Consider the following 72,089-nt stretch of genomic DNA (forward strand, 5'->3'; position numbering starts at 1 on the left):
CCTTCAGTTCCGGCACCACGCACTAAGCCACCTGTGCGTCTCCAGAGCCCTGTATGCACTGTTCCTTCTCCCCGCACCCGCCCTGAGGTGCGTGCCCTCAGCCCGGTACCTCCAGTTCCGGTACCACGCACCAGGCCTATAGTGCGCTTCGAGAGGTCAGTGTGCCCTGTTCCTGCTCCCCGCACTAGCCTTGAAGTGCGTGCCGTCATCCCGGTACCTCCAGTTCCGGCACCACGCACCAGGCCTACTGTGCGCCTCAGCGGGGCAGAGTCGGCCGTCTGCCCAACGCCTTCTGCACTGCCTGTCTGCCCAGCGCCGTCTGAGCCATCTGTCTGTCCAGCGCCGTCTGAGCCATCTATCTGCCCAGCGCCGTCTGAGCCATCTGTCTGCCCAGCGCCGTCTGAGCCATCTGTCTGTCCAGCGCCGTCTGAGCCATCTATCTGCCCAGCGCCGTCTGAGCCATCCGTCTGCCCAGCGCCGTCTGAGCCATCCGTCTGCCCAGCGCCGTCTGAGCCATCCGTCTGCCCAGCGCCTTCTGAGCCATCCGTCTGCCCAGCGCCTTCTGAGCCATCCGTCTGCCCAGCGCCTTCTGAGCCATCCGTCTGCACAGCGCCTTCTGAGCCATCCGTCTGCCACGAGCCATTAGAGCCGCCCGTCTGTCCCGAGCCATTAGAGCCGTCCGTCAGTCAGGAGCCGCTAGAGCCGTCCGTCAGTCAGGAGCTGCCAGAGCCGCCAGCCAGTCAGGAGCTGCCAGAGCCGCCAGCCAGTCAGGAGCTGCCAGAGCCGCCAGCCAGTCAGGAGCTGCCAGAGCCGCCAGCCAGTCAGGAGCTGCCAGAGCCGCCAGCCAGTCAGGAGCTGCCAGAGCCGCCAGCCAGTCAGGAGCTGCCAGAGCCGCCAGCCAGTCAGGAGCTGCCCTACAGTCAGGAGCTGCCCTACAGTCATGAGCTGCCTTACAGTCATGAGCTGCCCTACAGTCATGAGCTGCCCTACAGTCATGAGCTGCCCTACAGTCATAAGCTGCCCTACAGTCATGAGCTGCCTTACAGTCATGAGCTGCCCTACAGTCATGAGCTGCCCCACAGTCAGGAGCTGTCCCTCAGCCCGGACCTGCCAGAGTCCCTCAGCCCGGACCTGCCAGAGTCCCTCAGCCCGGACCTGCCAGAGTCCCTCAGCCAGGACCTGCCAGAGTCCCTCAGCCAGGACCTGCCAGAGTCCCTCAGCCAGGACCTGCCAGAGTCCCTCAGCCAGGACCTGCCAGAGTCCCTCAGCCAGGACCTGCCAGAGTCCCTCAGCCAGGACCTGCCAGAGTCCCTCAGCCAGGACCTGCCGCCCCTTATCCCGGTGCTGCCCCTTATCCCGGTGCTGCCCCTTCATTTAGGTGGTTTTAGTTGGAGGGTGGTCATTGGGAGGTGAATACAGAAGCGGGGAGTGACTGGTGGTGTGGGGACAGCGTCCGGAGCCTGAGCCACCACCGTGGTCAGATGCCCACCCAGACCCTCCCCTGGACTTTGTGCTGGTGCGCCCGGCGTTCGCACCTTGAGGGGGGGGTTCTGTCACGTTCCTGACTTGTTTTGTATGTGTGTGATGGTCAGGGCGTGAGTTTTGGGTGGGCAGTCTATGTTTTCCGTTTCTATGTTGGTTTTGGGTTGCCTGGTATGGCTCTTAATTAGAGGCAGGTGTTTTGCGTTTTCCTCTAATTGAGAGTCATATTAAGGTAGGAGGTTCTCACTGTTTGTTTGTGGGTGATTGTTGCTGTGTCTGTGTATTTTGCACCACACGGTACTGTCTCGTCTCGTTCGTTCGGTCGTTCCTGTTTATTGTGTTCCTCGTTTCATGTAAGTTCGTAGTTTAGGTCTGTCTAGTTCGTTTTGTTATTTTGTAAGTCATTCAAGTGTATTTCGTTTCGTGTTTTTCCGTCTTGTCATTAAAACATTATGTATTCATCACCCGCTGCGCCTTGGTCTACTCACTCACCGAAAGAGAGCCGTTACAACCCCAAAGTCACATTTCACCTGAATGTCCTGTAAAAGGTAGGATTTCTTATTATTTTTTTAAGTCAGATCTTTTTTCAGGTCCTGAATTTGTTCAACTGATATTTTAAGCTTAAGGGTTAGGTTTAGGGTTTTTGTGGGGGCTAAGGTTAGTGTTTTGGGGGGGGCTAAGGTTAGTGTTATGGGGGGCTAAGGTTAGTGTTATGGGGGGCTAAGGTTAGTGTTATGGGGGGCGAAGGTTAGTGTTATGGGGGGCTAAGGTTAGTGTTTTGGGGGGGGGCTAAGGTTAGTGTTTTGGGGGCTAAGGTTAGTGTTTTGGGGGCTAAGGTTAGTGTTTTGGGGGCTAAGGTTAGTGTTTTGGGGGCTAAGGTTAGTGTTTTGGGGGCTAAGGTTAGTGTTTTGGGGGGCTAAGGTTAGTGTTATGGGGGGGCTAAGGTTAGTGTTATGGGGGGGCTAAGGTTAGTGTTATGGGGGGGCTAAGGTTAGTGTTATGGGGGGGCTAAGGTTAGTGTTATGGGGGGGCTAAGGTTAGTGTTATGGGGGGGCTAAGGTTAGTGTTATGGGGGGGCTAAGGTTAGTGTTATGGGGGGGCTAAGGTTAGTGTTATGGGGGGGCTAAGGTTAGTGTTTTGGGGGGGCTAAGGTTAGTGTTTTGGGGGGGCTAAGGTTAGTGTTTTGGGGGGGCTAAGGTTAGTGTTTTGGGGGGGCTAAGGTTAGTGTTTTGGGGGGGCTAAGGTTAGTGTTTTGGGGGGGCTAAGGTTAGTGTTTTGGGGGGGCTAAGGTTAGTGTTTTGGGGGGGCTAAGGTTAGTGTTTTGGGGGGGCTAAGGTTAGTGTTTTGGGGGTTAAGGTTAGTGTTTTGGGGGCTAAGGTTAGTGTTTTGGGGGCTAAGGTTAGTGTTATGGGGGGCTAAGGTTAGTGTTATGGGGGGCTAAGGTTAGTGTTATGGGGGGCTAAGGTTAGTGTTATGGGGGGCTAAGGTTAGTGTTATGGGGGGCTAAGGTTAGTGTTATGGGGGGCTAAGGTTAGTGTTATGGGGGGCTAAGGTTAGTCTTTTGGGGGCTAAGGTTAGTGTTTTGGGGGCTAAGGTTAGTGTTTTGGGGGCTAAGGTTAGTGTTTTGGGGTCTAAGGTAAGGGTTAAGATAAAAGTTATGATTAGTATTAAGGTTAAGAGTTTGGGGAAATAGGACTTTTAATGGTCAAAACATTTTTACACCCCAAAAAGTCCTGACATTTGACGAAAACAAAGTGTGTGTGTGTGTGTGCTCGTGTGTTTGGGTGTGAGTTATTACTGTAAATACTAAGGCTATGGGCAGTGAGCATTAGTCTCTTAGTGAGGAACAGGTGCTGCTGTCTGCATCAGGGGAACAACAATGGATCAGCTGCCTATAGGTTCAATCCCAAATGAAACCCTATTCCCTATGGGGCCCTGGTCAAATGTAGTGCACTTATACCTCCTGGGCTCTGGTCAAAAGTAGTGCACTATATAGTGGATAGGGTCCCATTGGGGACGCTGGCATAGACTTCAGTTTAAACTGTGAACGAATGTGAAGACTGGGGCATATTCATTAGGGCACACCGTTTTGCAATGGTTTATCAGGATCCCCATTAACTATAACAGCAGCATCTCTTCCTGTGGTTTATCAGGATCCCCATTAACTATAACAGCAGCATCTCTTCCTGTGGTTTATCAGGATCCCCATTAACTATAACAGCAGCATCTCTTCCTGTGGTTTATCAGGATCCCCATTAACTATAACAGCAGCATCTCTTCCTGTGGTTTATCAGGATCCCCATTAACTATAACAGTAGCATCTCTTCCTGTGGTTTATCAGGATCCCCATTAACTATAACAGTAGCATCTCTTCCTGTGGTTTATCAGGATCCCCATTAACTATAACAGCAGCATCTCTTCCTGTGGTTTATCAGGATCCCCATTAACTATAACAGCAGCATCTCTTCCTGTGGTTTATCAGGATCCCCATTAACTATAACAGTAGCATCTCTTCCTGTGGTTTATCAGGATCCCCATTAACTATAACAGTAGCATCTCTTCCTGTGGTTTATCAGGATCCCCATTAACTATAACAGCAGCATCTCTTCCTGTGGTTTATCAGGATCCCCATTAACTATAACAGCAGCATCTCTTCCTGTGGTTTATCAGGATCCCCATTAACTATAACAGCAGCATCTCTTCCTGTGGTTTATCAGGATCCCCATTAACTATAACAGTAGCATCTCTTCCTGTGGTTTATCAGGATCCCCATTAACTATAACAGTAGCATCTCTTCCTGTGGTTTATCAGGATCCCCATTAACTATAACAGCAGCATCTCTTCCTGTGGTTTATCAGGATCCCCATTAACTATAACAGCAGCATCTCTTCCTGTGGTTTATCAGGATCCCCATTAACTATAACAGTAGCATCTCTTCCTGTGGTTTATCAGGATCCCCATTAACTATAACAGCAGCATCTCAGCTTCTCTTCCTCTTCCTATGGCACATTCCAAGTGTCACAATACAAATTGTATACATCAAATGCAGTAGTGAGACTACATCAAACGCAGACCAACGGAATTGAATCTATCCTATGTGTCTCGTATGCACACATCCATGCAGCTGTTAGTCTGTATCCCTGCTGCTGTTAGTCTGTATCCCTGCTGCTGTTAGTCTGTATCCCTGCTGCTGTTAGTCTGTATCCCTGCTGCTGTTAGTCTGTATCCCTGCTGCTGTTAGTCTGTATCCTTGCTGCTGTTAGTCTGTATCCTTGCTGCTGTTAGTCTGTATCCCTGCTGCTGTTAGTCTGTATCCTTGCTGCTGTTAGTCTGTATCCCTGCTGCTGTTAGTCTGTATCCCTGCTGCTGTTAGTCTGTATCCCTGCTGTTAGTCTGTATCCCTGCTGCTGTTAGTCTGTATCCCTGCTGCTGTTAGTCTGTATCCTTGCTGCTGTTAGTCTGTATCCCTGCTGCTGTTAGTCTGTATCCCTGTTGTTAGTCTGTATCCCTGCTGTTAGTCTGTATCCCTGCTGCTGTTAGTCTGTATCCCTGCTGTTAGTCTGTATCCCTGCTGTTAGTCTGTATCCTTGCTGCTGTTAGTCTGTATCCCTGCTGTTGTTAGTCTGTATCCCTGCTGCTGTTAGTCTGTATCCCTGCTGCTGTTAGTCTGTATCCCTGCTGCTGTTAGTCTGTATCCCTGCTGCTGTTAGTCTGTATCCCTGCTGCTGTTAGTCTGTATCCCTGCTGTTAGTCTGTATCCTTGCTGCTGTTAGTCTGTATCCCTGCTGCTGTTAGTCTGTATCCCTGCTGTTAGTCTGTATCCCTGCTGCTGTTAGTCTGTATCCCTGCTGTTAGTCTGTATCCCTGCTGTTAGTCTGTATCCCTGCTGCTGTTAGTCTGTATCCTTGCTGCTGTTAGTCTGTATCCCTGCTGCTGTTAGTCTGTATCCCTGCTGCTGTTAGTCTGTATCCCTGCTGTTAGTCTGTATCCCTGCTGTTAGTCTGTATCCCTGCTGCTGTTAGTCTGTATCCCTGCTGCTGTTAGTCTGTATCCTTGCTGCTGTTAGTCTGTATCCCTGCTGCTGTTAGTCTGTATCCCTGCTGTTAGTCTGTATCCCTGCTGTTAGTCTGTATCCCTGCTGCTGTTAGTCTGTATCCCTGTTGTTAGTCTGTATCCCTGCTGCTGTTAGTCTGTATCCCTGCTGCTGTTAGTCTGTATCCCTGCTGTTAGTCTGTATCCCTGCTGCTGTTAGTCTGTATCCCTGCTGCTGTTAGTCTGTATCCCTGCTGCTGTTAGTCTGTATCCCTGCTGTTAGTCTGTATCCCTGCTGTTAGTCTGTATCCCTGCTGCTGTTAGTCTGTATCCTTGCTGCTGTTAGTCTGTATCCTTGCTGCTGTTAGTCTGTATCATTGCTGCTGTTAGTCTGTATCCCTGTTGTTAGTCTGTATCCCTGCTGCTGTTAGTCTGTATCCCTACTGTTAGTCTGTATCCCTGCTGTTAGTCTGTATCCCTGCTGTTAGTCTGTATCCCTGCTGCTGTTAGTCTGTATCCCTGCTGTTAGTCTGTATCCCTGCTGCTGTTAGTCTGTATCCCTGCTGTTAGTCTGTATCCCTGCTGTTAGTCTGTATCCTTGCTGCTGTTAGTCTGTATCCCTGCTGCTGTTAGTCTGTATCCCTGCTGCTGTTAGTCTGTATCCTTGCTGCTGTTAGTCTGTATCCCTGCTGTTAGTCTGTATCCCTGCTGTTAGTCTGTATCCCTGCTGTTAGTCTGTATCCCTGCTGCTGTTAGTCTGTATCCCTGCTGTTAGTCTGTATCCTTGCTGCTGTTAGTCTGTATCCTTGCTGCTGTTAGTCTGTATCCTTGCTGCTGTTAGTCTGTATCCCTGCTGCTGTTAGTCTGTATCCCTGCTGTTAGTCTGTATCCCTGCTGTTAGTCTGTATCCTTGCTGCTGTTAGTCTGTATCCCTGCTGTTAGTCTGTATCCCTGCTGCTGTTAGTCTGTATCCCTGCTGTTAGTCTGTATCCCTGCTGTTGTTAGTCTGTATCCCTGCTGCTGTTAGTCTGTATCCCTGCTGCTGTTAGTCTGTATCCCTGCTGCTGTTAGTCTGTATCCCTGTTGTTAGTCTGTATCCCTGCTGTTAGTCTGTATCCCTGTTGTTAGTCTGTATCCCTGCTGCTGTTAGTCTGTATCCCTGCTGCTGTTAGTCTGTATCCCTGCTGCTGTTAGTCTGTATCCCTGTTGTTAGTCTGTATCCCTGCTGTTAGTCTGTATCCCTGCTGCTGTTAGTCTGTATCCTTGCTGCTGTTAGTCTGTATCCCTGCTGCTGTTAGTCTGTATCCCTGCTGCTGTTAGTCTGTATCCCTGCTGCTGTTAGTCTGTATCCCTGCTGCTGTTAGTCTGTATCCCTGTTGTTAGTCTGTATCCCTGCTGTTAGTCTGTATCCCTGCTGCTGTTAGTCTGTATCCCTGCTGTTAGTCTGTATCCTTGCTGCTGTTAGTCTGTATCCCTGCTGCTGTTAGTCTGTATCCCTGCTGCTGTTAGTCTGTATCCTTGCTGCTGTTAGTCTGTATCCCTGCTGTTAGTCTGTATCCCTGCTGTTAGTCTGTATCCCTGCTGTTAGTCTGTATCCCTGCTGCTGTTAGTCTGTATCCCTGCTGTTAGTCTGTATCCTTGCTGCTGTTAGTCTGTATCCTTGCTGCTGTTAGTCTGTATCCTTGCTGCTGTTAGTCTGTATCCCTGCTGCTGTTAGTCTGTATCCCTGCTGTTAGTCTGTATCCCTGCTGTTAGTCTGTATCCTTGCTGCTGTTAGTCTGTATCCCTGCTGTTAGTCTGTATCCCTGCTGCTGTTAGTCTGTATCCCTGCTGTTAGTCTGTATCCCTGCTGTTGTTAGTCTGTATCCCTGCTGCTGTTAGTCTGTATCCCTGCTGCTGTTAGTCTGTATCCCTGCTGCTGTTAGTCTGTATCCCTGTTGTTAGTCTGTATCCCTGCTGTTAGTCTGTATCCCTGTTGTTAGTCTGTATCCCTGCTGCTGTTAGTCTGTATCCCTGCTGCTGTTAGTCTGTATCCCTGCTGCTGTTAGTCTGTATCCCTGTTGTTAGTCTGTATCCCTGCTGTTAGTCTGTATCCCTGCTGCTGTTAGTCTGTATCCTTGCTGCTGTTAGTCTGTATCCCTGCTGCTGTTAGTCTGTATCCCTGCTGCTGTTAGTCTGTATCCCTGCTGCTGTTAGTCTGTATCCCTGCTGCTGTTAGTCTGTATCCCTGTTGTTAGTCTGTATCCCTGCTGTTAGTCTGTATCCCTGCTGCTGTTAGTCTGTATCCCTGCTGTTAGGCTGTATCCCTGCTGCTGTTAGTCTGTATCCCTGCTGCTGTTAGTCTGTATCCCTGCTGCTGTTAGTCTGTATCCCTGCTGTTAGTCTATATCCCTGCTGCTGTTAGTCTGTATCCTTGCTGCTGTTAGTCTGTATCCCTGCTGCTGTTAGTCTGTATCCCTGCTGTTAGTCTGTATCCCTGCTGCTGTTAGTCTGTATCCCTGCTGTTAGTCTGTATCCCTGCTGTTAGTCTGTATCCCTGCTGTTAGTCTGTATCCCTGCTGTTAGTCTGTATCCCTGCTGTTAGTCTGTATCCCTGCTGCTGTTAGTCTGTATCCCTGCTGTTAGTCTGTATCCTTGCTGCTGTTAGTCTGTATCCCTGCTGCTGTTAGTCTGTATCCCTGCTGTTAGTCTGTATCCCTGCTGCTGTTAGTCTGTATCCCTGCTGCTGTTAGTCTGTATCCCTGCTGCTGTTAGTCTGTATCCTTGCTGCTGTTAGTCTGTCTCCCTGCTGTTAGTCTGTATCCCTGCTGCTGTTAGTCTGTATCCCTGCTGTTAGTCTGTATCCCTGCTGTTAGTCTGTATCCCTGCTGTTAGTCTGTATCCCTGCTGTTAGTCTGTATCCCTGCTGCTGTTAGTTTGTATCCTTGCTGCTGTTAGTCTGTATCCTTGCTGCTGTTAGTCTGTTTCCCTGCTGCTGTTAGTCTGTATCCCTGCTGTTAGTCTGTATCCCTGCTGTTAGTCTGTATCCCTGCTGTTAGTCTGTATCCCTGCTGTTAGTCTGTATCCCTGCTGCTGTTAGTCTGTATCCTTGCTGCTGTTAGTCTGTATCCCTGCTGTTAGTCTGTATCCCTGCTGTTAGTCTGTATCCCTGCTGTTAGTCTGTATCCCTGCTGTTAGTCTGTATCCCTGCTGCTGTTAGTCTGTATCCTTGCTGCTGTTAGTCTGTATCCTTGCTGCTGTTAGTCTGTATCCCTGCTGCTGTTAGTCTGTATCCCTGCTGTTAGTCTGTATCCCTGCTGCTGTTAGTCTGTATCCCTGCTGTTAGTCTGTATCCCTGCTGTTAGTCTGTATCCCTGCTGCTGTTAGTCTGTATCCTTGCTGCTGTTAGTCTGTATCCCTGCTGCTGTTAGTCTGTATCCCTGCTGCTGTTAGTCTGTATCCCTGCTGTTAGTCTGTATCCCTGCTGTTAGTCTGTATCCCTGCTGCTGTTAGTCTGTATCCCTGCTGCTGTTAGTCTGTATCCTTGCTGCTGTTAGTCTGTATCCCTGCTGCTGTTAGTCTGTATCCCTGCTGTTAGTCTGTATCCCTGCTGTTAGTCTGTATCCCTGCTGCTGTTAGTCTGTATCCCTGTTGTTAGTCTGTATCCCTGCTGCTGTTAGTCTGTATCCCTGCTGCTGTTAGTCTGTATCCCTGCTGCTGTTAGTCTGTATCCCTGCTGCTGTTAGTCTGTATCCCTGCTGCTGTTAGTCTGTATCCCTGCTGCTGTTAGTCTGTATCCCTGCTGTTAGTCTGTATCCCTGCTGTTAGTCTGTATCCCTGCTGCTGTTAGTCTGTATCCTTGCTGCTGTTAGTCTGTATCCTTGCTGCTGTTAGTCTGTATCATTGCTGCTGTTAGTCTGTATCCCTGTTGTTAGTCTGTATCCCTGCTGCTGTTAGTCTGTATCCCTGCTGTTAGTCTGTATCCCTGCTGTTAGTCTGTATCCCTGCTGTTAGTCTGTATCCCTGCTGCTGTTAGTCTGTATCCCTGCTGTTAGTCTGTATCCCTGCTGCTGTTAGTCTGTATCCCTGCTGTTAGTCTGTATCCCTGCTGTTAGTCTGTATCCTTGCTGCTGTTAGTCTGTATCCCTGCTGCTGTTAGTCTGTATCCCTGCTGCTGTTAGTCTGTATCCTTGCTGCTGTTAGTCTGTATCCCTGCTGTTAGTCTGTATCCCTGCTGTTAGTCTGTATCCCTGCTGTTAGTCTGTATCCCTGCTGCTGTTAGTCTGTATCCCTGCTGTTAGTCTGTATCCTTGCTGCTGTTAGTCTGTATCCTTGCTGCTGTTAGTCTGTATCCTTGCTGCTGTTAGTCTGTATCCCTGCTGCTGTTAGTCTGTATCCCTGCTGTTAGTCTGTATCCCTGCTGTTAGTCTGTATCCTTGCTGCTGTTAGTCTGTATCCCTGCTGTTAGTCTGTATCCCTGCTGCTGTTAGTCTGTATCCCTGCTGTTAGTCTGTATCCCTGCTGTTGTTAGTCTGTATCCCTGCTGCTGTTAGTCTGTATCCCTGCTGCTGTTAGTCTGTATCCCTGCTGCTGTTAGTCTGTATCCCTGTTGTTAGTCTGTATCCCTGCTGTTAGTCTGTATCCCTGTTGTTAGTCTGTATCCCTGCTGCTGTTAGTCTGTATCCCTGCTGCTGTTAGTCTGTATCCCTGCTGCTGTTAGTCTGTATCCCTGTTGTTAGTCTGTATCCCTGCTGTTAGTCTGTATCCCTGCTGCTGTTAGTCTGTATCCTTGCTGCTGTTAGTCTGTATCCCTGCTGCTGTTAGTCTGTATCCCTGCTGCTGTTAGTCTGTATCCCTGCTGCTGTTAGTCTGTATCCCTGCTGCTGTTAGTCTGTATCCCTGTTGTTAGTCTGTATCCCTGCTGTTAGTCTGTATCCCTGCTGCTGTTAGTCTGTATCCCTGCTGCTGTTAGTCTGTATCCCTGCTGCTGTTAGTCTGTATCCCTGTTGTTGTTAGTCTGTATCCCTGCTGCTGTTAGTCTGTATCCCTGCTGCTGTTAGTCTGTATCCCTGCTGTTAGGCTGTATCCCTGCTGCTGTTAGTCTGTATCCCTGCTGCTGTTAGTATGTATCCCTGCTGCTGTTAGTCTGTATCCCTGCTGTTAGTCTATATCCCTGCTGCTGTTAGTCTGTATCCTTGCTGCTGTTAGTCTGTATCCCTGCTGCTGTTAGTCTGTATCCCTGCTGTTAGTCTGTATCCCTGCTGCTGTTAGTCTGTATCCCTGCTGCTGTTAGTCTGTATCCTTGCTGCTGTTAGTCTGCATCCCTGCTGCTGTTAGTCTGTATCCTTGCTAATGTTAGTCTGTATCCCTGCTGCTGTTAGTCTGTATCCCTGCTGCTGTTAGTCTGTATCCCTGCTGTTAGTCTGTATCCCTGCTGTTAGTCTGTATCCCTGCTGTTAGTCTGTATCCCTGCTGCTGTTAGTCTGTATCCCTGCTGTTAGTCTGTATCCCTGCTGCTGTTAGTCTGTATCCCTGCTGTTAGTCTGTATCCTTGCTGCTGTTAGTCTTTATCCTTGCTGCTGTTAGTCTGTATCCTTGCTGCTGTTAGTCTGTATCCCTGCTGCTGTTAGTCTGTATCCCTGCTGCTGTTAGTCTGTATCCTTGCTGCTGTTAGTCTTTATCCCTGCTGCTGTTAGTCTGTATCCCTGCTGTTAGTCTGTATCCCTGCTGCTGTTAGTCTGTATCCCTGCTGCTGTTAGTCTGTATCCTTGCTGCTGTTAGTCTGTATCCCTGCTGTTAGTCTGTATCCCTGCTGTTAGTCTGTATCCCTGCTGTTAGTCTGTATCCCTGCTGTTAGTCTGTATCCCTGCTGTTAGTCTGTATCCCTGCTGCTGTTAGTCTGTATCCCTGCTGTTAGTCTGTATCCTTGCTGCTGTTAGTCTGTATCCCTGCTGCTGTTAGTCTGTATCCCTGCTGTTAGTCTGTATCCCTGCTGCTGTTAGTCTGTATCCCTGCTGTTAGTCTGTATCCCTGCTGTTAGTCTGTATCCCTGCTGTTAGTCTGTATCCCTGCTGTTAGTCTGTATCCCTGCTGTTAGTCTGTATCCCTGCTGCTGTTAGTCTGTATCCCTGCTGTTAGTCTGTATCCTTGCTGCTGTTAGTCTGTATCCCTGCTGCTGTTAGTCTGTATCCCTGCTGTTAGTCTGTATCCCTGCTGCTGTTAGTCTGTATCCTTGCTGCTGTTAGTCTGTATCCCTGCTGCTGTTAGTCTGTATCCCTGCTGCTGTTAGTCTGTATCCTTGCTGCTGTTAGTCTGTCTCCCTGCTGTTAGTCTGTATCCCTGCTGCTGTTAGTCTGTATCCCTGCTGTTAGTCTGTATCCCTGCTGCTGTTAGTCTGTATCCCTGCTGTTAGTCTGTATCCCTGCTGCTGTTAGTCTGTATCCCTGCTGTTAGTCTGTATCCTTGCTGCTGTTAGTCTTTATCCTTGCTGCTGTTAGTCTGTATCCTTGCTGCTGTTAGTCTGTATCCCTGCTGCTGTTAGTCTGTATCCCTGCTGTTAGTCTGTATCCTTGCTGCTGTTAGTCTTTATCCCTGCTGCTGTTAGTCTGTATCCCTGCTGTTAGTCTGTATCCCTGCTGCTGTTAGTCTGTATCCCTGCTGCTGTTAGTCTGTATCCTTGCTGCTGTTAGTCTGTATCCCTGCTGTTAGTCTGTATCCCTGCTGTTAGTCTGTATCCCTGCTGTTAGTCTGTATCCCTGCTGTTAGTCTGTATCCCTGCTGTTAGTCTGTATCCCTGCTGCTGTTAGTCTGTATCCCTGCTGTTAGTCTGTATCCTTGCTGCTGTTAGTCTGTATCCCTGCTGCTGTTAGTCTGTATCCCTGCTGTTAGTCTGTATCCCTGCTGCTGTTAGTCTGTATCCCTGCTGTTAGTCTGTATCCCTGCTGTTAGTCTGTATCCCTGCTGTTAGTCTGTATCCCTGCTGTTAGTCTGTATCCCTGCTGTTAGTCTGTATCCCTGCTGCTGTTAGTCTGTATCCCTGCTGTTAGTCTGTATCCTTGCTGCTGTTAGTCTGTATCCCTGCTGCTGTTAGTCTGTATCCCTGCTGTTAGTCTGTATCCCTGCTGCTGTTAGTCTGTATCCTTGCTGCTGTTAGTCTGTATCCCTGCTGCTGTTAGTCTGTATCCCTGCTGCTGTTAGTCTGTATCCTTGCTGCTGTTAGTCTGTCTCCCTGCTGTTAGTCTGTATCCCTGCTGTTAGTCTGTATCCCTGCTGTTAGTCTGTATCCCTGCTGTTAGTCTGTATCCCTGCTGTTAGTCTGTATCCCTGCTGCTGTTAGTTTGTATCCTTGCTGCTGTTAGTCTGTATCCTTGCTGCTGTTAGTCTGTATCCCTGCTGCTGTTAGTCTGTATCCCTGCTGTTAGTCTGTATCCCTGCTGTTAGTCTGTATCCCTGCTGTTAGTCTGTATCCCTGCTGTTAGTCTGTATCCCTGCTGCTGTTAGTCTGTATCCTTGCTGCTGTTAGTCTGTATCCTTGCTGCTGTTAGTCTGTATCCCTGCTGCTGTTAGTCTGTATCCCTGCTGTTAGTCTGTATCCCTGCTGTTAGTCTGTATCCCTGCTGTTAGTCTGTATCCTTGCTGCTGTTAGTCTGTATCCTTGCTGCTGTTAGTCTGTATCCCTGCTGCTGTTAGTCTGTATCCCTGCTGCTGTTAGTCTGTATCCCTGCTGCTGTTAGTCTGTATCCCTGCTGTTAGTCTGTATCCCTGCTGCTGTTAGTCTGTATCCTTGCTGCTGTTAGTCTGTATCCCTGCTGCTGTTAGTCTGTATCCTTGCTGCTGTTAGTCTGTATCCCTGCTGTTAGTCTGTATCCTTGCTGCTGTTAGTCTGTATCCCTGCTGTTAGTCTGTATCCCTGCTGCTGTTAGTCTGTATCCCTGCTGCTGTTAGTCTGTATCCTTGCTGCTGTTAGTCTGTATCCCTGCTGCTGTTAGTCTGTATCCTTGCTGCTGTTAGTCTGTATCCCTGCTGTTAGTCTGTATCCTTGCTGCTGTTAGTCTGTATCCCTGCTGTTAGTCTGTATCCTTGCTGCTGTTAGTCTGTATCCCTGTTGTTAGTCTGTATCCCTGCTGCTGTTAGTCTGTGTCCTTGCTGCTGTTAGTCTGTATCCCTGCTGTTAGTCTGTATCCCTGCTGCTGTTAGTCTGTATCCCTGCTGTTAGTCTGTATCCCTGCTGTTAGTCTGTATCCTTGCTGCTGTTAGTCTGTATCCCTGCTGTTAGTCTGTATCCCTGCTGTTAGTCTGTATCCTTGCTGCTGTTAGTCTGTATCCCTGCTGTTAGTCTGTATCCTTGCTGCTGTTAGTCTGTATCCCTGTTGTTAGTCTGTATCCCTGCTGTTAGTCTGTATCCCTGCTGTTAGTCTGTATCCCTGCTGTTAGTCTGTATCCCTGCTGTTAGTCTGTATCCCTGCTGTTAGTCTGTATCCCTGCTGCTGTTAGTCTGTATCCCTGCTGCTGTTAGTCTGTATCCCTGCTGCTGTTAGTCTGTATCCTTGCTGCTGTTAGTCTGTATCCCTGCTGTTAGTCTGTATCCCTGCTGTTAGTCTGTATCCCTGCTGTTAGTCTGTATCCCTGCTGCTGTTAGTCTGTATCCCTGCTGTTAGTCTGTATCCTTGCTGCTGTGAGTCTGTATCCCTGCTGTTAGTCTGTATCCCTGCTGTTAGTCTGTATCCCTGCTGTTAGTCTGTATCCCTGCTGTTAGTCTGTATCCTTGCTGCTGTTAGTCTGTATCCCTGTTGTTGTTAGTCTGTATCCCTGCTGCTGTTAGTCTGTATCCCTGCTGCTGTTAGTCTGTATCCCTGCTGTTAGTCTGTATCCCTGCTGTTAGTCTACAAAAAAATCCATATTCCCTGTATAAAACCCTGGTGAAGGCTACATGCCGAAACATGTTGGCTTTAAAGTGGACCAGACAGCATTTTTGCAACATTAAATCTAATCAAAATCTGTTCAATTAAGAATATGACACTTTAAAAAATTTATCTGACAAGCGAGCACTTAGATATGGTCATTTCAAATGTTCATAAATTAATAGAATATTTGGGAATGATGTATAGCAAGGCATTTGTGGTAATACTATATAAATATATAGAGGGAAAGCAGCCATGTGTTTGGACAACTAATCGAAACTGCAGTAAATAAAACCTTAATAAAACATCTGTCTTGTCCAGGACCGAAGTCTATGCAGACCGGTGTGCTATAGCCAATCAGAGCTACAGTAGACCTTTATACAAACAAGCCATTTGCCACACAGGCCTGTCATCATTCACTTTGAACTGGACTGTGTGTTTACAGGCATTAGGGCCTGCTATCATTCACTTTGAACTGGACTGTGTGTTTACAGGCATTAGGGCCTGTCATCATTCACTTTGAACTGGACTGTGTGTTTACAGGCATTAGGGCCTGTCATCATTCACTTTGAACTGGACTGTGTGTTTACAGGAAGTTGGGCCTGCTATCATTCACTTTGAACTGGACTGTGTGTTTACAGGAAGTAGGGCCTGACATCATTCACTTTGAACTGGACTGTGTGTTTACAGGAAGTAGGGCCTGACATCATTCACTTTGAACTGGACTGTGTGTTTACAGGAAGTAGGGCCTGACATCATTCACTTTGAACTGGACTGTGTGTTTACAGGAAGTAGGACCTGACATCATTCACTTTGAACTGGACTGTGTGTTTACAGGAAGTTGGGCCTGCTATCATTCACTTTGAACTGGACTGTGTGTTTACAGGAAGTTGGGCCTGCTATCATTCACTTTGAACTGGACTGTGTGTTTACAGGAAGTTGGGCCTGCTATCATTCACTTTGAACTGGACTGTGTGTTTACAGGAAGTAGGACCTGACATCATTCACTTTGAACTGGACTGTGTGTTTACAGGAAGTAGGGCCTGACATCATTCACTTTGAACTGGACTGTGTGTTTACAGGAAGTAGGACCTGACATCATTCACTTTGAACTGGACTGTGTGTTTACAGGAAGTAGGACCTGACATCATTCACTTTGAACTGGACTGTGTGTTTACAGGAAGTAGGACCTGACATCATTCACTTTGAACTGGACTGTGTGTTTACAGGAAGTAGGACCTGACATCATTCACTTTGAACTGGACTGTGTGTTTACAGGAAGTAGGGCCTGACATCATTCACTTTGAACTGGACTGTGTGTTTACAGGAAGTAGGACCTGACATCGTTCACTTTGAACTGGACTGTGTGTTTACAGGAAGTAGGGCCTGTCATCATTCACTTTGAACTGGACTGTGTGTTTACAGGAAGTAGGACCTGACATCATTCACTATGAACTGGACTGTGTGTTTACAGGCAGTAGGACCTGACATCATTCACTATGAACTGGACTGTGTGTTTACAGGAAGTAGGACCTGACATCATTCACTATGAACTGGACTGTGTGTTTACAGGAAGTAGGACCTGACATCATTCACTATGAACTGGACTGTGTGTTTACAGGAAGTAGGGCCTGTCATCATTCACTTTGAACTGGACTGTGTGTTTACAGGCAGTAGGGCCTGTCATCATTCACTTTGAACTGGACTGTGTGTTTACAGGAAGTAGGGCCTGTCATCATTCACTATGAACTAGACTGTGTGTTTACAGGCAGTAGGGCCTGTCATCATTCACTATGAACTGGACTGTGTGTTTACAGGCAGTAGGGCCTGTCATCATTCACTATGAACTGGACTGTGTGTTTACAGGCAGTAGGGCCTGTCATCATTCACTATGAACTGGACTGTGTGTTTACAGGAAGTAGGGCCTGACATCATTCACTATGAACTGGACTGTGTGTTTACAGGAAGTAGGGCCTGACATCATTCACTATGAACTGGACTGTGTGTTTACAGGAAGTAGGACCTGACATCATTCACTATGAACTGGACTGTGTGTTTACAGGAAGTAGGGCCTGCTATCATTCACTATGAACTGGACTGTGTGTTTACAGGAAGTAGGACCTGACATCATTCACTATGAACTGGACTGTGTGTTTACAGGAAGTAGGGCCTGTCATCATTCACTTTGAACTGGACTGTGTGTTTACAGGAAGTTGGGCCTGCTATCATTCACTATGAACTGGACTGTGTGTTTACAGGAAGTAGGGCCTGACATCATTCACTTTGAACTGGACTGTGTGTTTACAGGAAGTAGGGCCTGTCATCATTCACTGTGAACTGGACTGTGTGTTTACAGGAAGTAGGACCTGACATCATTCACTATGAACTGGACTGTGTGTTTACAGGAAGTAGGACCTGACATCATTCACTATGAACTGGACTGTGTGTTTACAGGAAGTAGGGCCTGCTATCATTCACTATGAACTGGACTGTGTGTTTACAGGAAGTAGGACCTGACATCATTCACTATGAACTGGATTGTGTGTTTACAGGAAGTAGGGCCTGTCATCATTCACTTTGAACTGGACTGTGTGTTTACAGGAAGTTGGGCCTGCTATCATTCACTATGAACTGGACTGTGTGTTTACAGGAAGTAGGGCCTGACATCATTCACTTTGAACTGGACTGTGTGTTTACAGGAAGTAGGGCCTGTCATCATTCACTGTGAACTGGACTGTGTGTTTACAGGAAGTAGGACCTGACATCATTCACTATGAACTGGACTGTGTGTTTACAGGAAGTAGCAACAGTGTGAATGTAGATCATTAGAACACATTCACCAAAAGCCACAAAATACACCTGAATGGATTTCTGCAAATACTGTATGTAAATATCAAGGGAGTCCTCTTACATTTGTGAACTTTACTTTCCTATTGATCAAACAACCATGAACAAGTAGGCTCTCTCTCCCTCAGTTGATTATGCACGTCAACAACAACAAGATCAACAACTAACGCTAGCTAGAGCAAGATAATTCCAAAATCTAACGAAGGAACATTAGATAAACCTTCTCAAACTTTTTCAGCTAGTTGGCTGTCAAAAGTGCATTGATGAACCGATAACGAATTGTAGCCTACTCGTCCTTCTGCAGCTTGCCTGCCAATGCATGCTTGTCCCAACCAAGCACCCAAGCTAACTGGCTAACGTTGGCTAGCATTCGAGCTATTTCCAGACACAAATGACACCTCACTCTGACCATTTTGCTCACCGTAGCAGAGCTGGTTAGGCTGGTTACATGTTATCTAGAACGTTCTTGACTAATTATTACTTTTCTTTGCCTACGTTTACTGACACCGGTCATATTCAGCGTGTGTTGCACGTTCGTAAATTCATCAGTTGTTCTGTGCTCTGGCACACTCAGACGAGAGTTCTCTGAAATCAGAGTAGATAGCCAGAGTGAATTTGCGAACGCAAGAGATATACGAACTGGATAACAGTCGTTCCAAGTTCATCATAGCTAGCTAGCAAAGCGATTCACGTCTTGCTAGCTAACCAAATGACGCTTGCATCTCTAGCTGTGTAGCCACTGGAAAAAAATGATATGAGGGGAAAAAGTAATTCACTCACCCACTCCTCCATTGACATGACATCCTCCTAGCAAGCTAGCTAGTTATCTAGCTAACATTAGGCCTTGTGTTTTTAGCTTGCTACCTAAATAGATACGCTAGCCTATTAGCCACGTTATGACTGACTTGTGATCATTGCTAGTTTGATTGTATTGACATTCCCAGCCTCAGTTACATTGTCCTCCAAGAGAGGCTGACTATCCTTAGGGACGGACTTGTAAAAATGTTTTTTATGTCTTTATAGTAAAGATGTGTAATTTAACTGTATAAATGTAGAGAGGTAATGATGTCACCGAATGATGTGTAGAGAGGTAATGATGTCACAGAATGATGTGTAGAGAGGTAATGATGTCACAGAATGATGTGTAGAGAGGTAATGATGTCGCAGAATGATGTGTAGAGAGTTAATGATGTCACAGAATGATGTGTAGAGAGGTAATGATGTCACAGAATGATGTGTAGAGAGGTAAGGATGTCACAGAATGATGTGTAGAGAGGTAATGATGTCACAGAATGATGTGTAGAGAGGTAATGATGTCACAGAATGATGTGTAGAGAGGTAATGATGTCACAGAATGATGTGTAGAGAGGTAATGATGTCACAGAATGATGTGTAGAGAGGTAATGATGTGGGACTGCTGTTCCTTTGTCATATAATTTTTACATTTTCTATCAATATAGCATTAAAATAGTTTTTACAGATTGCATTTTGGCAAAAAAAAACGAATGACGATGCAAATATTAGATTGCAACTGAGACAACCTGGTTCAATTTCAGTCCCGAGGCAAAACCAGTTCAGAACCACTTCCCTAGATAATTCAATTGAAGATGATCTCATCGTGAAACAATAGGGATGATGTCATGATTTTAGATTACTGCCCACTCTCTCTCGCTGGCTGCCCTATCTGTTTTTGTCAATACAGGCGTGTGTGTGTGTGTGTGTGTGTGTGTGTGTGTGTGTGTGTGTGTGTGTGTGTGTGTGTGTGTGTGTGTGTGTGTGTGTGTGTGTGTGTGTGTGTGTGGTGTGTGTTGCTTTTATCTGTTGCCAGGTAAACTCTGGAGCAGGAGAGTGAACATGTAGAATATGAAAATCCCATGTACTGAAGGTGTTAACCTGTCTAACAGACATCTCCTCCCCTCTCCCTCATTCTCTCTCTCCTACCCTTTCCCTCCCTCCCTCCCTCCCTCCCTCCCTCCCTCCCTCCCTCCCTCCCTCCCTCCCTCCCTCTCCTCCCCTCTCCCTCATTCTCTCTCTCTCTTACCCTTACCCTCATCCTCTCTCTCTCCTACCCTTACCCTCATCCTCTCTCTCTCCTACCCTTACCCTCATCCTCTCTCTCTCCTACCCTTACCCTCATCCTCTCTCTCCTACCCTTACCCTCATCCTCTCTCTCTCCTACCCTTACCCTCATTCTCTCTCTCCTCCCCTTACCCTGGCTACCCTCTTTCCTTCCTCTTTTGGAATCTCGTACAGTTTCAAAATCAGTTTGATGTCTAGGCCCGGTTGCATAAAACACCTGTCACGGCCGTCAAAAGAAGAGGACCAAGGTGCAGCGTGGTGAGCGTACATTTTCTTTTTATTTGAAAAGACACCGAACAAAACAATCAACACTACAAAACAAACCGTGAAGCTAAAGGCTAAGTGCCATAAACAAAAGTCAACTTCCCACAAAGACAGGTGGGAAAAAGGGATACCTAAGTATGGTTCTCAATCAGAGACAACGATAGACAACTGTCCCTGATTGAGAACCCTACCCGGCCAAAACATAGAAATACAAATAATAGAACATAGAATACCCACCCCAACTCACACCCTGACCAAACCAACACCTTAAGTTCATTTTCCTCTTATCTGTCCCTTAAACGTTTCCTTAACTTTAAGTCAGTTGCAAAAAAAAATGTAATTCCCCCTTAAATTAAGTGAAAAAATTTAAGTGTGTCAATGAGGTCCCTTAACTGTTTAATTCAGTACGGATATCAATGTAAACAGCATTTGTGGAGGTGAATGCTGCTTTCATTTGCTCTGGTTACAAAAGGAAAACATCAACCAGCTAGCTAGCTTCTTAGCTAAACAATGTAAGGTGCACAGTCCACGGCTACAAAGCTAGCTGGCTAGTGAGCTATAGCTACTCTGTAAGTTAGCTAGAAAGTAACATAAACAAGTTGAGAGAAAAACCTACAAAAAAATGTGTGTTTATTATCTTCAGAAGTAATTAGTTTGTCCTGTCTTTGATTCTCTATTTGATGAGCCTTTTCATCAGTGAATCAGGCCATCTCCATGGTAACCAGATACTCTTTCTGCCATACATGCCTTCAAACTACTGTAAAAACTCCTTAACAATCGTAAAACCCCTTAAGTATGCCTTTACCTAAGGAAATATGTCAGGGACTCGATGCAACGCCCTTAAGTGATTCCCTTTACCTTATTCCTAAAGGGGAAACACTTAAAGTGTTTTATGCAACCGAGCCCTGATCTCTTACACACTCGCTCTCCTCCTTTTCTCTCCCTATCCATCTCTTTCTAATCCATCTCTTTCTAATCCATCTCTTTCTAATTTCCTCTCTCTTCCCCCCTGTTCCTCTCTCTTTCCCCCTGTTCCTCTCTCTTTCCCCCTGTTCCTCTTTCTTTCCCCCTGTTCCTCTCTCTTCCCCCCTGTTCCTCTTTCTTTCCCCCTGTTCCTCTCTCTTTCCCCATGTTCCTCTCTCTTTCCCCCTGTTCCTCTCTCTTCCCCCCTGTTCCTCTCTCTTTCCCCCTGTTCCTCTTTCTTTCCCCCTGTTCCTCTCTCTTTCCCCCTGTTCCTCTCTCTTTCCCCCTGTTCCTCTCTTTCCCCCTGTTCCTCTCTCTTTCCCCCTGTTCCTCTCTCTTTCCCCCTGTTCCTCTCTTTCCCCCTGTTCCTCTCTCTTTCCCCCTGTTCCTCTCTTTCCCCCTGTTCCTCTCTCTTTCCTCCTGTTCCTCTCTTTCCCCCTGTTCCTCTCTCTTTCCCCCTGTTCCTCTCTCTTTCCCCCTGTTCCTCTCACTTTCCCCCTGTTCCTCTCTCTTTCCCCCTGTTCCTCTCACTCTCTCTCATTTCCAGGATATGTATAATGTCTGATCTGAGGTGTGTATTTCCTGTCAGAGGCTGGTGATTTAAGTAGAGCAGAACAGAGATGAGCAAGGAGAAGAGGTGAAGAGAGGAGAGGAGGGGGCAGACAGGAGAGGGAGAGAAAAGGAGAGGAGAGCGAGAGAAAAAGAGAGGAGAGAGAAAAGGAGAGAAGAGGAAGAGAAAGGGAGAAAAGGAGAGGAGATTCAAAAGGAGAGGAGGGGGCAGACAGGAGAGGGAGAGAAAAGGAGAGGAGAGAGAAAAGGAGAGAAGAGGAAGGGAGAGGAGTGGAGAGAGAGAAGAGGGATGCAGAGAGACAGTGACAATAGGACACGCCCTGAAATGACCCCCTCCCTCATCTGTCATTTTTCTCTCTTTCTCTCTGTTCCTTCCCCTCTCTCCCTCTCTCTCTCTCTCTCTCTCTCTCTCTCTCTCTCTCTCTCTCTCTCTCTCTCTCTCTCTCTCTCTCTCTCTCTCTCTCTCTCTCTCTCTCTCTCTCTCTCTCTCTCTCTCTCTCTCTCTCTCTCTCTCTCTCTCTCCCCTCTTTCTCTCTCTCTCTCTCTCTCTCTCTCTCTCTCTCTCTCTCTCTCTGTGTCTCTCTCTCTCTCTCTCTCTCTCTCTCTCTGTCCCTTCCCTGCTCTCTTCTCTCTCTATCCATCTCCCCTCTCTCTCTCTGCCCCCTCTCTCCTCCCCTCCCTCTGTCTCTCTCTCAGGGCGGTCTAAGCAACACACTGCACTTTCATCTGGTTCCTGTAGACAGTGTAGTGACATCATCTGGTGCCTGTAGACAGCGTGGTGACATCATGGGGGATATGTGAGCTGAATAACAGAACAAAGGGCAGCAACACCACAAGCCCCTTCTCTACCTTACACACCACATCTGTCGACCTCATACATTTTCTCCTTCCTTATACTTACCACTGTACGTACCTCTTTACACATCATTCTGTGGCATCATTACCTCTCTACACATCATTCTGTGACATCATTACCTCTCTAAACATCCTTCTGTGACATCATTAATTCTCTACACATCATTGTGTGACATCATTACCTCTCTACACATCCTTCTGTGACATCCTGACTTCTCTACACATCATTCTGTGACATCCTGACTTCTCTACACATCATTGTGTGACATCCTGACTTCTCTGACAACCCATTATACCATAACAACCCATCATATATTAACAACCCATCATACAGTAACAACCCATCATATAGTAACAACCCATCATATAGTAACAACCCATCATATAGTAACAACCCATCATACAGTAACAACCCATCATACAGTAACAACCCATCATACAGTAACAACCCATCATATAGTAACAACCCATCATATAGTAACAACCCATCATATAGTAACAACCCATCATATAGTAACAACCCATCATATAGTAACAACCCATCATACCATAACAACCCATCATACCATAACAACCCATCATACAGGAACAACCCATCATACTATAACAACCCATCATACAGGAACAACCCATCATACAGGAACAACCCATCATACCATAACAACCCATCATACAGTAACAACCCATCATACCATAACAACCCATCATATAGTAACAACCCATCATACCATAACAACCCATCATACCATAACAACCCATCATACAGGAACAACCCATCATACAGTAACAACCCATCATACCATAACAACCCATCATATAGTAACAACCCATCATACCATAACAACCCATCATACCATAACAACCCATCATACCATAACAACCCATCATATAGTAACAACCCATCATACCATAACAACCCATCATACAGTAACAACCCATCATACCATAACAACCCATCATATAGTAACAACCCATCATACCATAACAACCCATCATACCATAACAACCCATCATACAGGAACAACCCATCATACAGTAACAACCCATCATACCATAACAACCCATCATATAGTAACAACCCATCATACCATAACAACCCATCATACCATAACAACCCATCATACCATAACAACCCATCATATAGTAACAACCCATCATACAGTAACAACCCATCATACCATAACAACCCATCATACAGTAACAACCCATTATACAGTAACAACCCATCATACCATAACAACCCATCATATAGTAACAACCCATCATACCATAACAACCCATCATACAGTAACAACCCATTATATAGTAACAACCCATCATACAGTATCAACCCATCATATCATATGATGGCCCCCTGCAGTACAACACAAAGGGTTAACAGCACCCCCCCCCCCCCCCCCCCCTCCCTGCTCTCAACCCCTGATAGGCTGCCGGGGCTAGATGCTGGCACTCCTCTGGACCAATAGCAGGGCCCGGTGGTGATGTCATGGGGTAGGAGAGGGGCTGTTGCTGATGCTGCCGCTAGTGTGTATCCACGGAGCAAGACAGAGAGAGAGAGACAGCCTGATAACCCGGACCTACCCCACCACCCCCATCCACCATCATCAACTCAGCCCTGCTCCGGAGGAGGGTAAGAAAGAATAAGCCTCTCCTGAACATAACACAGAAACAGATCAAGGAGGTAGGCTGTTATTGGAGGTAGTTACACTAATATTATGGGATGTTACTATAGGATGTAGTAGTGTAGCTGTTGGCTGTACTGGAAAACGATGCAACAACTGTCGTCTAGGGAACTCCGTGTACTCTCTCTCCACGTTGTGTCTGTCTCTCTGTCTGTCAGTAATCAGGTCCTCTCTCTCCACGTTGTGTCCGTCTGTCTGTCAGTAATCAGGTCCTCTCTCTCCACGTTGTGTCTCTCTGTTTGTCAGTAATCAGGTCCTCTCTCCCCACGTTGTGTCTCTCTGTTTGTCAGTAATCAGGTCCTCTCTCCCCACGTTGTGTCTCTCTGTTTGTCAGCAATCAGGTCCTCTCTCTACACGTGTCTGTCAGTAATCAGGTCCTCTCTCCCCACGTTGTGTCTCTCTGTTTGTCAGTAATCAGGTCCTCTCTCCCCACGTTGTGTCTCTCTGTTTGTCAGTAATCAGGTCCTCTCTCTACACGTGTCTGTCAGTAATCAGGTCCTCTCTCTCCACGTTGTGTCCGTCTGTCTGTCAGTAATCAGGTCCTCTCTCCCCACGTTGTGTCTCTCTGTCTGTCAGTAATCAGGTCCTCTCTCCCCACGTTGTGTCTCTCTGTCTGTCAGTAATCAGGTCCTCTCTCTCCACGTTGTGTCTCTCTGTCTGTCAGTAATCAGGTCCTCTCTCTCCACGTTGTGTCTGTCTGTCTGTCAGTAATCAGGTCCTCTCTCTACACGTTGTGTCCCTCTGTCTGTCAGTAATCAGGTCCTCTCTCTACACGTGTCTGTCAGTAATCAGGTCCTCTCTCCCCACGTTGTGTCTCTCTGTCTGTCAGTAATCAGGTCCTCTCTCTCCACGTTGTGTCTGTCTGTCTGTCAGTAATCAGGTCCTCTCTCTCCACGTTGTGTCCGTCTGTCTGTCAGTAATCAGGTCCTCTCTCTCCACGTTGTGTCCGTCTGTCTGTCAGTAATCAGGTCCTCTCTCTCCACGTTGTGTCCCTCTGTCTGTCAGTAATCAGGTCCTCTCTCTCCCCGTTGTGTCTCTCTGTCTGTCAGTAATCAGGTCCTCTCTCTCCACGTTGTGTCTGTCTGTCTGTCAGTAATCAGGTCCTCTCTCTCCACGTTGTGTCCCTCTGTCTGTCAGTAATCATGTCCTCTCTCTCCACGTGTCTGTCAGTAATCAGGTCCTCTCTCTCCACGTCGTGTCTCTCTGTCTGTCAGTAATCAGGTCCTCTCTCTCCACGTCGTGTCTCTCTGTTTGTCAGTAATCAGGTCCTCTCTCCCCACGTTGTGTCCCTCTGTCTGTCAGTAATCAGGTCCTCTCTCCCCACGTTGTGTCCGTCTGTCTGTCAGTAATCAGGTATTCTATGCAGCATTGTGTCTGTCTGTCTGTCATAAATAATGTATCCTATTCAGCGTTGTCTGTCTGTGTGTTTACAGTATGTATGACAACAGGCAGGGTATGTGTATCTGTTGTGTCTTCTGTCTGGGCTGTTAGAACAGAATGATATAAGGTTCATAATTCAGGTATTTACCTAGATCCTCATAACAGCACTTTCAGCTGAACGATATTCTGTGTATACTCATGTCGTTGGATATCAGCTTCCGAGCACTGGATTCACTCTGGGTGGGTGTGTACTGGGATGAGCGGTGCTGACTGGACATTAGGTAATATGATAAGGAAAGGGGGGGAGGAGAGAGAGGGGTGATAGAGGGGAAGTGAGGACAGAGAGCGAGAGAGAGAGAGAGAGAGAGAGAGAGAGAGAGAGAGAGAGAGAGAGAGAGAGAGAGAGAGAGAGAGAGAGAGAGAGAGAGAGAGAGAGAGAGAGAGAGAGAGAGAGAGAGAGAGAGAGAGAGAGAGAGAGAGAGAGAGAGAGAGAGATGAGAGAGAGAGAGAGAGAGAGAGAGAGAGAGAGAGACGTAGAGAGAGAGAGAGAGAGAGAGAGAGAGAGAGAGAGAGAGAGAGAGAGAGACTTTATTAAGAAAAGTAGCATAGATCTACTGACACACGCAGAGGACAGGAAGACAGACAGACAGAGTGAGGAAGACAGACAGAGGAGAGGAGAGGAAGACAGACAGAGGAGAGAATGCAGACTTCCTGTCTTCTTTATTGACAAACAAGAAGTGAACAGCTTACCATGCAGAATGTGTGTATCGACCAGCCTCTCGGGTGACAGGTGTTGAGTGTGCGCGTGCGTGAGACCACTGGTCTCTGGGGGTTTCATGTCACAGTGGAGAGAGAGCTGTGTCACAGCGGTCTGGACAGTCACAGTGAAGAGAGAGCTGTGACACAGTGGTCTGGACAGTCACAGTGGTCTGGACAGCCACAGTGGAGAGAGAGCTGTGTCACACTGATCTGGACAGTCACAGTGGTCTGGACAGTCACAGTAGTCTGGACAGCCACAGTGGTCTGGACAGTCACAGTGGTCTGGACAGCCACAGTGGTCTGGACAGTCACAGTGGTCTGGACAGTCACAGTGGTCTGGACAGTCACAGTGGTCTGGACAGCCACAGTGGTCTGGACTGTCACAGTGGAGAGAGAGCTGTGTCACAGCGGTCTGGACAGTCACAGTGGTCTGGACAGGCACAGTGGAGAGAGCTGTGTCACAGCGGTCTGGACACTCACAGTTGTCTGGACAGTCACAGTGAAGAGAGAGCTGTGTCACAGCGGTCTGGACAGTCACAGTGGTCTGGACAGCCACAGTGGTCTGGACAGTCACAGCGGTCTGGACTCTCCCGATTTTCCTGGTTTTAATGTAACTGGGGGGGGGGGGAACAGTTTGATACATGGAACTAGGAAGTACTGAATTGAGTGACATGTGTTGTTATTTCTGTAAAATCGCAAATATTTTAACTGAATCTAATATTTATTTTTGGGTGATCTCTGTTTTCAGTAATTATTTTTTTGTCTGTTGATAATTGCTTCAGGGTTGTTAAGTCTAAGAAGGCTATAGAATACGTCCAACTGTTTAATTCTGATTTATGCTGTGCAATCGGTAAGCATTACATTTTTTAAAGTTACAGCCTTATTCTAAAATGGATTAAATTGTTATTTTTCGCTTATCAACCTACACACAATACTCCATAATGACAAAGCAAAACAGGTTTTTAGAAATGTTTGCAAATGTTTAAAATCAAATGGACATTTCACATTTACATAAGTATTCAGACCCTTTACTTAGTACTTTGTTGAAGCACCTTTGGCAGCGATTACACCCTCGAGTCTTCTTGGGTATGATGCCACAAGCTTGCACACCTGTATTTGGGGAGTTTCTCCCATTCTTCTCTGCAGATCCTCTCAAGCTCTGTCAGGTTGGACAGCTATTTTCAGATCTCTCCAAAGATGTTTCAATGGGTTCAAGTCCGGGCTCTGGCAGGGCCACTCAAGGACATTCAGAGACTTGTCCCGAAGCCACACCTGCACTGTCTTGGCTATGTGCTTAGGGTCGTTGTCCTGTTGGAAGGTCCCAAACCCCAGTCTGAGTTCCTGAGCGCTCTCGGGCAGGTTTTCACCAAGGATCTCTCTGTACTTTGCTCCATTCATCTTTCCCTTGATCCTGACTAGTCTCCCAGTCCCTGCTGTTGAAAAACATCCCCACAGCATGATGCTGCCACCACCATGCTTCACTGTAGGGATGGTGCCAGGTTTCTTCCAGACGTGGCATTCAGGCCAAAGAGTTCAATCTTGGTTTCATCAGACCAGAGAATCTTGTTTCTCATGGTCTGAGAGTCTTTAGGTGCCCTTTGGCAAACTCCAAGCGGGTTGTCATGTGCCTTTTACTGAGGAGTGGCTTCCGTCTGGCCACTCTACCATAAAGGCCTGATTGATGGAGTGCTGCAGAGATGGGTGTCCTTCTGAAAGGTTCTCCCATCTCCACAGAGGAACTCTGGAGCTCTGTCAGAGTGACCATCGGGTTCTTGGTCACCTCCCTGACTAAGGCCCTTCTCCCCAGATCGCTCAGTTTGGCCGGGCGGCCAGCTCTAGGAAGAGTCTTGGTGCTTCCAAACTTCTTCCATTTAAGAATGATGGAGGACACTGTGTTCTTGCGGACCTTTAATGATGCAGAAATCTTTTGGTATCCTTCCCCAGATCTGTGCCTCGACACAATCCTGTCTTGGAGCTCTACGGACAATTCCTTCAACCTCATGGCTTAGTTTTTGCTCTAATAACTGTGGGACCTTATATAGACAAGCGTGTGCATTTCCAAATCATGTCCTATCAATTGAATTTACCACACGTGGACTCCAATGAAGTTGTAGAAACATCTCAATGATGATCAATGGAAACAGGATGCACCTGAGCTCAATTTCGAGTCTCAATTTCGACTCTCATGTAAATAAAGTATTTCTGTTTTTGTTTTTCACACATTTGCAAACTTTTCTAAAAACCCGTTTTTGCTTTGGCATTATGGGGTATTGTGTGTAGATTGATGAATATTTTTTTTTCAATTTAATCCATCTGTAACGTAACAAAATGTGGAAAAAGGGAAGGGGTCTGAATACTTTCCAAATGCGCTGGACATTTTCATAGAAACTTATGAAATCGTCATTAATCACATTGCTTTTTCTAATTACCACATTTGTATCTTTGTCTTTTAAATTATAACTGGTTTAGTGTGTATTCGTTTCGTGAGAGCTGCGAGATATCTACCAGGTTTATTTGCCATTAACCTTTATGCTTTTAAAATAGCGTATTCCTGCTTATTTTCAGAAATTGTATTTTCTTTTTTACCTTGTAAAGATTTTTTATGTCCTTTTTCTAAAATAGTGATTTCTTTTTATTTCATTTTAATTTCAATCTCAGATTACATTTTTGCAGAGTGTGACATTTTCTTTCTCCTAATGTACACCTTAAAGGTCTCCTAAATTATATCAGGGGTCGGCTTTTCTCTGTCCTTTATGTCTAAATTTGTAATTGGTTCTCCAAAACGTTTTTAATTTTTTATCTCCTGGTGGGTTGAGACGTCACGTTGTTAAAATTAGAAAATCCAACAGTTGTATTGGGTCTGCGCTCGAGGGCTGTGTTTGGTTCTCCTCTTTGTCTTTCTCACTCAAACCCACGTGGACAATCAATCACTAAAAAAGCAAGGCCCCTTTATTATCAACGCCTCGTGCCTACATTGCAACATCCAAATAGCCTTCCTGACTTTGAAGTCAGGAGGACTTGGAGTTAGGAGTTAGTCTGACTAAGGGTTAGTCAGGAGGACTTGGAGTTAGCCAGACTAAGGTTTAGTCAGGAGGACTTGGAGTTAGTCTGACTAAGGTTTAGTCAGGAGGACTTGGAGTTAGGAGTTAGTCTGACTAAGGTTTAGTCAGGAGGACTTGGAGTTCAGGGGTTAGCCAGACTAAGGTTTAGTCAGGAGGACTTGGAGTTCGGAGTTAGCCAGACTAAGGGTTAGTCAGGAGGACTTGGAGTTATGAGTTAGCCTGACTAAGACGGGACGGTTTAACCCTTTTCGATCCAAGAAGTGGTCCTAAAATGAGTAGTATTAGGAGCCTGAAGAACAAACTACCCACTTGGCACAGATGTCAATTCAAAGTCTATTCCAGGTTGGTTCAACACAATTTCATTTTAAATGACGTGGTGTGTGCCCAGTTGGTAGTAGTGTTTGGCCACTGAAGAAGAAAGACATGTAAGAATAGATTTTGGTAATATTTTGCATTAATTCCGTGTTGAGGAGCCCATCTGAGGAAGGGTGGAGACAGAGAGAGCAGCTGGTGGATAGATCTGGAGGGAGAAGGGCTGCCACCCCTCCTACTCTCTCTCTCTCTCTCTCTCTTGCTCTCTCGCTCTCTCGCTCTCTCATCTGAATTCACTCTGCCGTTTTCCTCCACGTGTCACGACTGTGATTTATCACTATGCAGGGGGTTAAAACGCGCCCAGGCACACACACAAACACTGGTACAGGTTATAGTGCGTGGCAGTAAGGTTAACCTGAACGACGTATATCACAAACATCAGGATTATCAGATAGCCTCTCTTCAAAATGAACACTTTTTATTACCATTCACAGATTTTTCCATTTTCTCATTAAGACTTCAAGCACCAGTCTCTTGAACATAGCGTGACCCTGGGTGATACGTTAACTCCAGATTATTTTAATAATCCTTCTTGTAAAGTTAAATCTCATTGAAGCTCTCTTTATCTACAGGAACAGCATTGAGCAGAATTGACCTGAGCTCAACACAGTGGAATCATGACCCTAGCAGGTAAGCACTTATCTCCATATACACAATACCTTCATGAAACCCCAAATGTACCTCCAACAAAAGCCATTAATGCTGACACCGCTTAACCTGAGACATAATTTAGACACAACAAAACATAAGTACGTATACTTATTTAATGTAAAATAGCATTGCCCTATACCTTCATACTATACTCCTTGTGTACCTCCAACAGAGGTCCTACATTTGAAACATAACTTCAACATAATATATGCCATTTTCTGTAAACGATACATAAGGCCTTTCCTAATACCACCAATGTAGGTAATGAACCATTACACTGCATGTACTGTAGCTACTGTGTTAAGCCATGTTTGGGAGGTGTTATATTCAGCTGTAAACTAATGAGTTGGGGATGATGCTTTGTATATTTTTGGGGTAGGCTGGGTTGATATTAGTCTAGCCTAGCCAGGGACCGTAGTTTGGGTGTTGGCTTGGTTTACACTGTCAGAGACACACTGTACTGTACAGTGGACTACAGTGGCTTGCAAAAGTATTCATCCCCCTTGGCATTTGTCCTATTTTGTTGCCTTACAACCTAGAGTTAAAATAGATTTTTTGGGGGGGTTTATCATTTGATTTACACAACACGCCTACCACTTAGAAGATGCAAAATATGTTTATTTGTGAAACGAACAAGAAATAAGACAAACAAATACAGAAAACTTGAGCGTGCATAACTATTCACCCCCCCAAAGTCAATACTTTGTAGAGCCACCTTTTGCAGCATTTACAGCTGCAAGTCTTTTGGGGTATGTCTCTATAAGCCTGGCACATCTAGCCACTGGGATTTTTGCTCCAGCTCCTTCAAGTTGGATGGGTTCCGCTGGTGTACAGCAATCTTTAAGTCATACCACAAATTCTCAATTGGATTGAGGTCTGGGCTTTGACTAGGCCATTCCAAGACATTTAAATGTTTCCCCTTAAACCACTCGAGTGTTGCTTTAGCAGTATGCTTAGGGTCATTGTCCTGCTGGAAGGTGAACCTCCGTCCCAGTCTCAAATCTCTGGAAGACAAACAGGTTTCCCTCAAAAATGTCCCTGTATTTAGCACCATCCATCATTCCTTCAATTCTGACCAGTTTCCCAGTCCCTGCCAATGAAAACATCCCCACAGCATGATGCTGCCACCACCATGCTTCACTGTGGGGATGGTGTTCTCAGAGTGATGAGAGGTGTTGGGTTTGCGCCAGACATAACGCTTTCCTTGATGGCCAAAAAGCTCAATTTTTGTCTCATCTGACCAGAGTACCTTCTTTTGCTTCATTTTTTTCTTGAAGTAATGTTTTTTTCTGGCCACTCTTCCGTAAAGCCCAGCTCTGTGGAGTGTACGGCTTAAAGTGGCCCTATGGACAGATACTCCAATCTCCGCTGTGGAGCTTTGCAGCTCCTTCGGGGTTAGCTTTGGTCTCTTTGTTGCCTCTCTGATTAATGCCCTCCTTGCCTGGTCTGTGAGTTTTGGTGGGCGGCCCTCTCTTGGCACGTTTGTTGTGGTGCCATATTCTTAACGTTTTCTAATAATGGATTTAATGGTGCTCCGTGGGATGTTCAAAGTTTATGATATTTTTTTATAACCCAAACCTGATCTGTACTTCTCCACAACTTTGTCCCTGACCTGTTTGTAAGAGCTCCTTGGTCTTCATGATGCCTCTTGATTGGTGGTGCCCCTTGCTTAGTGGTGTTGCAGACTCTGGGGCGTTTCAGAACAAGTGTATATATACTGAGATCATGTGACACTTAGATTGCACACAGGTGGACTTTATTTAACTAATTATGTGACTTCTGAAGGTAATTGGTTGCACCAGATCTTCATAGCAAAGGGGATGAATACATATACATGTGTCAGAGTCGTGTGTATAGGTGGCCGGGAAGTCAGACGCAGGAGAGTCAAACGGAGTGTAAAATGGAGTCTTTTAATGAAAGTCCAAATACATGCTCCATAACACTAAATAAGAAACGAACAAACAAATATGGGTACGAAGACCCGTCGCGCACCTATACACATAAAAAACAATACTAACAAGAAACAATCTCTGACAAAGACATGAGGGGAAACAGAGGGTTAAATACACAAGAGGTAATGGATGGGATTGAAAACAGGTGTGTGGGAAGACAAGACAAAACCAATGGAAAATGAAAAATGGATCGATGATGGCTAGAAGACCGGTGACGTCGACCGCCAAACACCGCCCGAACAAGGAGAGGCAACGACTTCGGCAGAAGTCGTGACAACATGCACCACTTTTCCGTTTTCTATATTTTATTTTAAAAAATTGAAACAAGTTATTTTTTCCATTTCACTTCAACAATTTGGACTATTTTGTGTATGTCCATTACCTGAAATCCAAATAAAAATCTATTTAAATTACAGGTTGTAATGCAACAAAATAGGACAAACGCCAAGGGGGATGAATACTTTTGCAAGGCATTGTAGGCTAGGCTACCTAGAACAGAGGTATTGTGCAGTGGCCTAGGTTAGGCTAGGCTACCTAGAACAGAGGTATTGTGCAGTGGCCTAGGTTATGTTAGGCTACCTAGAGCAGAGGGATTGTGCAGTGGCCTAGGTTAGGTTAGGCTACCTAGAGCAGAGGTATTGTGCAGTGGCCTAGGTTAGGTTAGGCTACCTAGAGCAGAAGGATTGTGCAGTGGCCTAGGTTAGGCTAGGCTAACTACAGCAGAGGGATTGTGCAGTGGCCTACAGTTTTAAACAAATCTAAATATATTTTATATTCTTCAAAGTAAACACCCTTTACCTTGATGACAGTTTTGCACACTCTTGGCATTCTCTCAACCAGCTTCATGAGGAATGCTTTTCCAACAGTCATGAAGGAATTCCCACATATGTTGAGCACTTGTTGGCTGATTTTTCTTCACTCTGCTGTCCAACTCATCCCAATCCATCTCAATTGGGTTGAGGTCGGGGTGATTGTGGAGGCCAGGTCATCTGATGCAGCACTCCATCACTCTCCTTCTTGGTCAAATAGCCCTTACACAGCCTGGAGGTGTGTTTTGGGTCATTGTCCTGTTGAAAAACAATTGATAGTCCCACTAAGCACAAACCAGATGGGATGGCGTATCGCTGCAGAATGCTGTGGTAGCCATGCTGGTTACGTGTGCTTTGAATTCTAAATAAATCACCAACAGTGTCACCAGAAAAGCACTCCTACACCATCACACCTCCTCCTCCATGCTTCACGGTGGGAACCACACATGCGGAGATCATTCGTTCACCTACTCTGCGTCTCACAAAGACACGGCGGTCGGAACCAAAAATCTAAAATTCATACCCCTTGACTTTTTCCACATTTTATTACATTAGAGCCTTTTTCTAAAATGTATTAAATAAAACAATTTCCTAAACAATCTACACACAATACCCCATAATGACAAAGCGATAACTGTTTTTTTTTAAGTTATTGAAAATATAAAAACATAATAACAATGAAATACCGTATTTACATTTACATACATACATTTACACTTATTTACATCAGTATTCAGACCCTTTGCTATGAGACTCGAAATCTAGCTCAGGTGCATCCTGTTTCCATTGCTCATCCTTGAGATGTTTCTACAACTTGATTGGAGTCCATCTGTGGTAAATTCAATTGATTGAACATGATTTGGAAAGGAACATACCTGTCTAGATAAGGTCCCACAGTTGATGCCAGAGCAAAAACCAAGCCATAAGGTCAAAGAAAGAGACAGGATTGTATCGAGTCACAGAACTCGAGACAACTCGAAGGGTACCAAATAAAGTCTGCAGCATTGAAGGTCCCTAAAAACACAGTGGTCTCCATCATTCTTAAATGGAAGAAGTTTGGAACCACCAAGACTCTTCCGAGAGCTGGCCGCCTGTCCAAACCTGAGCAATCAGGGAAGAAAGGCCTTGGTCAGGGAGGTGACCAAGCACCTGATGGTCACTCTGACAGAGCTCCAGAGTTCCTCTGTGGAGATGGGAGAACCTTCCAGAAGGACAACCATCTCTGCTTCACTCCACAAATCAGGCCTTTATGGTCGAGCGGCCAGATGGAAGCCACTCCTCAGTAAAAGGCACATGGGAGCCATTTGGAGTTTGCCAAAAGGCACCTAAAGGACTCTCAGACCATGAGAAACAAGATTCTCTGGTCTGATGAAACCAAGATTGAACTCTTTGGCCTGAATGCCAAGCGTCACATCTGGAGGAAACCTGGAACCATCCCTCTGGTGAAGCATGGTGGTGGCAGCATCATGGTGAAGCATGGTGGTGGCAGCATCATGCTGTGGGGATGTTTTTCAGAGGCAGTGACTGGGAGACTTATCAGGATCGAGGGAAAAATGAACAAAGCAAAGTACAGAGAGATCCTTGGTGAAAACCTGCTCCAAACTGGAGCAAAGATTTACATTCCAACAAGACAACAACCCTAAACACACAGCCAAGACAACACAGAGTGTTTCTTCTGTACAAGTCTCTGAATGTCCTTGAGTGGCCCAGCCAGAGCACGGACTTGATCGAACATCTCTGGAGAGACCTGAAAATAGCTGTGCAGCGACGCTCCCCATCCAACCTGACAGAGTTTGAGAGGATGTGCAGAGAAGAATGGGAGAAACTCCCCAAATACAGGTGTGCCAAGCTTGTAGCGTCATACTTAAGAAGACTGTAATCGCTGCCAAAGGTGTTTCAACAAAGTACTGAGTAAAGGGTCTGAATACTTATGTAAAATGTGATATTTCAGCGTTTTATTTTTAATACATTTGTAAAATTTCTAAAAAAACATTTTTTCCCTTTGTCATTATGGGGTATTGTGTGTAGATTGATGAGGGGGAGGGAAACAATGTAATCAATTTTAGAAGAAGGCTGTATGTCACATAACAAAATGTGGAAAAAGTAAAGGGGTCTGAATACTTTCCTAAGGCACTGTGATCAGAGAGGAGACGAAGGCACTGTATATATAACTATAGGTGTGTTTCCCCTGCAGCGTACAGAGAGAAGGTGAAAGAGCTCCCCCTGGTGTCTCTGTTCTGCTCCTGCATCAACCCTCAGACCATCGACTGTAAGCCCACATACCAGGCAGAAGGTAAAACAACACATTCACAAAGTTAATTTATAAGTTATACCTTGTACTTCCTGACGTTTCATACAGAAGTACAACATATTCAGGTAGAAACGAAAAAGAAAAGACAACATTGAAGAGAGAAATACATTTGCAGAATATAACACTATAACAATATAGAACACTATAACAATATAGAACACTATAACAATATAGAACACTATAACAATATAGAACACTATAACACTATAGAACACTATAACAACATAGAACACTATAACAATATGGAACACTATAACAATATGGAACACTATAACAATATAGAACACTATAACAATATAGAACACTATAACACTATAGAACACTATAACAACATAGAACACTAAAACAATATGGAACACTATAACAATATAGAACACTATAACACTATAGAACACTATAACAACATAGAACACTAAAACAATATGGAACACTATAACAATATAGAACACTATAACACTATAGAACACTATAACAACATAGAACACTAAAACAATATGGAACACTATAACAATATGGAACACTATAACAATATAGAACACTGTAATACTATAACAATATAGAACACTATAACAATATGGAACACTATAACAATATAGAACACTGTAACACTATAACAATATAGAACACTATAACAATATGGAACACTGTAACAATATTGAACACTATAACAATATAGAACACAATAACAATATGGAACACTATAACAATATAGAACACGATAACAATATGGAACACTATAACAATATGGAACACTGTAACAATATAGAACACTATAACAATATAGAACACTATAACAATATGGAACACTATAACAATATAGAACAATATAACAATATGGAACACTATAACAATATAGAACACTATAACACTATAACAATATAGAACACTATAACAATATAGAACACTTTAACAATATAACAATATAGAACACTATAACAATATGGAACACTATAACAATATGGAACACTATAACAATATAGAACACTATAACACTATAGAACACTGTAACAATATAGAACACTATAACAATATAGAACACTATAACAATATGGAACACTATAACAATATGGAACACTATAACAATATAGAACACTATAACAATATGGAACACTATAACAATATAGAACACTGTAACACTATAGAACACTATAACAATATAGAACACTATAACAATATGGAACACTATAACAATATAGAACACTGTAACACTATAACAATATAGAACACTATAACAATATGGAACACTATAACAATATAGAACACTATAACACTATAACAATATAGAACACTATGACAATATAGAACACTATAACAATATGGAACACTATAACAATATAGAACACTATAACACTATAGAACACTATAACAATATGGAACACTATAACAATATAGAACACTATAATAATATAGAACACTATAACAATATAGAACACTATAACAATATAGAACACTATAACACTATAGAACACTATAACAATATGGAACACTATAACAATATGGAACACTATAACAATATGGAACACTATAACAATATAGAACACTATAACTCTATAACAACATAGAACACTAAAACAATATGGAACACTATAACAATATGGAACACTATAACAATATAGAACACTGTAACACTATAACAATATAGAACACTATAACAATATGGAACACTATAACAATATAGAACACTATAACACTATAACAATATAGAACACTATGACAATATAGAACACTATAACAATATGGAACACTATAACAATATAGAACACTATAACACTATAGAACACTATAACAATATGGAACACTATAACAATATAGAACACTATAACAATATAGAACACTATAACAATATAGAACACTATAACACTATAGAACACTATAACAATATGGAACACTATAACAATATGGAACACTATAACAATATGGAACACTATAACAATATAGAACACTATAACACTATAACAACATAGAACACTAAAACAATATGGAACACTATAACAATATGGAACACTATAACAATATAGAACACTGTAACACTATAACAATATAGAACACTATAACAATATGGAACACTATAACAATATAGAACACTGTAACACTATAACAATATAGAACACTATAACAATATGGAACACTATAACAATATAGAACACTATAACAATATGGAACACTATAACAATATAGAACACTATAACAATATAGAACACTATAACAATATAGAACACTATAACAATATAGAACACTATAACAATATAGAACACTATAACAATATGGAACACTATAACAATATGGAACACAATAACAATATGGAACACTATAACAATATGGAACACTATAACAATATAGAACACTGTAACACTATAACAACATAGAACACTATAACAATATAGAACACTATAACAATATGGAACACTATAACATTATAGAACACTGTAACACTATAACAATATAGAACACTATAACAACATAGAACACTATAACAATATAGAACACTATAACAATATGGAACACTATAACAACATAGAACACTATAACAATATAGAACACTATAACAATATAGAACACTATAACAATATGGAACACTATAACAATATAGAACACTATAACAATATAGAACACTATAACAATATGGAACACTATAACAATATGGAACACTATAACAATATGGAACACTATAACAATATAGAACACTGTAACACTATAACAATATAGAACACTATAACAATATGGAACACTATAACAATATAGAACACTATAACAATATGGAACACTATAACACTATAGAACACTATAACAATATGGAACACTATAACAATATAGAACACTGTAACACTATAACAATATGGAACACTATAACAATATGGAACACTATAACACTATAGAACACTATAACAATATGGAACACTATAACAATATAGAACACTGTAACACTATAACAATATAGAACACTATAACAATATGGAACACTATAACAATATGGAACACTATAACAATATAGAACACTGTAACACTATAACAATATAGAACACTATAACAATATGGAACACTATAACAATATGGAACACTATAACAATATAGAACACTATAACAACATAGAACACTATAACAATATGGAACACTATAACAATATAGAACACTGTAACACTATAACAATATAGAACACTATAACAATATAGAACACTCTAACAATATGGAACACTATAACAATATGGAACACTATAACAATATGGAACACTATAACAATATAGAACACTATAACAATATGGAACACTATAACAATATGGAACACTATAACAATATGGAACACTATAACACTATAACAATATGGAACACTATAACAATATGGAACACTATAACAATATGGAACACTATAACAATATAGAACACTGTAACACTATAACAATATAGAACACTATAACAATATGGAACACTATAACAATATAGAACACTATAACAATATGGAACACTATAACACTATAGAACACTATAACAATATGGAACACTATAACAATATAGAACACTGTAACACTATAACAATATGGAACACTATAACAATATGGAACACTATAACACTATAGAACACTATAACAATATGGAACACTATAACAATATAGAACACTGTAACACTATAACAATATAGAACACTATAACAATATGGAACACTATAACAATATGGAACACTATAACAATATAGAACACTGTAACACTATAACAATATAGAACACTATAACAATATGGAACACTATAACAATATGGAACACTATAACAATATAGAACACTATAACAACATAGAACACTATAACAATATGGAACACTATAACAATATAGAACACTGTAACACTATAACAATATAGAACACTATAACAATATAGAACACTCTAACAATATGGAACACTATAACAATATGGAACACTATAACAATATGGAACACTATAACAATATAGAACACTATAACAATATGGAACACTATAACAATATGGAACACTATAACAATATGGAACACTATAACAATATAGAACACTATAACACTATAACAATATAGAACACTATAACAATATAGAACACTGTAACACTATAACAATATAGAACACTGTAACACTATAACAATATAGAACACTGTAACACTATAACAATATAGAACACTATAACAATATAGAACACTCTAACAATATGGAACACTATAACAATATGGAACACTATAACAATATGGAACACTATAACAATATGGAACACTATAACAATATGGAACACTATAACAATATGGAACACTATAACAATATGGAACACTATAACAATATAGAACACTATACTTGCAGAATATATGGAAACATGTGAGCTAGCTAGGTTGTGTTTTAAAGCTCTTACCTCCTGTCCCATTCCCAGATGCGGTGGCCCTGGGCTGGTGTGTCATAAAGGACGTGGAGGTGATAGAGTTGAACAAGCGTTCTTCGGGCCAGGCCTTCGAGGTCATCCTGAAGCCTCCGTCATTTGATGGCGTCCCAGAGCTCAACGCTACCATGCCCAAACGCAGAGAACTCTCCATGGAGGAGATCCAGAAGAAATTAGAGGCTGCAGAGGAGAGGAGGAAGGTGAGGAGGACAGGGAGGAAGAGAGATACATACATGCAATAACCATAGCGATAGAGGACTCTCAAAAGCCCGTTTTTAGCATGGGCAGCGCCATTGAGGACTTTCACCAATTTGAAGTGGGACTTCCTATTGGTTAAGGAAGGTTCTGTTTATTTACCAATTCATAGAACAAGTAGAAGAAGAACATTGACTACTTCAAAATGGAGATGGCCCTCAATGGCACTGCCCATGCTCTCAGGCGCCATAATGGGACAGATGTTGCATCCTCTAAGTATCTCTATGGCACAAACACACACCTGTCTGTATCCTGATACCACTCCTCACACCGCCCTCTAGTGCCAGGAGGCTGAGCTGCTGAAGCACCTGGCAGAGAAGAGAGAGCATGAGAGAGAGGTGATTCAGAAGGCCTTAGAGGAGAACAACAACTTCATCAAGAATTCCAAGGAGAAGCTGGAGCAGAAGATGGAGGCCAACAAGGAGAACAGAGGGGCTCTACTGGCGGCCATGTTGGAACGACTGCAGGAGAAGGTGATGTTTCGCCACGATCACGCTCTTTCTCTTTATTCTCTTTTCTGTCTGTCTGTCTGTCTGTCTGTCTGTCTGTTAATGTTTAGCTACTCTCCTTATTTATTTCTCTTGAGTTCCTCTCTCTATCTCTCTCTCTCTCTAGTCTCTCTCTCTCTCTCTCTCTCTCTAGTCCATCTCTAGTCTCTCTCTCTCTCTAGTTCCTCTAGTCTCTCTCTCTAGTCCATATCTAGTCTCTCTCTCTCTCTCTCTCTCTAGTTCCTCTCTAGTCTCTCTCTTGCTCTTTCTCTCTCTCTCTAGTCCATCTCTAGTCTCTCTCTCTCTCTCTCTCTAGTCTCTCTCTCTCTCTAGTCCCTCTCTAGTCTCTTTCTACTCTCTTTCTAGTCTCTATCTGTCTCTAGTCTCTCTCTAGTCTCTCTCTCTCTCTAGTCCCTTTAAAGTCTCTCTCTCTAGTCCATCTCTAGTCTCTCTCTCTCTCTAGTCCATCTCTAGTCTCTCTCTCTCTCTCTCTAGTTCCTCTCTAGTCTCTCTCTCTCTAGTCCATCTCTAGTCTCTCTCTCTCTCTCTCTCTCTCTAGTTCCTCTCTCTCTCTCTCTCTAGTCCCTCTCTAGTCTCTCTCTCTCTCTCTCTCTCTAGTCCATCTCTAGTCTCTCTCTCTCTCTCTAGTCCATCTCTAGTCCATCTCTAGTCTCTCTCTCTCTAGTTCCTCTAGTCTCTCTCTCTCTAGTCCATCTCTAGTCTCTCTCTCTCTCTCTATAGTTCCTCTCTAGTCTCTCTCTCTCTCTAGTCCATCTCTAGTCTCTCTCTCTAGTCCATCTCTAGTCTCTCTCTCTCTAGTTCCTCTCTAGTCCCCATCTCTAGTCTCTCTCTCTAGTCCCTCTCTAGTCCATCTCTAGTCTCTCTCTCTAGTTCCTCTCTAGTCTTTCACTCAATTCAATTCAATTGACTTTATTGACATGGCAAGTTCATTATTACTTACATTGTCAAAGTATACATATCGAAAAAATTAAAAATCTAATATATATGTATATATACAATATATATATATTTATATATATTCACTCTCTCTCTCTAGTCTCCCTCCCTCTATTTTATATACAGTGCCTTGAAAAAGTATTTGCCCCTTTCTGATTTTCTCTATTTTTGCATATTTTAAATACTGAATGTTATCCGATCGTCAACCAAAACCTAATATTAGATAAAGGGAACCTGAGTTTACAAATAACAATATCAATTCAATTCAATTCAATTCAATTCAAGGGGCTTTATTGGCATGGGAAACATGTGTTAACATTGCCAAAGCAAGTGAGGTAGACAATACACAAAAGTGAAACAAACAATACAAATTAACAGTAAACATTACACATACAGAAGTTTCAAAACAATAAAGACATTACAAATGTCATATTATATATATACAGTGTTGTAACAATGTACGAATGGTTAAAGCACACAAGTTAAAATAAATAAGCATAAATATGGGTTGTATTTACAATGGTGTTTGTTCTTCACTGGTTGCCCTTTTCTTGTGACAACAGGTCACAAATCTTGCTGCTGTGATGGCATACTGTGGAATTTCACCCAGTAGATATGGGAGTTTATCAAAATTGGATTTGTTTTCGAATTCTTTGTGGATCTGTGTAATCTGAGGGAAATATGTGTCTCTAATATGGTCATACATTGGGCAGGAGGTTAGGAAGTGCAGCTCAGTTTCCACCTCATTTTGTGGGCAGTGAGCACATATCTCTCTCATCGTCACTCAGTGCATAGGTTTACCTCCACTGTATTCACATCCTACCATACCTTTGTCTGTACATTATGCCTTGAATCTATTCTACTCTGCCCAGAAACCTGCTCCTTTTACTCTCTGTTCCGAACGTACTAGATGACCAGTTCTTATAGCCTTTAGCCGTACCCTTATCCTACTTCTCCTCCGTTCCTCTGGTGATGTACAGGTTAATCCAGACCCTGCAGTGCCTAGCTCCACTCCCATCACACAGGCGCTCTCATTTGTTGACTTCTGTAACTGTAAAAGCCTTGGTTTCATGCATGTTAACATTAGAAGCCTCCTCCCTAAGTTTGTTTTATTCACTGCCTTAGCACACTCTGCCTAACCGGATGTCCTAGCCGTGTCTGAATCGTGGCTTAGGAAGACCACCACAAACACTGAAATTTCCATCCCTAACTATAAAAATGTTCTACAAGATAGAACTGCCAAAGGGGGCAGAGTTGCAATCTACTGCAGAGATAGCAGAGTTCTGTCTTGCTCTCCTGGTCTGTGCCCAAACAATTTCAGGTTCTACTTTTAAAAATCCACCTTTCCAGAAACATGTCACTCACCGTTGTCGCTTTCTATAGACCACCTTCTGCCCCCAGCTGTGCACTGGACACCATATGTGAATTGATTGCCCCCCCCATCTATCTTCAGAGCTCGTGCTATTAGGTGACCTAAACTGGGAAATGCTTGACACCCAGGCCATCCTACAATCTAAGCTTGATGCCCTCAATCTCACACAAATTATCAATGAACCTACCAGGTACAACCCCAAATCCGTAAACACGGGCACCCTCATAGATATCATCCTAACTAACCTGCCCTTCAAGTACACCTCTGCCGTCTTCAACCAGGATCTCAGCGATCACTGCCTCATTGCCTGCGTCCGTAATGGGTCTGCGGTCAAACGACCACCCCTCATCACTGTCAAACGCTCCCAAAAACACTTCAGCGAGCAGGCCTTTCTAAACGACCTGGCCCGGGTATCCTGGAAGGATATTGACCTCATTCCGTCAGTAGAGTATGCCTGGTTATTCTTTAAAGTGCTTTCCTCACCATCTTAAATAAGCATGCCCCATTCATAAAAATGTAGAACCAGGAACAGATATAGCCCTGGTTCACTCCAGACCTGACTGCCCTTGACCAGCACAAAAACATCCTGTGGCGTACTGCATTAGCATCGAATAGCCCCCGCGATATGCAACTTTTCAGAGAAGTTAGGAACCAAAATACACAGGCAGTTAGGAAAACAAAGGCTAGCTTTTTCAAAAAGAAATTTGCATCCTTTAGCACAAACTCCAAAATGTTCTGGGACGCTGTAAAGTCCATGGAGAATAAGAGCACCTCCTCCCAGCTGCCCACTACACTGAGGATAGAAAACACTGTCAACACAGATAAATCTGCAAAAATTGAGAATTTCAATAAGCATTATTCTACGGCTGGCCATGCTTTCCACTTGGCTACCCCGGTCAACAGCCCTGCACCCCCCACAGCAACTCGCCCAAGCCTCCCCCATTTCTCCTTCACCCAAATCCAGATAGCTGATGTTCTGAAAGAGCTGCAAAATCTGGACCCCTACAAATCAGCTGGGCTAGACAATCTGGACCCCTATTACTAGCCCGTTCAACCTATCTTTCGTATCTTCTGAGATCCCCAAAGATTGGAAAGCTGCCGCGGTCATCCCCCTCTTCAAAGGGGGAGACACTCTAGTCCCAAACTGCTGCAGACCTATATCTATCCTGCCCTGCCTTTCTAAGGTCTTCGAAAGCCAAGATAACAAACAGATCACCGACCATTTCGAATCCCACCGTACCTTCTCCGCTATGCAATCTGGTTTCCGAGCTGGTCATGGGTGCACCTCAGCCACGCTCAAGGTCCTAAACGATATCATAACCGCCATCAATAAGAGACAATACTGTGCAGCTGTATTCATCGACCTGGCCAAGGCTTTCGACTCTGTCAATCACCACATCCTCATCGGCAGACTCAACAGCCTTGGTTTCTCAAATGACTGCCTCGCCTGGTTCACCAACTACTTCTCAGACAGAGTTCAGTGTGTCAAATCGGATGGCCTGTTGTCCGGAACTCTGGCAGTCTCTATGGGTGTGCCGCAGGGTTCAAACCTCGGGCCGACTCTTTTCTCTGTATACATCAATGATGTCGCTCTTGCTGCTGGTGATTCTCTGATCCACCTCTACGCAGACGACACCATTCTGTATACTTCTGGCCCTTCTTTGGACACTGTGTTAACAAACCTCCAGGCGAGCTTCAATGCCATACAACTCTCCTTCCGTAGCCTCCAACTGCTCTTAAATGCAGGAAAAACTAAATGCATGCTCTTCAACTGATCGCTGCCCACACCTGCCCGCCCGTTCTGACTTAGAATATGTGGACAACTACAAATACCTAGGTGTCTGGTTAGACTGTAAACTCTCCTTCCAGACTCACATTAAGCATCTCCAATCCAAAATTAAATCTAGAATCGGGTTCCTATTTTGCAACAAAGCAGCCTTCACTCATGCTGCCAAACGTACCCTCGTAAAACTGACTATCCTACCTATCCTTGACTTCGGCATTGTCATTTACAAAATACTCCAACACTCTACTCAGCATATTGGATGCAGTCTATCACAGTGCCATCCGTTTTGTCACCAAAGCCCCATATACTACCCACCACTGCGACCAGCATGCTCTCGTTGGATGGCCCTCGCTTCATATTCGTCACCAAACCAACTGGCTCCAGGTCATCTATAAGTCTTTGCTAGGTAAAGCCCCGCCTTATCTCAGCTCACTGGTCACCATAGCAGCACCCAACCATTGCACGCACTCCAGCAGGTACTGTATATCTCACTGGTCACCCCCAAAGCCAATTCCTCCTTTGGTCATCTTTCCTTCCAGTTCTCTGCTGCCAATGACTGGAACGAACTGCAAAAATCACTGAAGCTGGAGACTCATATCTCCCTCACTAACTTTAAGCACCAGCTGTCAGAGCAGCTCACAGATCACTGCACCTGTACATAGCCCATCTGTAATAGCCCATCCAACATCCTCATCCCCATATTGTATTTATTTATTTATTTTGCTCCTTTGCACCCCAGTATCTATACTAGCACATTCATCTTCTGCACATCTATCACTCCAGTGTTTAATTGCTAAATTGTAATTATTTCTCCACCATGGCCTATTTATTGCCTTAACTCCATTATCCTACCTCATTTGCACACACTGTATATAGACTTTTTCTATTGTATTATTGACTGTATGTTTGTTTATTTCATGTGTAACTCTGTTGTTTGTGTCGCACTGCTTTGCTTTATCTTGGCCAGGTCGCAGTTGTAAATGAGAACTTGTTCTCGACTAGCCTACCTGGTTAAATAAAGGTGAAATAAATAAAAATTTAAACATTTTAAATAAAATAGAGAAAATTCGAAAGGGGGCGTTCACTTTCGTTTATCTATTCAAACTCTTTCTCTTCCACTTACCAGTCTCTCTAAATTTGAATTTTTACATCTTCAAAAAATTAGAATTAATTAATATATACAGACACAACATTATTTTTGTTTCTGTCAGATCATTTCCATGTTGATTACATTCATTGAGTGCCTTAGGAGCTTTTGTTATATGCTGTTTTTCCAGTCTGGGTTTTACCGAATTAATGCTAATAGATTCCTGAATGTAAATATTGTTGTTGTTTTCCTGTGTGGCAGGACAAACATGCAGAAGAGGTGAGGAAAAAGGTACTAGCTTTGGCAGACGCGATGGACCTGGACTTGTGTGTGATAAAGGACGTGGAGGTGATAGAGTTGAACAAGCGTTCTTCGGGCCAGGCCTTCGAGGTCATCCTGAAGCCTCCGTCATTTGATGGCGTCCCAGAGCTCAACGCTACCATGCCCCAACGCAGGGAACTCTCCATGGAGGAGATCCAGAAGAAATTAGAGGCTGCAGAAGAGAGGAGGAAGGTGAGGAGGACAGGGAGGAGGAGAGGAGACACTAGGAGACAGGGAGGAGGAGAGGAGACACTAGGAGACAGGGAGGAGTAGAGGAGACACACAGGAGACAGGGAGGAAGAGAGGAGTAAGGTGAGTAGGACAGGGAGGCGGAGAGGAGACACTAGGAGACAGGGAGGAGGAGAGGAGACACTAGGAGACAGAGAGGAGGAGAGGAGACACTAGGAGACAGGGAGGAGGAGAGACTAGGAGACAGTGAGGAGTAGAGGAGACACTGGGAGACAGGGAGGAGGAGAGGAGACACTAGGAGACAGGGAGGAAGAGAGGAGGAAGGTGAGGAGGACAGGGAGGAGGAGAGGAGACACTAGGAGACAGGGAGGAGTAGAGGAGACACTAGGAGACAGGGAGGAGGAGAGGAGACACTAGGAGACAGGGAGGAGGAGAGGAGACACTAGGAGACAGGGAGGAGTAGAGGAGACACTAGGAGACAGGGAGGAGGAGAGGAGACACTAGGAGACAGAGAGGAGTAGAGGAGATACAGAAGGAGACAGGGAGGAGGAGAGGAGACAGGGAGGAGGAGATGAGACAGGGGGGAGGAGAGGAAACACTAGGAGACAGGGAGGAGGTAGAGGAGCCACAAGGAGACAGGGAGGAGGAGAGGAACCACAAGGAGACAGGGAGGAGTAGAGGAGACACACTAGGAGACAGGGAGGAGGAGAGGAGGCAGGGAGGAGGTAGAGGAGACACTAGGAGACAGGGAAGAGGAGAGGAGACAGTGAGGAGGAGAGGAGACACTAGGAGACAGGGAGGAGGTAGAGGAGACACTAGGAGACAGGGAGGAGGTAGAGGAGACACTAGGAGACAGGGAGGAGGATGGAGTCAAGGAGGAGGAGAGGAGACATACACTCACTACGCATAAACACACTCACCACTCTTAAACACACTCACCATAATCCATGTCTGTTTGTATCCTGCTCCTGATACCACTCCTCACACCGCCCTCTAGTGCCAGGAGGCTGAGCTGCTGAAGCACCTGGCAGAGAAGAGAGAGCATGAGAGAGAGGTGATTCAGAAGGCCTTCGAGGAGAACAACAACTTCATCAAGAACTCCAAGGAGAAGCTGGAGCAGAAGATGGAGGCCAACAAGGAGAACAGAGGGGCTCTACTGGCGGCCATGTTGGAACGACTGCAGGAGAAGGTGATGTTTCGCCACGATCACGATCTTTCTCTTTATTCTCTTGTCTGTCTGTCTGTCTGTCTGTCTGTCTGTCTGTCTGTCTGTTAATGTTTAGCTACTCTCCTTATTTATTTCTCTCTCTATGTCTCTCTCTAGTGTCTCTCTCTAGTGTCTCTCTCTCCTGATCTCTCTAGTGTCTCTCTTTAGTGTCTCTCTCCTAGTCTCTCTAGTGTCTCTCTCTAATGTCTCTCTCTCCTAGTCTCTCTATGTCTCTCTCTATGTCTCTCTCTAGTGTCTCTCTCTCCTAGTCTCTCTATGTCTCTCTCTAGTGTCTCTCTCTCCTAGTCTCTCTAGTGTCTCTCTCTCCTAGTCTCTCTAGTGTCTCTCTAGTGTCTCTGTCTCCTAGTCTCTATGTCTCTCTCCCTTTAGTTAATCTATTCTAACTCTCTAAAAGAAAATTGCATCACCACAAACTCTCATCTACCGTATTTTCCTCCTGTCTAAAATCTCAAACCTCATATTATACAGACACTAAACCCATGTTGGTTTCTAGCTTGTCTAAGTTTTTGTCTGGTCATTCCCATGTTGAGTTCCTCCCTTGAGAACCTCAGGAGTTTTTGTTTGGTCATTCCCATGTTGAGTTCCTCCCCTTGAGAACCTCAGGAGTTTTTGTCTGGTCATTCCCATGTTGAGTTCCTCCCCTTAAGAACCTCATGAGTTTTTGTCTGGTCATTCCCATGTTGAGATCCTGCCCTTGAGAACCTCAGGAGTTTTTGTCTGGTCATTCCAATGTTGAGTTCCTCCCCTTGAGAACCTCAGGAGTTTTTGTCTGGTCATTCCCATGTTGAGTTCCTCCCCTTAAGAACCTCAGGAGTTTTTGTCTGGTCATTCCAATGTTGACTTCCTCCCCTTGAGAACCTCAGGAGTTGTTTTATTTTGTTTATGCTAATAGTTTCCTAAATGTAAATATTGTTGTTGTTGTTTTCCGTGTGGCAGAATAAACACAGAGAAGAGGTGAGGAAGAACAAAGCCCTGAAGGAGGAAGACGAGTGGAGCGAGGGAGTGGTTTTGTGAGTCAATTAAAAAAAAGAAATAAAAAGAGATCAAGACAATAAGGGAAAAAGCGAGAAGTGAAAACAAGGCCATCTGAACTATGAACACAGGAGTTCATGTACACGGTAACGAATCGGAACAAGCAGACACAATTAAACAGGGATTTTCCACAACACACAACATTGTGATTAAATAAAAAGAGATAAGGACATGTGTCTGACTGGCAATGTAAGGTGAGGGGATGGAGAGAGGGGATCTGGGTGTGAAGGGATGTTTTAATTATGTTAATTATGTGGGAACAGAGAGAGTGAAGCTGGTGTTTGTGGTGGAACACAGTGGAGTGGTAGCTTCTCAATATGGTGCCAAAACATACAATACCACACCCTCAGAGCCCACTATCCCAGAGCTGACTAACACACCCTCAGAGCCCACTATCCCACTAGCTGACTGAACACACCCTCAGAGCCCACTATCCCAGAGATGACTGAACACACCCTCAGAGCCCACTATCCCAGAGATGACTGAACACACCCTCAGAGCCCACTATCCCACTAGCTGACTGAACACACCCTCAGAGCCCACTATCCCACTAGCTGACTGAACACACCCTCAGAGCCCACTATCCCACTAGCTGACTGAACACACCCTCAGAGCCCACTATCCCACTAGCTGACTGAACACACCCTCAGAGCCCACTATCCCACTAGCTGACTGAACACACCCTCAGAGCCCACTATCCCAGAGATGACTGAACACACCCTCAGAGCCCACTATCCCAGAGATGACTGAACACACCCTCAGAGCCCACTATCCCACTAGCTGACTGATCACACCCTCAGAGCCCACTATCCCACTAGCTGACTGAACACACCCTCAGAGCCCACTATCCCACTAGCTGACTCAACAACATCCACACTCTGTATCTCACTTGCAGCGCTTACACATCAAAATGATTTCTACTGTGATACGTTTTTCCCTATAGCTTTATCGGGATGCTGTAACCAGCTCATGCACGTCATTCAGCCATGCACTATTTTCAATTTACCGGGGGACACTATCAATGATAAATAATTTGTGTTAGTCAGATATGTCAGATTGGATTGTGTCATTGGAAAAGGCAAAATATGTCTCGAGTACTCTCAAGTAATTTTAGCTAATGTATTAAAAATGAAATACAGAAATATCTCATTTACATAAGTATTCACACAGTCAATAAATGTTTGAATCACCTTTGGCATCAATTACAGCTGTGAGTCTTTCTGTGTCTCTAAGAACTTTGCACACCTGGATTGTACAACATTTGCACAAATTTTCCAACTCTGTCAAGTTGGTTGTTGATTATTACTAGACAGCCATTTTCAAGTCTTGCTATAGATTTTCAATCCAAGTTAAGTCCAAAATGTAACTAGGCCACTCAGGAACATTTGCTGTCTTGTTGGTAAGCGACTCCAGTGTAGATTTGGCCTTGTGTTTTAGGTTATTGTCCTGCAGAAAAGGTGAATTCCTCTCCCAGTGTCTGGTGGAAAGCAGACTGTACCAGGTTTTCCTCTAGGAGTTTGCCTGTGCTTAACTTCATTACATTTATTTTTTATCCTGAAAAACTCCTCAGTCCTTAACGATTACATGCATACCCATAACATGATGCAGCCACCACTATACTTGGAAATATGGAGAGTAGTACTCAGTGATGTGTTCTAGTGGATTTGACCCAAAACATAACACTTTGTATTCAGGACAAAATGTGATTTGCTTTGCCACATTTTTTTTGCAGTATTACTTTAATACCTTGTTTTGGAATATTTTAATTCTGTACAGTCTTCCTTTTCACTCTGTCAATTAGGTTAGTATTGTGGCATAACTACAATGCTGTTTATTGATCCTAAATGTTCTCGTATCACAGCCATTGAACTCTGTAACTGTTTTAAAGTCCCCATTGGCCTCATGGTGAAATCCCTGAGCGGTTTCCTTCCTCTCCGGCAACTGAGTTAGGAAGGACGCCTGTATCTTTGTAGTGACTGGGTGTATTGATACACCATCCAAAGTGTGTTTTTTTACCCATCTACCAATAGGTGCCCTTCTTTGCGAGGCGTTGGAAAACCTCCCTGGTCTTCGTGGTTGAATCTGTGTTTGAAATTCACTGCTTGACTGAGGGACCTTACAGATAATTGTATGTGTAAGGTACAGAGATGAGGTAGTCATTACAAAAATCATATTAAACACTATTATTGAACACAGAGTTAGTCCATGCAACTTATCATGTGACTTAAGCATATTTTATAGTCCTAAATGTATTTAGGCTTGCCACATGTTGGGGCGGCAAGTAGCCTAGTGGTTAGAGAGTTTGACCAGTAACTGAAAGGTTGCTGGATCAAATCCCTGAGCTGACAAGGTACAAATCTGTCGTTCTGCCCCTGAACAAGACAGTGAACCCACTAGGCTGTCATTGTAAATAAGAATTTGTTCTTAGCAGATTTGCCTAGTTAAATAAATAACAAATTATAATAATTAAGTAACTAAGGGGTTGAATACTTGACATTTCAATGTTTAATTTGTACAATTTCTAAAAACATAATTCCACTTGGACATTATGGGGTATTGTGTGGAGAGGCCAGTGACACAAAATCTCAATTTAATCCATTTTTAAATTCAAACACATTAAACTAGATCCCTGCATACTGGTCTGGAACTAGATCTCCCTACATACTGGTCTGAAACTAGATCCCCCTAAATACTGGTCTGAAACTAGATCCCTGCATACTGGTCAGAAACGAGATCCCTGCATACTGGTCAGAAACGAGATCCCCGACATACTGGTCTGAAACTAGATCCCCTACATACTGGTCTGAAACTAGATCCCCCTACATACTGGTTTGAAACTAGATCCCCTACATACTGGTCTGAAACGAGATCCCCCTACATACTGGTCAGAAACTAGATCCCCTACATACTGGTCTGAAACTAGATCCCCTACATACTGGTCTGAAACTAGATCCCCTACATACTGGTCTGAAACTAGATCCCCCTACATACTGGTCTGAAACTAGATCCCCTACATACTGGTCTGAAACTAGATCCCTTACATACTGGTCTGAAACTAGATCCACTACATACTGGTCTGAAACTAGATCCCCTACATACTGGTCTGAAACTAGATCCCCTACATACTGGTTTGAAACTAGATCCTCTACATACTGGTCTGAAACTAGATCGCCCTACATACTGGTCTGAAACTAGATCCCTGCATACTGGTCTGAAAATAGATCCTCTACATACTGGTCTGAAACTAGATCTCTGCATACTGGTCTGAAACTAGATCCTCTACATACTGGTCTGAAACTAGATCCCCTACATACTGGTCAGAAATTAGATCCCCTGCATACTGGTCAGAAATTAGATCCCTGCATACTGGTCAGAAACGAGATTCCCTACATACTGGTCAGAAACTAGATCCCCCTACATACTGGTCTGAAACTAGATCCCCTACATACTGGTCTGAAACTAGATCCCCTACATACTGGTCTGAAACTAGATCCCCTACATAGTGGTCTGAAACTAGATCCCCTACATACTGGTCTGAAACTAGATCCCTGATGTACTGGTCTGAAACTAGATCCCCTACATACTGGTCTGAAACTAGATCCCCTTACATACTGGTCTGAAACTAGATCCCCTACATACTGGTCTGAAACTAAATCCCCTACATACTGGTCTGAAACTAGATCCCCTACATACTGGTCTGAAACTATAATCCCCCTACAAAATGGTCTGAAACTAGGTCCCCTACATACTGGTCTGAAACTAGATCCCCCTACATACTGGTCTGAAACTAGATCCCCTACATACTGGTCTGAAACTAGATCCCTTACATACTGGTCTGAAACTAGATCCCCTACATACTGGTCTGAAACTAGATCCCCTACATACTGGTCTGAAACTAGATCCCCTACATACTGGTCTGGAACTAGATCCTCTACATACTGGTCTGAAACTAGAACCCCTACATACTGGTCTGAAACTAGATCCCCCTACATACTGGTCTGAAACTAGATCCACTACATACTGGTCTGAAACTCGATCCCCTACATACTGGTCTGAAACTAGATCCCCCTACATACTGGTCTGAAACGAGATCCCCTACATACTGGTCAGAAACTAGATCCCCTACATACTGGTCTGGAACTAGATCCCCCTACATACTGGTCTGAAACGAGATCCCCTACATACTGGTCTGGAACGAGATCCCCTACATACTGGTCTGAAACTAGATCCCCTACATACTGGTCTGAAACTAGATCCCTGCATACTGGTCTGAAAATAGATCCTCTACATACTGGTCTGAAACTAGATCCCCTACATACTGGTCTGAAACTAGATCCCCTACATACTGGTCTGAAACTAGATCCCTGCATACTGGTCTGAAAATAGATCCTCTACATACTGGTCTGAAACTAGATCCCCTACATACTGGTCTGAAACTAGATCCCTGCATACTGGTCTGAAAATAGATCCTCTACATACTGGTCTGAAACTAGATCCCCTACACACTGGTCAGAAATTAGATCCCTGCATACTGGTCAGAAATTAGATCCCTGCATACTGGTCAGAAACGAGATTCCCTACATACTGGTCAGAAACTAGATCCCCCTTACATACTGGTCTGAAACTAGATCCCCTACATACTGGTCTGAAACTAGATCCCCTACATACTGGTCTGAAACTAGATCCCCTACATAGTGGTCTGAAACTAGATCCCCTACATACTGGTCTGAAACTAGATCCCTGATGTACTGGTCTGAAACCAAATCCCCTACATACTGGTCTGAAACTAGATCCCCTTACATACTGTTCTGAAACTAGATCCCCTACATACTGGTCTGAAACTAGATCCCCTACATACTGGTCTGAAACTAGATCCCCTACATACTGGTCTGAAACTAGATCCCCCTACATACTGGTCTGAAACTAGATCCCCTACATACTGGTCTGAAACTAGATCCCTTACATACTGGTCTGAAACTAGATCCCCTACATACTGGTCTGAAACTAGATCCCCTACATACTGGTCTGAAACTAGATCCCCTACATACTGGTCTGGAACTAGATCCTCTACATACTGGTCTGAAACTAGAACCCCTACATACTGGTCTGAAACTAGATCCCCCTACATACTGGTCTGAAACTAGATCCCCTACATACTGGTCTGAAACTAGATCCCCTACATACTGGTCTGAAACTAGATCCCCCTACATACTGGTCTGAAACGAGATCCCCTACATACTGGTCAGAAACTAGATCCCCTACATACTGGTCTGGAACTAGATCCCCCTACATACTGGTCTGAAACGAGATCCCCTACATACTGGTCTGGAACGAGATCCCCTACATACTGGTCTGAAACTAGTCCCCTACATACTGGTCTGAAACTAGATCCCTGCATACTGGTCTGAAAATAGATCCTCTACATACTGGTCTGAAACTAGATCCCCTACATACTGGTCTGAAACTAGATCCCCTACATACTGGTCTGAAACTAGATCCCTGCATACTGGTCTGAAAATAGATCCTCTAGATACTGGTCTGAAACTAGATCCCCTACATACTGGTCTGAAACTAGATCCCTGCATACTGGTCTGAAAATAGATCCTCTACATACTGGTCTGAAACTAGATCCCCTACACACTGGTCAGAAATTAGATCCCTGCATACTGGTCAGAAATTAGATCCCTGCATACTGGTCAGAAACGAGATTCCCTACATACTGGTCAGAAACTAGATCCCCCTTACATACTGGTCTGAAACTAGATCCCCTAAATACTGGTCTGAAACTAGATCCCCTACATACTGGTCTGAAACTAGATCCCCTACATACTGGTCTGAAACTAGATCCCCTACATACTGGTCTGAAACTAGATCCCTGATGTACTGGTCTGAAACCAAATCCCCTACATACTGGTCTGAAACTAGATCCCCTTACATACTGTTCTGAAACTAGATCCCCTACATACTGGTCTGAAACTAGATCCCCTACATACTGGTCTGAAACTAGATCCCCATACAAAATGGTCTGAAACTAGATCCCCTACATACTGGTCTGAAACTAGATCCCCCTACATACTGGTCTGAAACTAGATCCCCTACATACTGGTCTGAAACTAGATCCCTTACATAGTGGTCTGAAAATAGATCCTCTACATACTGGTCTGAAACTAGATCCCCTACACACTGGTCAGAAATTAGATCCCTGCATACTGGTCAGAAATTAGATCCCTGCATATTGGTCAGAAACGAGATTCCCTACATACTGGTCAGAAACTAGATCCCCCTTACATACTGGTCTGAAACTAGATCCCCTAAATACTGGTCTGAAACTAGATCCCCTACATACTGGTCTGAAACTAGATCCCCTACATAGTGGTCTGAAACTAGATCCCCTACATACTGGTCTGAAACTAGATCCCTGATGTACTGGTCTGAAACCAAATCCCCTACATACTGGTCTGAAACTAGATCCCCTTGCATACTGTTCTGAAACTAGATCCCCTACATACTGGTCTGAAACTAGATCCCCTACATACTGGTCTGAAACTAGATCCCCATACAAAATGGTCTGAAACTAGATCCCCTACATACTGGTCTGAAACTAGATCCCCCTACATACTGGTCTGAAACTAGATCCCCTACATACTGGTCTGAAACTAGATCCCTTACATACTGGTCTGAAACTAGATCCCCTACATACTGATCTGAAACTAGATCCCTGCATACTGGTCTGAAAATAGATCCTCTACATACTGGTCTGAAACTAGATCCCCTACATACTGGTCTGAAACTAGATCCCCCTACATACTGGTCAGAATTAGAACCCTGCATACTGATCTGAAACTAGATCCCTGCATACTGGTCTGAAAATAGATCCTCTACATACTGGTCTGAAACTATGATCCCCTACATAGTGGTCTGAAACTAGATCCCCTACATACTGGTCTGAAACTAGATCCCTGATGTACTGGTCTGAAACCAAATCCCCTACATACTGGTCTGAAACTAGATCCCCTTACATACTGTTCTGAAACTAGATCCCCCTACATACTGGTCTGAAACTAGATCCCCTACATACTGGTCTGAAACTAGATCCCCTACATAGTGGTCTGAAACTAGATCCCCTACATACTGGTCTGAAACTAGATCCCTGATGTACTTGTCTGAAACTAGATCCCCTACATACTGGTCTGAAACTAGATCCCCTACATACTGGTCTGAAACTAGATCCCCTACATACTGGTCTGAAACAAGATCCTCTACATACTGGTCTGAAACTAGATCCCCCTACATACTGGTCTGAAACTAGATCCTCTACATACTGGTCTGAAACTAGATCCCCTACATACTGGTCTGAAACTAGATCCTCTACATACTAGTCTGAAACTAGATCCCCTACATACTGGTCTGAAACTAGATCCCCTACATACTGGTCTGAAACTAGATCCCCTACATACTGGTCTGAAACTAGATCCTCTACATACTGGTCTGAAACTAGATCCCCTACATACTGGTCTGAAACTAGATCCCTGCATACTGGTCTGAAAATAGATCCTCTACATACTGGTCTGAAACTAGATCCCCTACATACTGGTCTGAAACTAGATCCCCCTACATACTGGTCTGAAACTAGATCCCTGCATACTGGTCTGAAAATAGATCCTCTACATACTGGTCTGAAACTAGATCCCCTACATACTGGTCTGAAACTAGATCCCTGCATACTGGTCTGAAAATAGATCCTCTACATACTGGTCTGAAACTAGATCCCCTACACACTGGTCAGAAATTAGATCCCTGCATACTGGTCAGAAATTAGATCCCTGCATACTGGTCAGAAACGAGATTCCCTACATACTGGTCAGAAACTAGATCCCCCTTACATACTGGTCTGAAACTAGATCCCCTACATACTGGTCTGAAACTAGATCCCCTACATACTGGTCTGAAACTAGATCCCCTACATAGTGGTCTGAAACTAGATCCCCTACATACTGGTCTGAAACTAGATCCCTGATGTACTGGTCTGAAACCAAATCCCCTACATACTGGTCTGAAACTAGATCCCCTTACATACTGGTCTGAAACTAGATCCCCTACATACTGGTCTGAAACTAGATCCCCTACATACTGGTCTGAAACTAGATCCCTTACATACTGGTCTGAAACTAGATCCCCTACATACTGGTCTGAAACTAGATCCCCCTACATACTGGTCTGAAACTAGATCCCCTACATACTGGTCTGAAACTAGATCCCTTACATACTGGTCTGAAACTAGATCCCCTACATACTGGTCTGAAACTAGATCCCCTACATACTGGTCTGAAACTAGATCCCCCTACATACTGGTCTGAAACTAGATCCACTACATACTGGTCTGAAACTAGATCCCCTACATACTGGTCTGAAACTAGATCCCCCTACATACTGGTCTGAAACGAGATCCCCTACATACTGGTCAGAAACTAGATCCCCTACATACTGGTCTGGAACTAGATCCCCCTACATACTGGTCTGAAACGAGATCCCCTACATACTGGTCTGAAACTAGATCCCCTACATACTGGTCTGAAACTAGATCCCTGCATACTGGTCTGAAAATAGATCCTCTACATACTGGTCTGAAACTAGATCCCCTACATACTGGTCTGAAACTAGATCCCCTACATACTGGTCTGAAACTAGATCCCCTACATAGTGGTCTGAAACTAGATCCCCTACATACTGGTCTGAAACTAGATCCCTGATGTACTGGTCTGAAACCAAATCCCCTACATACTGGTCTGAAACTAGATCCCCTTACATACTGTTCTGAAACTAGATCCCCTACATACTGGTCTGAAACTAGATCCCCTACATACTAGTCTGAAACTAGATCCCCATACAAAATGGTCTGAAACTAGATCCCCTACATACTGGTCTGAAACTAGATCCCCCTACATACTGGTCTGAAACTAGATCCCCTACATACTGGTCTGAAACTAGATCCCTTACATACTGGTCTGAAACTAGATCCCCTACATACTGGTCTGAAACTAGATCCCCTACATACTGGTCTGAAACTAGATCCCCCTACATACTGGTCTGAAACTAGATCCACTACATACTGGTCTGAAACTAGATCCCCTACATACTGGTCTACATATACTGACATCCGGTTTGGAGCGAGCGGTCGCATTTGCATTCGCTCTGCAGGTAGTATAACTTTTCATTACATTTCATTACATTTCATTATAGTACAACGGTTTAATTTGTCTAACCTTAGCAATTTCTTCTTAGCTAGTTACTTAGCCGTCTGTGTATAAAAGATAATTGCGTAATTATCGTATTTCGTCGCCTATCGTAGTCCACACTGCTATCTGCCCAGCAGCTAGCAAACGTCCACCGTCTACCGAATAGTAGTATAACTTTTCATTACATTTCATTATAGTACAACGGTCTGATTTTCATTTTCATTACAGTACAACGGTTTGATTTGTTTGATCTTAGCTAGCTACATAGCCGTCTTTGCATCAAACATAATTGTGTAGTTATTGAGGTTCGCCAGCCAGCTATTTTCGCCCTAACGTAACGCAACGTAGCCAACACTGCTAGCTAGCCAGCTTGCCACCGAATAGCAGCATTGTAGAAACGAGTGCATTACAACGGAACGACTTGATCAGTGTAGTGTTGGCTGACTACACAGTTGTCTTTGCTATCTTTGATTTGTATTTGTTCGATCTTAGCTAGCTACTTAGCTGGCTACATAGCCGTCTTTGTATCGGTGATAATTGTGTAGTTATCAAGGTTCGCTGAGGTTCGCTAGCCAGGTATTCTCGCCCTAACGTAACGTAACGTAGTCAACCCTGCTAGCTAGCCAGCTAGCCACCGATTAGCAGCACTGTAGAAACGATTACATTACAACGGAACGACTTGACTTGTGTAGTGTTAGCTAGCTACATGGTTTTCTTTGCTATCTTTGTAACTAAGATAATTGTGTAGCTTTGAGTAATTATCGGTTAGCTAGCCAGCTATTTTTCGCCTGCCGCGCTGCCGTCCTCCTACCTAGCCAACACTGCTAGCTAGCCAACTTCTACCGAATAGCAGCACTGTAGAAACTTACATTACAACGGAACGACTTGATTAGCGTAGTGTTAGCTAGTTGTCTTTGCTGTCCTTGTATCCATGATAATTGTGTAGTTTAGAGAAATTTAGTGAAATTGTCGAGGTTACCTAGCCAGCTTCACTTTCAACAACGTAGCCACTGCTAGCCAGGCTACTTCACCAGCCAGCAGTACTATATCATTTTAGTCAATAAGATCTTGTATTTTATTTTTATTTTTTTGCAACGTAAGCTTAACTTTCTGAACATTCGAGACGTGTAGCCCACTTGTCATTCTAATCTCCTTTGCATTAGCGTAGCCTCTTCTGTAGCCTGTCAACTATGTGTCTGTCTATCCCTGTTCTCTCCTCTCTGCACAGACCATACAAACGCTTCACACCGCGTGGCCGCGCCCACCCTAACCTGGTGGTCCCAGCCCGCACGACCCACGTGGAGTTCCAGGTCTCCGGTAGCCTCTGGAACTGCCGATCTGCGGCCAACAAGGCAGAGCTCATCTCAGCCTATGCGTCCCTCCAGTCCCTCGACTTCTTGGCACTGACGGAAACATGGCTCACCACAGATAACACTGCTACTCCTACTGCTCTCTCTTCGTCTGCCCACGTGTTCTCGCACACCCCGAGACCTTCTGGTCAGCGGGGTGGTGGCACCGGGATCCTCATCTCTCCCAAGTGGTCATTCTCTCTTTCTCCCCTTACCCATCTGTCTATCGCCTCCTTTGAATTCCATGCTGTCACAGTTACCAGCCCTTTCAAGCTTAACATCCTTATCATTTATCGCCCTCCAGGTTCCCTTGGAGAGTTCATCAATGAGCTTGATGCCTTGATAAGCTCCTTTCCTGAGGACGGCTCACCTCTCACAGTTCTGGGTGACTTTAACCTCCCCATGTCTACCTTTGACTCATTCCTCTCTGCCTCCTTCTTTCCACTCCTCTCCTCTTTTGACCTCACCCTCTCACCTTCCCCCCCTACTCACAAGGCAGGCAGTACGCTTGACCTCATCTTTACTAGATGCTGTTCTTCCACTAACCTCATTGCAACTCCCCTCCAAGTCTCCGACCACTACCTTGTATCCTTTTCCCTCTCGCTCTCATCCAACACTTCCCACACTGCCCCTACTCGGATGGTATCGCGCCGTCCCAACCTCCGCTCTCTCTCCCCCGCTACTCTCTCCTCTTCCATCCTATCATCTCTTCTCTCTGCCCAAACCTTCTCCAACCTATCTCCTGATTCTGCCTCCTCAACCCTCCTCTCCTCCCTTTCTGCATCCTTTGACTCTCTATGTCCCCTATCCTCCAGGCCGGCTCGGTCCTCCCCTCCCGCTCCGTGGCTCGACGACTCATTGCGAGCTCACAGAACAGGGCTCCGGGCAGCCGAGCGGAAATGGAGGAAAACTCGCCTCCCTGCGGACCTGGCATCCTTTCACTCCCTCCTCTCTACATTTTCCTCTTCTGTCTCTGCTGCTAAAGCCACTTTCTACCACTCTAAATTCCAAGCATCTGCCTCTAACCCTAGGAAGCTCTTTGCCACCTTCTCCTCCCTCCTGAATCCTCCCCCCCCCCCCCTCCTCCCTCTCTGCAGACGACTTCGTCAACCATTTTGAAAAGAAGGTCGACGACATCCGATCCTCGTTTGCTAAGTCAAACGACACCGCTGGTTCTGCTCACACTGCCCAACCCTGTGCTTTGACCTCTTTCTCCCCTCTCTCTCCAGATGAAATCTCGCGTCTTGTGACGGCTGGCCGCCCAACAACCTGCCCGCTTGACCCTATCCCCTCCTCTCTTCTCCAGACCATTTCCGGAGACCTTCTACCTTACCTCACCTCGCTCATCAACTCATCCTTGACCGCTGGCTACGTCCCTTCCGTCTTCAAGAGAGCGAGAGTTGCACCCCTTCTGAAAAAACCTACACTCGATCCCTCCGATGTCAACAACTACATACCAGTATCCCTTCTTTCTTTTCTCTCCAAAACTCTTGAACCTGCCGTCCTTGGCCAGCTCTCCTGCTATCTCTCTCAGAATGACCTTCTTGATCCAAATCAGTCAGGTTTCAAGACTAGTCACTCAACTGAGACTGCTCTTCTCTGTATCACGGAGGCGCTCCGCACTGCTAAAGCTAACTCTCTCTCCTCTGCTCTCATCCTTCTAGACCTATCGGCTGCCTTCGATACTGTGAACCATCAGATCCTCCTCTCCACCCTCTCCGAGTTGGGCATCTCCGGCGCGGCCCACGCTTGGATTACGTCCTACCTGACAGGTCGCTCCTACCAGGTGGCGTGGCGAGAATCTGTCTCCTCACCACGCGCTCTCACCACTGGTGTCCCCCAGGGCTCTGTTCTAGGCCCTCTCCTATTCTCGCTATACACCAAGTCACTTGGCTCTGTCATAACCTCACATGGTCTCTCCTATCATTGCTATGCAGACGACACACAATTAATCTTCTCCTTTCCCCCTTCTGATGACCAGGTGGCGAATCGCATCTCTGCATGTCTGGCAGACATATCAGCGTGGATGACGGATCACCACCTCAAGCTGAACCTCGGCAAGACGGAGCTGCTCTTCCTCCCGGGGAAGGACTGTCCGTTCCATGATCTCGCCATCACGGTTGACAACTCCATTGTGTCCTCCTCCCAGAGCGCTAAGAACCTTGGCGTGATCCTGGACAACACCCTGTCGTTCTCCACCAACATCAAGGCGGTGGCCCGTTCCTGTAGGTTCATGCTCTACAACATCCGCAGAGTACGACCCTGCCTCACACAGGAAGCGGCGCAGGTCCTAATCCAGGCACTTGTCATCTCCCGCCTGGATTACTGCAACTCGCTGTTGGCTGGGCTCCCTGCCTGTGCCATTAAACCCCTACAACTCATCCAGAACGCCGCAGCCCGTCTGGTGTTCAACCTTCCCAAGTTCTCTCACGTCACCCCGCTCCTCCGCTCTCTCCACTGGCTTCCAGTTGAAGCTCGCATCCGCTACAAGACCATGGTGCTTGCCTACGGAGCTGTGAGGGGAACGGCACCTCAGTACCTTCAGGCTCTGATCAGGCCCTACACCCAAACAAGGGCACTGCGTTCATCCACCTCTGGCCTGCTCGCCTCCCTACCACTGAGGAAGTACAGTTCCCGCTCAGCCCAGTCAAAACTGTTCGCTGCTCTGGCACCCCAATGGTGGAACAAACCCCCTCACGACGCCAGGACAGCGGAGTCAATCACCACCTTCCGGAGACACCTGAAACCCCACCTCTTCAAGGAATACCTAGGATAGGATAAAGCAATCCTTCTGCCCCCCCCCCCCCTTAAAAGATCTAGATGCACTATTGTAAAGTGGCTGTTCCACTGGATGTCATTAGGTGAATGCACCAATTTGTAAGTCGCTCTGGATAAGAGCGTCTGCTAAATGACTTAAATGTAAATGTAAATGTAAATGGTCTGAAACTAGATCCCCCTACATACTGGTCTGAAACGAGATCCCCTACATACTGGTCAGAAACTAGATCCCCTACATACTGGTCTGGAACTAGATCCCCCTACATACTGGTCTGAAACGAGATCCCTTACATACTGGTCTGAAACTAGATCCCCTACATACTGGTCTGAAAATAGATCCCTGCATACTGGTCTGAAAATAGATCCTCTACATACTGGTCTGAAACTAGATCCCCTACATACTGGTCTGAAACTAGATCCCCCTACATACTGGTCAGAAATTAGAACCCTGCATACTGGTCAGAAATTAGATCCCTGCATACTGGTCAGAAACGAGATTCCCTACATACTGGTCAGAAACTAGATCCCCCTACATACTTGTCTGAAACTAGAGCCCCTACATACTGGTCTGAAGCTAGATCCCCTACATACTGGTCTGAAACTAGATCCCCTACATAGTGGTCTGAAACTAGATCCCCTACATACTGGTCTGAAACTAGATCCCTGATGTACTGGTCTGAAACTAGATCCCCTACATACTGGTCTGAAACTAGATCCCCTACATACTGGTCTGAAACTAGATCCCCTACATCCTGGTCTGAAACTAGATCCTCTACATACTGGTCTGAAACTAGATCCCCCTACATACTGGTCTGAAACTAGATCCTCTACATACTGGTCTGAAACTAGATCCCCTACATACTGGTCTGAAACTAGATCCTCTACATACTGGTCTGAAACTAGATCCTCTACATACTGGTCTGAAACTAGATCCCCTACATACTGGTCTGAAACTAGATCCCCTACATACTGGTCTGAAACTAGATCCTCTACATACTGGTCTGAAACTAGATCCCCCTACATACTGGTCTGAAACTAGATCCTCTACATACTGGTCTGAAACTAGATCCCCTACATACTGGTCTGAAACCAGATCCTCTACATACTGGTCTGAAACTAGATCCCCTACATACTGGTCTGAAACTAGATCCCCTACATACTGGTCTGAAACTAGATCCCCTACATACTGGTCTGAAACTAGATCCTCTACATACTGGTCTGAAACTAGATCCCCTACATACTGGTCTGAAACTAGATCCCCCTACATACTGGTCTGAAACTAGATCCCCTACATACTGGTCTGAATCTAGATCCTCTACATACTGGTCTGAAACTAGATCCCCTACATACTGGTCTGAAACTAGATCCCCCTACATACTGGTCTGAAACTAGATTCACTACATACTGGTCTGAAACTAGATCCCCTACATACTGGTCTGAAACTAGATCCCCCTACATACTGGTCTGAAACGAGATCCCCTACATACTGGTCAGAAACTAGATCCCCTACATACTGGTCTGGAACTAGATCCCCCTACATACTGGTCTGGAACTAGATCCCCCTACATACTGGTCTGAAACGAGATCCCCTACATACTGGTCTGGAACGAGATCCCCTACATACTGGTCTGAAACTAGATCCCCTACATACTGGTCTGAAACTAGATCCCTGCATACTGGTCTGAAAATAGATCCTCTACATACTGGTCTGAAACTAGATCCCCTACATACTGGTCTGAAACTAGATCCCCCTACATACTGGTCAGAAATTAGAACCCTGCATACTGGTCAGAAATTAGATCCCTGCATACTGGTCAGAAACGAGATTCCCTACATACTGGTCAGAAACTAGATCCCCCTACATACTTGTCTGAAACTAGATCCCCTACATACTGGTCTGAAACTAGATCCCCTACATACTGGTCTGAAACTAGATCCCCTACATAGTGGTCTGAAACTAGATCCCCTACATACTGGTCTGAAACTAGATCCCTGATGTACTGGTCTGAAACTAGATCCCCTACATACTGGTCTGAAACTAGATCCCCTACATACTGGTCTGAAACTAGATCCCCTACATACTGGTCTGAAACTAGATCCTCTACATACTGGTCTGAAACTAGATCCCCCTACATACTGGTCTGAAACGAGATCCCCTACCTACTGGTCAGAAACTAGATCCCCTACATACTGGTCTGGAACTAGATCCCCCTACATACTGGTCTGAAACGAGATCCCCTACATACTGGTCTGGAACGAGATCCCCTACATACTGGTCTGAAACTAGATCCCCTACATACTGGTCTGAAACTAGATCCCTGCATACTGGTCTGAAAATAGATCCTCTACATACTGGTCTGAAACTAGATCCCCTACATACTGGTCTGAAACTAGATCCCCTTACATACTGGTCTGAAACTAGATCCCCTACATACTGGTCTGAAACTAGATCCCTGCATACTGGTCTGAAAATAGATCCTCTACATACTGGTCTGAAACTAGATCCCCTACATACTGGTCTGAAACTAGATCCCCCTACATACTGGTCTGAAACTAGATCCCTGCATACTGGTCTGAAAATAGATCCTCTACATACTGGTCTGAAACTAGATCCCCTACATACTGGTCTGAAACTAGATCCCTGCATACTGGTCTGAAAATAGATCCTCTACATACTGGTCTGAAACTAGATCCCCTACACACTGGTCAGAAATTAGATCCCTGCATACTGGTCAGAAATTAGATCCCTGCATACTGGTCAGAAACGAGATTCCCTACATACTGGTCAGAAACTAGATCCCCCTTACATACTGGTCTGAAACTAGATCCCCTACATACTGGTCTGAAACTAGATCCCCTACATACTGGTCTGAAACTAGATCCCCTACATAGTGGTCTGAAACTAGATCCCCTACATACTGGTCTGAAACTAGATCCCTGATGTACTGGTCTGAAACCAAATCCCCTACATACTGGTCTGAAACGAGATCCCTTACATACTGGTCTGAAACTAGATCCCCTACATACTGGTCTGAAACTAGATCCCTGCATACTGGTCTGAAAATAGATCCTCTACATACTGGTCTGAAACTAGATCCCCTACATACTGGTCTGAAACTAGATCCCCCTACATACTGGTCAGAAATTAGAACCCTGCATACTGGTCAGAAATTAGATCCCTGCATACTGGTCAGAAACGAGATTCCCTACATACTGGTCAGAAACTAGATCCCCCTACATACTTGTCTGAAACTAGAGCCCCTACATACTGGTCTGAAACTAGATCCCCTACATACTGGTCTGAAACTAGATCCCCTACATAGTGGTCTGAAACTAGATCCCCTACATACTGGTCTGAAACTAGATCCCTGATGTACTGGTCTGAAACTAGATCCCCTACATACTGGTCTGAAACTAGATCCCCTACATACTGGTCTGAAACTAGATCCCCTACATCCTGGTCTGAAACTAGATCCTCTACATACTGGTCTGAAACTAGATCCCCCTACATACTGGTCTGAAACTAGATCCTCTACATACTGGTCTGAAACTAGATCCCCTACATAATGGTCTGAAACTAGATCCTCTACATACTGGTCTGAAACTAGATCCTCTACATACTGGTCTGAAACTAGATCCCTACATACTGGTCTGAAACTAGATCCCCTACATACTGGTCTGAAACTAGATCCTCTACATACTGGTCTGAAACTAGATCCCCCTACATACTGGTCTGAAACTAGATCCTCTACATACTGGTCTGAAACTAGATCCCCTACATACTGGTCTGAAACCAGATCCTCTACATACTGGTCTGAAACTAGATCCCCTACATACTGGTCTGAAACTAGATCCCCTACATACTGGTCTGAAACTAGATCCCCTACATACTGGTCTGAAACTAGATCCTCTACATACTGGTCTGAAACTAGATCCCCTACATACTGGTCTGAAACTAGATCCCCCTACATACTGGTCTGAAACTAGATCCCCTACATACTGGTCTGAATCTAGATCCTCTACATACTGGTCTGAAACTAGATCCCCTACATACTGGTCTGAAACTAGATCCCCCTACATACTGGTCTGAAACTAGATTCACTACATACTGGTCTGAAACTAGATCCCCTACATACTGGTCTGAAACTAGATCCCCCTACATACTGGTCTGAAACGAGATCCCCTACATACTGGTCAGAAACTAGATCCCCTACATACTGGTCTGGAACTAGATCCCCCTACATACTGGTCTGGAACTAGATCCCCCTACATACTGGTCTGAAACGAGATCCCCTACATACTGGTCTGGAACGAGATCCCCTACATACTGGTCTGAAACTAGATCCCCTACATACTGGTCTGAAACTAGATCCCTGCATACTGGTCTGAAAATAGATCCTCTACATACTGGTCTGAAACTAGATCCCCTACATACTGGTCTGAAACTAGATCCCCCTACATACTGGTCAGAAATTAGAACCCTGCATACTGGTCAGAAATTAGATCCCTGCATACTGGTCAGAAACGAGATTCCCTACATACTGGTCAGAAACTAGATCGCCCTACATACTTGTCTGAAACTAGATCCCCTACATACTGGTCTGAAACTAGATCCCCTACATACTGGTCTGAAACTAGATCCCCTACATAGTGGTCTGAAACTAGATCCCCTACATACTGGTCTGAAACTAGATCCCTGATGTACTGGTCTGAAACTAGATCCCCTACATACTGGTCTGAAACTAGATCCCCTACATACTGGTCTGAAACTAGATCCCCTACATACTGGTCTGAAACTAGATCCTCTACATACTGGTCTGAAACTACATCCCCCTACATACTGGTCTGAAACGAGATCCCCTACCTACTGGTCAGAAACTAGATCCCCTACATACTGGTCTGGAACTAGATCCCCCTACATACTGGTCTGAAACGAGATCCCCTACATACTGGTCTGGAACGAGATCCCCTACATACTGGTCTGAAACTAGATCCCCTACATACTGGTCTGAAACTAGATCCCTGCATACTGGTCTGAAAATAGATCCTCTACATACTGGTCTGAAACTAGATCCCCTACATACTGGTCTGAAACTAGATCCCCTTACATACTGGTCTGAAACTAGATCCCCTACATACTGGTCTGAAACTAGATCCCTGCATACTGGTCTGAAAATAGATCCTCTACATACTGGTCTGAAACTAGATCCCCTACATACTGGTCTGAAACTAGATCCCCCTACATACTGGTCTGAAACTAGATCCCTGCATACTGGTCTGAAAATAGATCCTCTACATACTGGTCTGAAACTAGATCCCCTACATACTGGTCTGAAACTAGATCCCTGCATACTGGTCTGAAAATAGATCCTCTACATACTGGTCTGAAACTAGATCCCCTACACACTGGTCAGAAATTAGATCCCTGCATACTGGTCAGAAATTAGATCCCTGCATACTGGTCAGAAACGAGATTCCCTACATACTGGTCAGAAACTAGATCCCCCTTACATACTGGTCTGAAACTAGATCCCCTACATACTGGTCTGAAACTAGATCCCCTACATACTGGTCTGAAACTAGATCCCCTACATAGTGGTCTGAAACTAGATCCCCTACATACTGGTCTGAAACTAGATCCCTGATGTACTGGTCTGAAACCAAATCCCCTACATACTGGTCTGAAACTAGATCCCCTTACATACTGTTCTGAAACTAGATCCCCTACATACTGGTCTGAAACTAGATCCCCTACATACTGGTCTGAAACTAGATCCCCATACAAAATGGTCTGAAACTAGATCCCCTACATACTGGTCTGAAACTAGATCCCCCTACATACTGGTCTGAAACTAGATCCCTGATGTACTGGTCTGAAACTAGATCCCCTACATACTGGTCTGAAACTAGATCCCCTACATACTGGTCTGAAACTAGATCCCCTACATCCTGGTCTGAAACTAGATCCTCTACATACTGGTCTGAAACTAGATCCCCCTACATACTGGTCTGAAACTAGATCCTCTACATACTGGTCTGAAACTAGATCCCCTACATACTGGTCTGAAACTAGATCCTCTACATACTGGTCTGAAACTAGATCCCCTACATACTGGTCTGAAACTAGATCCCCTACATCCTGGTCTGAAACTAGATCCCCTACATACTGGTCTGAAACTAGATCCCCCTACATACTGGTCTGAAACTAGATCCCTGATGTACTGGTCTGAAACTAGATCCCCTACATACTGGTCTGAAACTAGATCCCCTACATACTGGTCTGAAACTAGATCCCCTACATACTGGTCTGAAACTAGATCCTCTACATACTGGTCTGAAACTAGATCCCCCTACATACTGGTCTGAAACTAGATCCTCTACATACTGGTCTGAAACTAGATCCCCTACATACTGGTCTGAAACCAGATCCTCTACATACTGGTCTGAAACTAGATCCCCTACATACTGGTCTGAAACTAGATCCCCTACATACTGGTCTGAAACTAGATCCCCTACATACTGGTCTGAAACTAGATCCTCTACATACTGGTCTGAAACTAGATCCCCTACATACTGGTCTGAAACTAGATCCCCCTACATACTGGTCTGAAACTAGATCCCCTACATACTGGTCTGAATCTAGATCCTCTACATACTGGTCTGAAACTAGATCCCCTACATACTGGTCTGAAACTAGATCCCCCTACATACTGGTCTGAAACTAGATTCACTACATACTGGTCTGAAACTAGATCCCCTACATACTGGTCTGAAACTAGATCCCCCTACATACTGGTCTGAAACGAGATCCCCTACATACTGGTCAGAAACTAGATCCCCTACATACTGGTCTGGAACTAGATCCCCCTACATACTGGTCTGGAACTAGATCCCCCTACATACTGGTCTGAAACGAGATCCCCTACATACTGGTCTGGAACGAGATCCCCTACATACTGGTCTGAAACTAGATCCCCTACATACTGGTCTGAAACTAGATCCCTGCATACTGGTCTGAAAATAGATCCTCTACATACTGGTGTGAAACTAGATCCCCTACATACTGGTCTGAAACTAGATCCCCCTACATACTGGTCAGAAATTAGAACCCTGCATACTGGTCAGAAATTAGATCCCTGCATACTGGTCAGAAACGAGATTCCCTACATACTGGTCAGAAACTAGATCGCCCTACATACTTGTCTGAAACTAGATCCCCTACATACTGGTCTGAAACTAGATCCCCTACATACTGGTCTGAAACTAGATCCCCTACATAGTGGTCTGAAACTAGATCCTCTACATACTGGTCTGAAACTAGATCCCTGATGTACTGGTCTGAAACTAGATCCCCTACATACTGGTCTGAAACTAGATCCCCTACATACTGGTCTGAAACTAGATCCCCTACATACTGGTCTGAAACTAGATCCTCTACATACTGGTCTGAAACTAGATCCCCCTACATACTGGTCTGAAACGAGATCCCCTACCTACTGGTCAGAAACTAGATCCCCTACATACTGGTCTGGAACTAGATCCCCCTACATACTGGTCTGAAACGAGATCCCCTACATACTGGTCTGGAACGAGATCCCCTACATACTGGTCTGAAACTAGATCCCCTACATACTGGTCTGAAACTAGATCCCTGCATACTGGTCTGAAAATAGATCCTCTACATACTGGTCTGAAACTAGATCCCCTACATACTGGTCTGAAACTAGATCCCCTTACATACTGGTCTGAAACTAGATCCCCTACATACTGGTCTGAAACTAGATCCCTGCATACTGGTCTGAAAATAGATCCTCTACATACTGGTCTGAAACTAGATCCCCTACATACTGGTCTGAAACTAGATCCCCCTACATACTGGTCTGAAACTAGATCCCTGCATACTGGTCTGAAAATAGATCCTCTACATACTGGTCTGAAACTAGATCCCCTACATACTGGTCTGAAACTAGATCCCTGCATACTGGTCTGAAAATAGATCCTCTACATACTGGTCTGAAACTAGATCCCCTACACACTGGTCAGAAATTAGATCCCTGCATACTGGTCAGAAATTAGATCCCCTACATAGTGGTCTGAAACTAGATCCTCTACATACTGGTCTGAAACTAGATCCCTGATGTACTGGTCTGAAACTAGATCCCCTACATACTGGTCTGAAACTAGATCCCCTACATACTGGTCTGAAACTAGATCCCCTACATACTGGTCTGAAACTAGATCCTCTACATACTGGTCTGAAACTAGATCCCCCTACATACTGGTCTGAAACGAGATCCCCTACCTACTGGTCAGAAACTAGATCCCCTACATACTGGTCTGGAACTAGATCCCCCTACATACTGGTCTGAAACGAGATCCCCTACATACTGGTCTGGAACGAGATCCCCTACATACTGGTCTGAAACTAGATCCCCTACATACTGGTCTGAAACTAGATCCCTGCATACTGGTCTGAAAATAGATCCTCTACATACTGGTCTGAAACTAGATCCCCTACATACTGGTCTGAAACTAGATCCCCTTACATACTGGTCTGAAACTAGATCCCCTACATACTGGTCTGAAACTAGATCCCTGCATACTGGTCTGAAAATAGATCCTCTACATACTGGTCTGAAACTAGATCCCCTACATACTGGTCTGAAACTAGATCCCCCTACATACTGGTCTGAAACTAGATCCCTGCATACTGGTCTGAAAATAGATCCTCTACATACTGGTCTGAAACTAGATCCCCTACATACTGGTCTGAAACTAGATCCCTGCATACTGGTCTGAAAATAGATCCTCTACATACTGGTCTGAAACTAGATCCCCTACACACTGGTCAGAAATTAGATCCCTGCATACTGGTCAGAAATTAGATCCCTGCATACTGGTCAGAAACGAGATTCCCTACATACTGGTCAGAAACTAGATCCCCCTTACATACTGGTCTGAAACTAGATCCCCTACATACTGGTCTGAAACTAGATCCCCTACATACTGGTCTGAAACTAGATCCCCTACATAGTGGTCTGAAACTAGATCCCCTACATACTGGTCTGAAACTAGATCCCTGATGTACTGGTCTGAAACCAAATCCCCTACATACTGGTCTGAAACTAGATCCCCTTACATACTGTTCTGAAACTAGATCCCCTACATACTGGTCTGAAACTAGATCCCCTACATACTGGTCTGAAACTAGATCCCCATACAAAATGGTCTGAAACTAGATCCCCTACATACTGGTCTGAAACTAGATCCCCCTACATACTGGTCTGAAACTAGATCCCCTACATACCTGTCTGAAACTAGATCCCTTACATACTGGTCTGAAACTAGATCCCCTACATACTGGTCTGAAACTAGATCCACTACATACTGGTCTTAAACTAGATCCCCCTACATACTGGTCTGAAACTAGATCCTCTACATACTGGTCTGAAACTAGATCCCCTACATACTGGTCTGAAACTAGATCCCCCTACATACTGGTCTGAAACGAGATCCCCTACATACTGGTCAGAAACTAGATCCCCTACATACTGGTCTGGAACTAGATCCCCCTACATACTGGTCTGAAACGAGATCCCCTACATACTGGTCTGAAACTAGATCCCCTACATACTGGTCTGAAACTAGATCCCTGCATACTGGTCTGAAAATAGATCCTCTACATACTGGTCTGAAACTAGATCCCCTACATACTGGTCTGAAACTAGATCCCCCTACATACTGGTCAGAAATTAGAACCCTGCATACTGGTCAGAAATTAGATCCCTGCATACTGGTCAGAAACGAGATTCCCTACATACTGGTCAGAAACTAGATCCCCCTACAAACTTGTCTGAAACTAGATCCCCTACATACTGGTCTGAAACTAGATCCCCTACATACTGGTCTGAAACTAGATCCCCTACATACTGGTCTGAAACTAGATCCCCTACATACTGGTCTGAAGCTAGATCCCTGATGTACTGGTCTGAAACTAGATCCCCTACATACTGGTCTGAAACTAGATCCCCTACATACTGGTCTGAAACTAGATCCTCTACATACTGGTCTGAAACTAGATCCCCCTACATACTGGTCTGAAACTAGATCCTCTACATACTGGTCTGAAACTAGATCCCCTACATACTGGTCTGAAACTAGATCCTCTACATACTGGTCTGAAACTAGATCCCCTACATACTGGTCTGAAACTAGATCCCCTACATACTGGTCTGAAACTAGATCCCCTACATAGTGGTCTGAAACTAGATCCTCTACATACTGGTCTGAAACTAGATCCCTGATGTACTGGTCTGAAACTAGATCCCCTACATACTGGTCTGAAACTAGATCCCCTACATACTGGTCTGAAACTAGATCCCCTACATACTGGTCTGAAACTAGATCCTCTACATACTGGTCTGAAACTAGATCCCCCTACATACTGGTCTGAAACGAGATCCCCTACCTACTGGTCAGAAACTAGATCCCCTACATACTGGTCTGGAACTAGATCCCCCTACATACTGGTCTGAAACGAGATCCCCTACATACTGGTCTGGAACGAGATCCCCTACATACTGGTCTGAAACTAGATCCCCTACATACTGGTCTGAAACTAGATCCCTGCATACTGGTCTGAAAATAGATCCTCTACATACTGGTCTGAAACTAGATCC

At 44.5% G+C, this 72,089-nt stretch overlaps 1 protein-coding gene across 2 annotated transcripts; it reads left to right on the plus strand.

Annotated features, from left to right (window-relative positions):
- The first annotated feature begins 23,488 nt into the window (after positions 1-23,488).
- On the plus strand, positions 23,489-49,249 carry LOC129817799 (stathmin-4-like). 2 transcript variants are annotated; one of them, XM_055873368.1, is made up of 8 exons: positions 23,489-23,652; positions 29,799-29,856; positions 34,833-34,931; positions 39,327-39,532; positions 39,869-40,060; positions 45,539-45,790; positions 46,785-46,976; positions 47,952-49,249. In XM_055873368.1, the coding sequence occupies exons 2-8, from the start codon at positions 29,844-29,846 to the stop codon at positions 48,027-48,029; spliced, it is 1,032 nt and encodes a 343-aa protein (XP_055729343.1). In that variant the 5' UTR covers positions 23,489-23,652; positions 29,799-29,843; the 3' UTR covers positions 48,030-49,249. The 2 variants fall into 2 exon arrangements, with proteins under 2 accessions (XP_055729343.1, XP_055729342.1); XM_055873367.1 differs by having other exon boundaries at positions 23,489-23,601.
- Positions 49,250-72,089: the final 22,840 nt, after the last annotated feature.

This window comes from Salvelinus fontinalis, chromosome 20 (assembly GCF_029448725.1).
Source record: "Salvelinus fontinalis isolate EN_2023a chromosome 20, ASM2944872v1, whole genome shotgun sequence".
NCBI lineage: Eukaryota > Metazoa > Chordata > Actinopteri > Salmoniformes > Salmonidae > Salvelinus > Salvelinus fontinalis.

Bases quoted from the DNA above. Each gene is read 5' to 3' on its own strand.
- LOC129817799 (XM_055873368.1), top strand. The intron at 34,932-39,326 runs GTAAAACAACAC...TCCCATTCCCAG, and splicing joins GCCCACATACCAGGCAGAAG to ATGCGGTGGCCCTGGGCTGG. The intron at 40,061-45,538 runs GTGATGTTTCGC...CCTGTGTGGCAG, and splicing joins TGGAACGACTGCAGGAGAAG to GACAAACATGCAGAAGAGGT.